Source organism: Solea senegalensis, linkage group LG8, assembly GCF_019176455.1.
Source record: "Solea senegalensis isolate Sse05_10M linkage group LG8, IFAPA_SoseM_1, whole genome shotgun sequence".
Taxonomy (NCBI): domain Eukaryota; kingdom Metazoa; phylum Chordata; class Actinopteri; order Pleuronectiformes; family Soleidae; genus Solea; species Solea senegalensis.
In genome coordinates, this window is record NC_058028.1 from 282,124 (window position 1) to 354,212 (window position 72,089).

Below are 72,089 nucleotides of genomic sequence, written 5' to 3' on the forward strand. Positions count from 1 at the left end.
AATCTGCCGCTGACTTTGCTCGACCTGTTCACACTGCTGTGTTTTAACGTTGGCATTGATGGTGTTCGAGAGCTCAGTGTTTTCTCCAGCACTTTTGTCGCTTTGTCAGTAGTTTCAGGACTTGCTTCATTCTGTACTTACTTTTCTTCAAAGATGGTTTGAAAATGAACATCCAAGCAGTTAAGTCTTTAACAGCTAGTTTTTGAACACCATGATAATGCAAACTGGGGCGTTGTTCCTGGTTCCAGGTTATTTCTTCAGCCCCTCTTTCATATTTGAATACTTCACAGTTAGTGACTGCTAATGATATGAGTTAAATAATCTTTGCTTAAAGGAGACATATTATACCCTATTTCCCCAAGTTAAAATAGTTCCCTGGTGTCCTAATGAACATGTCAGTGACATGCTTTGGTCAAAATACCATAAGGATGAAGAATCATAGCAGTTCAATAACCCTGTTAAACACGCCCCTTTCAGAACACTCAGTTTTGTGCATGGTCCCTTTATATGCAAATGAGACACAGGCAAACACACGCCCACTTCTTCCAGGGTGTTTCTGATTTGTCCTCTTTACAGCGCTCACTCGCTCAGCTCCTGTTCCCTCAGCTCCATTCCTCTCCCACCCTCCACTAGTTCTCTGACAATATCAACATGGCAGCGTGCGTCACAGGAAGAGACGTCCCACATAAGGATGGAGCCGAACACTGTCCAACTGTAAATCAGTTAAAAACACTTAGGGACAGCACCACTGATCCACCGCTGACCTTTGTATGTGACTGTATCAGACTGAGTGTGTGCTCCGGTCATGGAGGACGTACTGAACAAATATGTTTAATTAGGACGTGTCAGAATGGTCAGTTATGAGCTCTGTGTGACCTTTTCTTAACAATGTGTGTGATTGTACGTCGCTGACTAAATACTGATGTGAAGTGGTGCGAATACACGTTTGCTGACTTTATCCGGCACATTAGCTTCATATATAAAATCCTCTGTAAAACACTGTGCTCCACTGTGCAGCCACCAACAGCACACTTGTCCCTCTGCGTTGACATAATACCGCTCTTCCTCCCTCGCCTGCACTCTCGCAGGGACAAGGTGGAGCTAAGGTGGAGCTAATGTAAGTTTACTTACTGGTGGGGCGGTAACATTCGCTGCCGTCATAAGCTCAGGGAATTCAACATTGCGTGTTTTATGGCCTATACTTACACTAAGGGGGACCACGAAAACATGACTGAGTATTCTTTTTCCACACTTTGGTGACTGGTAGGGCCTCCAGAGTCCCAAATATAAGTATTGAAATGGTTAAAAAGTTGATTTTGCATAATATGTCCTCTTTAAATCTACAGTAGTTGAGTAAGCAGCTGCTGCCTGGGCAGATTTAGGCACCGTCGTCCAATTTATTTATTTGTTTGTTTATTTGTTTATTTGTTAGTTTGTTTCGGTCATGTCAGTTAGATCAATCATCATCACACATCATCTTAGTGTAGTTCACATGATACACGTGCAATCACGTGTAAGTCACGTGTAAGGTGACGATATTCTCTGCTGCGCCTGTGCTCCAGTTTCCTTCTTACTCATTCATCATTGATCTCATTCTGTCCTGGGATACATTCATCTTCACACGTCCGCGCGGTGCGTCCACACCTCGGCTGTGTATGTGGACACGTCCACGCGGTGCGTCCACACCTCGGCTGTGTATGTGGACACGTCCGCGCGGTGCGTCCACACCTCGGCTGTATATGTGGACACGTCCACACCTCGGCCGTATATGTGGACACGTCCACACCTCGGCTGTGTATGTGGACACGTCCACTCTTCATCTTCAAACTAGGTCAGACAGCCCGCCACGTTTATGCTAATCTATGAGAAATGCCCGGTTAGGAACCTGCAGCCTCGAGCTGTTACCATGTGGCATGTAATTATGGGATGGAGTTTAATGAAGGGTTAATTGGAATGTCTTACATGTCTGACTACTTAAAGAATTGGACCAAAGTGGGTGGGGATATCCTTCATGTGGAGACGGTTAGGTTGACTATAAGCCGTCTCACCTCAGTGAGGACAGGCATCATTCCACAACTGCCCCCTCCTCCCTGTCCCTCACGTTGCTCTCCATTAAATGTCAGGTAGGTGTGTGCAGCGGCTCAGACGCTCTCGCCCACACTGTCTTCACTTGTCTGTCAGAATCTTTTCTTTGGCCGCGAGCAAATAACAAGAGTTTAAATGGTTGAGAGCACATATTTAGAATATTAAAAAATGCTTCAAGCTTATGATTATTAATTATTAAACCTGTTTGTCGTTCAGCATTTTCATGTGTGAAAGGCAGGCTGGTTTCAGTCTTCATTGTTGATGAATGCAGCTGGAGTAGACTCACAACCAAGGTAACGTCCTCTGGGTGGCACCGTTCACCTCTATAGATGTGGACACGAGACAACACGTGTCCGACACTCTTTACTCGCTGTTTTCATCAGTGACAGCGGTGGATCGATGTCGTTAGTGTAGGTGAATCACTGCTGTGGAACAGAAGACAGTGATGAGAACCCACGGGTGATGTGCAGACACAGACCCGGCGACGGTTCCTGTCTGGCTGCAGACACAGGCCTAATGTGTCAATCAGGGATTGGCTGGTTTTATAGGAAGGTAGTGGAGTCCTGACGGTGTCGCCTCTCTCGGGAGACCACGGTCTTTCTGGTCGCTTCAGTCTTATTCCCGCCAGTCTTCACTCTTCACTCTTCAGTCTTCACTCTTCACTCTTCACTCTTCACTCTTCACTCTTCACTCTTCACTCTTCAGTCTTCACCCTTCACTCTTCACTCTTCAGTCTTCACTCTTCACTCTTCACTCTTCAGTCTTCAGCCTTCACTCTTCACTCTTCAGTCTTCAGTCTTCACTCTTCAGTCTTCACCCTTCACTCTTCACTCTTCAGTCTTCAGTCTTCACTCTTCACTCTTCTCTTCACTCTTCACTCTTCAGTCTTCACCCTTCTCTTCACTCTTCAGCCTTCAGTCTTCACTCTTCACTCTTCACTCTTCAGTCTTCAGCCTTCACTCTTCACTCTTCAGTCTTCACTCTTCACTCTTCAGTCTTCACTCTCTTCACTCTTCAGCCTTCACTCTTCACTTCAGTCTTCTCTTCAGTCTTCACTCTTCAGTCTTCACTCTTCAGTCTTCTCTTCTCTTCACTCTTCAGTCTTCACTCTTCAGTCTTCACTCTTCAGTCTTCACCCTTCACTCTTCACTCTTCAGCCTTCAGTCTTCACTCTTCACTCTTCACTCTTCAGTCTTCAGCCTTCACTCTTCACTCTTCAGTCTTCACTCTTCACTCTTCAGTCTTCACTCTTCACTCTTCAGTCTTCTCTTCCTTCACTCTTCACTCTTCACTCTTCACTCTTCACTTCTTCACTCTTCACTCTTCACTCTTCACTCTTCAGTCTTCACCCTTCACCCTTCACTCTTCAGTCTTCAGTCTTCACTCTTCAGCCTTCACTCTTCAGTCTTCACTCTTCAGTCTTCACTCTTCAGTCTTCACTCTTCAGTCTTCACTCTTCAGTCTTCAGTCTTCACTGTTCAGTCTTCACTGTTCAGTCTTCAGTCTTCACTGTTCAGTCTTCAGTCTTCACTCTTCACTCTTCAGTCTTCACTCTTCAGTCTTCACTTTCACTCTTCAGTCTTCACTCTTCACTCTTCAGTCTTCCTTCCTCACTCTTCACTCTTCACTCTTCTCTCTTCACCCTTCACTCTTCACTCTTCAGTCTTCACTCTTCACTCTTCACTCTTCAGTCTTCAGTCTTCACCCTTCACTCTTCAGTCTTCACTCTTCAGTCTTCACTCTTCAGTCTTCACTCTTCACTCTTCACTCTTCAGCCTTCACTCTTCAGTCTTCACTCTTCAGTCTTCAGCCTTCAGTCTTCACTCTTCACTGTTCAGCCTTCAGTCTTCAGTCTTCAGTCTTCACTCTTCACTGTTCAGTCTTCAGTCTTCACTTTCACTGTTCAGTCTTCACACTTCACTCTTCACTCTTCACTCTTCAGTCTTCAGTCTTCACTCTTCACTCTTCACTCTTCACTCTTCAGTCTTCTCTTCAGTCTTCAGTCTCAGTCTTCTCTTCACTTCAGTCTTCACTCTTCACTCTTCAGTCTTCAGTCTTCACTCTTCACTCTTCACTCTTCACTCTTCAGTCTTCAGTCTTCACTCTTCACTCTTCAGTGCTTCAGTCTTCACTCTTCAGTCTTCACACTTTGGTGTGACTTTCGGGGAGCATACCATTCCACGTGTGATGAAACCATGTGCAGATGTGACAATGTTGAGCGTGTGCTTTACTCTGTTTCAGTTGTCTTAACCCGGTCACTACTGTCAGCTGGTCTGTCAATATCTGTGCTACTTTGAATGAATGGATTTATTGAAGTTTGCACAAAAACATTTAGGATATTTATGTCCGTTAGTTGATGATGAAATGTTCACATGGAGATGTGACAACAATAGGACTGTGTGTATGTGACGTAAGAAAGCGTTAAACGTTGGTGATTCTTCTCTGAATCATCCAACAGCTCCCAGAGTGTCGTCGTTGTTTTCTTATTCACACTGACTTTCTTAAATCTGTCTCTGTTTCTGTGATCGTAAACATAGTAATCCACTGGTCCACGCCCTCTTCTCTGGTTTTGGACTAGTTGTGTTTGTGTGACAGCATGTCGAGTCATTTTGGAGGAAACTTTCTCAAAAGGAGAAAGAATAAGATGTTTTTGTTGTTAATGTCAGGACGACACTGCTGCCCACAGAGGATACATGTACACACTCCCAGTACAGAGAGAGAAGCTGGTTACTATGGAAACTGCATATATGCGGGGGCTGTGCTGATGAGCAAGTGATATGAGGGTAGACAGATTGATGGGTGCTGTCAGCGTCTTATAGGGGGTTCCTTCTCTGTGAGAGAGATCTCAGGAGTCTACAAGTGTAGATTAATGGAGACACCTGTTTGTGTTTTATCTTGTAATCTGATGTTCAAGAGAATGAAAGTGCCGAAATAAACTCTAATCCCACGTGACTGCACGCTGTCTGTATTTGGTCATTGAACGCGTCTTTTGCCTGTAAATGAATCCACATGTCACCTGCGTGTCCTCATGCTGCTGCTGCTGCTGCTGCTGCTGCTGCTGCTGCTGCTGCTGCTGTTGCTGCTGCTGCTGCTCCTGCTGTTGTTGCTGCTGCTGCTGCTGCTTATGGGATTCACCTGGACTTGTTGTTGTGTGGACAGTCCTCTATTAGCTGTTCTTTACTTCCTCTCACTGCTGTTTGAAAGGTCACACTCTAGAGGAGACAGGGTTACCTCTGATTGTAAATTACACCTTTTGAAGTAAAACATGGACTTCCTAAAGTGATGTGTCACAAGAAAAAAGGCAATCACTGATCTTAAAGGAGACATTTTGTTAAGATTTCTGTGGCGATCTGCTTTTAATTATGATGTCATCTGAAAAGATGTTTTTCTGAGTTCATGTGTCTCTTGTAGTCACGTTTACATGCTCACTCTGCAGTGGTCATGTTACTGCAGGGGCAACAGTAGATGCCCAGAGGTAATGCCTGTGGCTCGGCCTGCTCCGGCTCCATGAATCCACTCCAGACGAGATGGTGTTTGTAGACGGTCTCTGTTTATGGGGATGTGGTTCACTTAGAATCCTCGACTCGACGGGTCACAGATGAGCTCGTCTGTGTTTGACTTGTTGCTTTTCTTCTGGTAAAATTGAACACAAATACAATTACAAGCACTAAACACTTATGGTCTGATTCTATTAAATTTAAATAACATACAAACTAATCCAAAAATGGAACTTTGTCAATGAAACATTCAAATAAAAAGTTTTAGTGATCTAGAAGAATTTCTTATGTTTTTGAGAATCAAATTGTGTCATTTGTGATTAAGGAGAGACGGACACACAGAAAACAATTAAAATCCAATTATTAAATGATATCGGCTCAATATTGAAATCATCAAAATAAAAAAGACAATCGTTCCCGCAGTGACACACAGACTTATAAACATCACACTGTTGGTATCAGTACCATTTAAGCTCCATGCTCCCTGCACTGCTCCCTGCACTGCTCCCTGCACTGCTCCCCACTCTCCTCCTCCCTCGCTCAGCTCTCAGCCCACATCTTGGCGTTTGGTTTTAGCCTCCATGTTTATTCCCAGTTTCAGTTGAGTTATTTTCTACAATGTTTCATGTGATTAGTGAAATCTCTGAGTTTTCTTTGTAGGGACTACGACACGTTCCTGTTTCCCTGTCACACTAGTTTTAGTTATTTTTTTTAGCATCGTAAATGTTGAACTATATGTTGGTCCAATCGTTATTATCACAAATATCGTAATTGCGATATGAGTAAGTTGAGCTGTGGTTGTAGCTTGCAGCTAGTTAGCATGCTGTGCACCATTCCTGCCATCCATGAATTTTAAAATATTATTTTATTGAAGCCGACAGTTCATAAAATCAGCTTCTTCATCAGTCCACAAGAACTGTCCCGTCCTGAATGTTTGATTTGTAAAGAACTTTAAACCGCAGTGTTTTTATTTGTGCTGCACAGAAGAATAAACACCAGGCAAAGAAATACATGTCAAGTCAGACTTGTGTTAACGTGTATTTTAAAAGCCCGTCTTCAGCCGGACAAACACAATAATTAGTCTCTTCTAAAATCTTTGAACTGAACTTGTCTTGTCTCCTCACAGCGGAGCCGCTGCCTCTCATGGATCTGTGCAGGAGAGTCGCTCGACTGGCTCTGGGCAGAGAGCGCATCCATCACATCGACACACTCCCACTGCCTCAGACTCTAAAGAACTACCTCCAGTACCAGTGACCGCACACACACGCACGCACACACACACACACACACACACGTGTTTGATGATTGTTACCTTCAAACTGAAACATAAGCATCAGACATGTGCGAGGACGTGGACTCTGACACTGACTATGAACAGGTGATGGGGCGTGGTTCTGTTTACACTAGTGTTGGATTCTCCATTTGGTTTTTCAGTTCCTGATTTTCAGCTTTTACCATTTTTGAATACAAACATATCATATAATATCATATCATACAAACATATGTTCAGTCAACAACACGTCCTCAGCTGTGGGAGCTTCCTCTGAAACATGCAGCAGGCTCCCTTCACATCACAGGAGGGAGCGACCAGGGGAAGCATGAGTGGCACACAGGGTACTACACAACGCTGATATACATGATGTCACAGCTTTTTTGTTGTAAAAACAGCTCAGAAATGAGGCTAAAAGTCAATATTCAAAAGCATTTTCATCATTTAGAATTCCCCTCCCTCTCTCTCATCGCTCAGTGTCTCTCCACCTCTGGTTTAGTTTCCAATCCTCCATGTTTTCTGTTTGAGGGTGAAGGTTGACGCCTGTTCTCTCTCACTCCCTTAAACGCTGATAAGAGTTTGATCCAAAGCTGAAGCTTTGTCTTCGACTGCTAATGTGCCTGCGCTGAGAAAGCACACACACACACACACAGCACATGACCACACCTCCTCCCTGAAAAGTTTTAAATGCTGCTTTTTCCTTTTTCTGTTTTTTTAAACTTCTAGATTTACTTTTAAAAAATCATGGTCTTATAAGATTTTTTTTTAAATGATCTCTTGTTTTTGTTTTTCTGCGGGTCCAGACGTCGCCGCATGTACGGTGGAAGAATGTTGCTGCCATGAGACTTTTAAATGTGAATAAGAATAAATTCAGCTCAACTGACACTGATGCTTTTCCACGTGTGATCGTCTTTTCTCTCAAAGCTGTTGTCATTGTAAGGACGATTGTGGAGTCACCTTGATCATCATCATTCTCGGTGACGCAGGACTGTGTTCATCCCTCATTGTTTATGAGGATCAAAGTGGTTCCCTCAGCGCAGAAAACAGGAAACAAGTTTTTTTAGAAAATAGTTTTTTTTACAGAGAACAGGATTTTTACAGAGAACAAGTTTATTTTTACAGAAAACAAGTTTATTTTTTACAGAAAACAAGTTTATTTTTACAGAAAACAAATGTCTTTTTACAGCAAACAAGTTTATTTTTACAGAAAACAAGTTTTTTTAGAAAATAGTTTTTTTTTACAGAGAACAGGATTTTTACAGAGAACAGGATTTTTACAGAAAACAAGTTTCTTTTGACAGAAAACAAGTTTCTTTTGACAGAAAACAAGTTTCTTTTTACAGAGGTTTTTTACAGAAAAGTTTTTTACAGAAAAATATTTTTTACAGAAAAATATTTGTTTACAGAAAACAAGTTTCTTTTACAGAAAACAGATTTTTGACAGAAAATGTTTTTTTTACAGAAACAGATTTTTTTTAAAGAAAACGATTTTTTTTAAAGAAATTTACCACAAATGTCCACAATAAATAGTTGTAATATTTTGGAGCCCAGATATTGAGTTGTAAAATAGATGTTAAATTCAGGTTCATTGTTACAAAAACTAAGTTTACTGTCAAATCAAATTGTATTCATATGGAGTCATATGACAACATACACGAGCTCAATGCACCTGTTTTAGAGAAGTATAAATGTGTTGGGTCTACTTTATGTCTCGTCTCAGTTAGGGCCGGGTACTGAACTTCGCTTCTTTTATGGCACCGACCGAAATGCTTCGATATTTCCGGGTATCGAAACATGCCTTGTTTTTCGGTCCTACAGAGTTAATCACATGATCAAGATCTGATAATGCTGCCGGTGATTGGCTGTAACGTTACACGTGGTTACGGCGTGCGGGAAGAATACAATGCTGTTACGCCCACAGGCCGCGTTCACGTGTGTCTGTGTCGTTAACTACACGTTAGTGTGTTGTGACGAACGGGCTAAAAATACCACCGAGGTCAAACGTGTGGCTCCATTTCAACTAAAGTAAAACTCAAATAGTGCGCGACACAATGTGTTAAATGGATATCGCCACTAAGGTTCGGCGACGCGACAGATTTAACGGCATTAACCTCAGAGCAGGAAGTTGCTCAGTATTTGAAAGTAAGAAGAGTGACCTCTGACCCTGATGTGAGGACGAGCTCAGTCAGTGTGAATCTGGGTCACTGGTTTGAACCCTGGTTTGAACAGGTGAGTGATAGATCTGGCAGCTCATCAACGTTGAAGAATTACACACTTTCATTTATTTCAAACACATTTTTAAGATATATATTATTAAATGATCAAGGTAAATTATACTTCATTTAATTTATAAATACACTTTAGAGCACGCATGAAATAAACACTGTCAAAGTAAGCTAAGCTAACCCTAACCCTGAATAATAAAAAGCTGGGGCCTCAGGACAGAGCCCTGGGGCACACCACTGCTGACAGGGGAGGTGTTGGAATTAAACTTAAAACTTAAACTTTGAACACAACAAAGTGTGATTACAGTTCAGCGCAGCGTGGCAACACAGACGCCACTAATGTCACCATCGTCTCATCAGAGAGGGACGGAGGCACATGGATGTTTGATGGTTTAGATGTGATTAATAATAGATAATGATGATGGTCACATGCCACAGGACACTGGTCATTATCTACTGGGACATCAAATAAATAAAGTCAAATCAAGATACAGTGGATGAAGTCATCAGTCTGGCTTCCTTATAGCGAACAGTGCTGCTCAATAATGCATGGAACAGCCCTTTAAAGCAGGCTATTTTTTCAGGATCTCCTTAAGCATGGATAGTCACGCATCTTAAAATACTCACACAAAAAACTAGGACTGCAACTGTTGACTACACAATATTTGAGTCTTAGCCGATGGTCACCATGTCGGTCTCAGCCCCGACCAGTCCAGGGCATCTGCACTTTTCATCAAGTTGAGCTTGAGACCTTTTAAGACCTTTTAAGACCTTTTAAGATCGTCAGGACCTGTTTCATGACCTTACAGGCTTAAGGTTAGAAGTTATTGGTATACATTTATACACAAATGGAAACATTTCCCCCCAAATGAAATAACAGTAACCAAATTTTATAACTCAATAAAACATTTTAAGACCTAAAATTTGGACTTTTTCAGACCTCCTGCTGTCCTGCTGTCATTGTTCAGGACATCAGGGAGGCGGGGCAAGGACTTGTCAATCATAGCTCAGTGTTGTGGGTGATGCTCGCTGTCTTCTGCTCTGACACAAAGGAGAAAAGGATGAGGACAGTCTGTCTGTCTGTCTGTCTGTCAGGTCATTTTATGTGCACATTCAAAATCATTACATGTAGTTACAGGCTAACAGCTAGCTCCCAAACGTTAGCAGGATCCCTGTAAACAGGAGGTTTAGGGTTAGGGACGTTAAACATGATTGACACATCGTCACACCGCCCACGTCCCTTTTTATCTGCTCACCGTCCAGCAGCACGTCGTCGTTCTTACATTGACAGACGTTGTCGCTCACAACCAAATGAAAATCAGCGTGAATTCATTTTTGATTCACAATTCACTTCAGCGTCACTGTGTAAATCATTAGATTTATGATGATGCAAGATTGATGCGTCGTACTTATATCAGCATCATCATTCATTGTTCAAAAACATAGCATTGTCTACAACTATAATATTATATTATCATAATAATTCTAATATAATATAATTCAGCAGGATTGAATGTAAAGCTTCTGTCGGAACCTCTAAATGTAATCCTGCGGGATTGTGGGAATATCTGATTGGTTTGTGGATTGTTTCATTCTGTTTGTTTACTGTTGAACATGAATAAAGAATTTTTTTAATTTTTTTACAGACTGCAATTTCAATTTAGATTGCAGCATCATTTTTGAAGTCTAGATTCCCTTGGACTTGACTGTGTAATAGATTTGGACATTTGACCGTGATTTGTAGACTTTAAGAACCTCAATGATGGGCGGAGCAGCCATTTAAAGGACGATTGCATTTGTTAAAAGTGACTTTCCATATTTCCATACACATTTAGTTGTGTTGTCTTATCCCTGTATGTCACGCTTTGTTTTCCATCAGCTTTGACGCGAACGTTTGCCTCCCTCATCCTGCGATCTTCCTCCTTCTAGAACTCTCTATATTCTATGTGCTGTGGGTTCATATAGAAGAGATGGATGTTACAAATCTGAGCAGAACTCCATCATTTATGAAGGAAAGAAAAAGTCACACTTTATATCTCTGCTCTAGATCACAGAGACGAGGACATTTCTTTGACCTATTTTTCTTCTACAGTTACAAATCACAAATGTAAATACACCACATTTATGTCCAGTCTATATATAAACGACATTATAGAATCAAATGGAACAGAACAGAGTAGAACTTCATCGTCTAGTCAGAGCAGGAAAAATGTTCTCTCCCAGTTTTATAACATCACATTCCCTGCAATAGTTTCTAAAAGTACAAAAGGCAGGATTATTGTGATGCATTAATGAATTAAAGAACAGCCTCACATGATTACGACGCCTTGTAAGAAACCTGCAAAAACAGAGGCAACAAATGCTATAGAATGTGTCAGTAGCAGCAGAGAGTGTCAGAGATCAGTTCATCGGTCACGTATTATACTGTATTTTTATCATTTGTCTTTTCATCCAAACATGTGACAGACAGAAGGCTGTTTAATCTCCATGAACTGACAGTTGGTGTTTGTTAAAGTCACGGATCGTCCGTATGCTGCGTTCACACCAGACGCCATGACATGCTAATGTTGCCTTGGTGCGACCACAGAGAACTCTCGGGACTCACTCAGTGATGGAAGTGGATCAACAACTAACAACACAAATATCCCTCAGAACGTGTCCTTCTGTGATGCAGCAGAAACAGAGTGTGTGTGTGTGAGTGAGAATGAGGTCGTACATTTACATGTATTTACATAAATCTACATCCCGTTATTTTAGGATTTTATATTCAGAGTTCAGGGTCAGGAGTGACAGTCAGGATAAAAGACCGTTTTCTTTCATTTATTCACATTAATAACATTTTTCAAACCTATATTTAGACAACGCAGCTCTCACTTTCACAACAGCGATGTTGTGGTTCACGTCTTACCAATCTGAATGTGTGATGATGTGTAAACTTATTCAGATGAACATAAACAAACACGACCTTCTTCTAATATTCAAACTTTCTAGATAAAGACAGTAAACTACCGTGACCCATATCCACGTATGGACAAAAATGTCTAACGTAATACTAAACCAGATTTACTATATATCCAGTCTATATATATATAAACTGCATGATAGTATATGTCATTGTCCAGTCAGAGCAGTCCTCTCCCAGCTTTAATAATTAAAAGCATTTATAATGATATATATGTATATATACAGTATATATATATATATATATATATATATATATATATATATATATATATATATATATATATATACATGAGCTCGCTTATTACTGGCTGTGACTTCAAACACTCGGGCTATATCCACTGACTCGACATGTTCCCTGTTTTAAAGCTGTAGTGTGTAACTTCAAACACATTCGTCAGATGAGTTCACATGATGCTGAATAAGCCTTGAGTGAGGTGACATTCAGAAGAACAACAACAACAACAACAACAACAACAACAAGGTCGAAGTCAAGTGAGACAGTAGAGCCGTGACTGACTGAAAACACCCAGGAAACGTTTCAGAAGAGGATTCTACAGACACATCATGTGATCTTTGAAAATCACAAAGATCTCAACAGCTACCTGACAGTACACACCTGAATGTGCCAGTCATGGTACATGTGCTGCTGTTTCCTTCAACATGCAGCTCCAATTAGGTTTTCTGGATGCAGTCTGAACAAATATGCTGTTTAAAGACTGACATACAACTTTACTCTCTCCTTCTCTCTCACTCGCTCCTCTCTCACTCGCTCTTCCTCTCTCTCTCCCTCTCTGTGTGAAAGTGGGGAAGGGTGAGGGAGAGAAAATAGGTCATAGAGACCACACTGTTTTGGTAATTAGTAGTTCATTTGGTAGAAGACCACAGAGGACAGGTTCCACAGTGAATCTTTAAATAAAAGATTATGATGATGATAATAATTCAACCCTCCCGCCACACACACACACACACACACACACACACACACACACACACACACACACACACACACTCACCTTGATTCCACGTTTCACTGTTTCAGGGTTTTGATTTCCACACCAGAGAAATGTCTTGTGTCTGGATTACGTTTCCTCATGTCCTAAAATCCAGAGCTGACGATTGTTTTCAGCTGCGACTGTGTGTGTGTGTGTGTGTGTCAGTGTGTGTGTGTGTGTGTGTGTGTCAGTGTGTGAGTCAGTGTGAGTGTGTGTGCGTGTGTCAGTGTGTGAGTGAATGCACTCTCCTCTATATTGATTCTGAACGGTCTGTTCTCAAAGACTGGAACACAGTGCTGATATAAAAAACCCAGGAAATGAAGAAAAGATGCCAGAACATGTATAAATGCAGGAGTGAGGATGAATGAATGAGAGGAGAGTGAAGAGAGATGTGACAGGGTGAAAATGAAGCGAGCTGTGCCGTGTTCATTGTGTCACTCTTTTCTTCCCGTGTCACGTCAACAGAGGGAAAGTTCAGAGGAATCAAACATAAAATAGTTGTTTTGTAAACAGCTGTGGTTTGTGTGAGTCATGTTCTGATCTCAGTCACGCTCACAGCAGGAGGGACTCTCTCTCTCTCTGCTTCTCCATCACATCAATTGAGTTTTTTATTTCGGAGTTTTTCCTGTTGATCAAAGATGTAGAATTACCAGGAGGAATTCTGTTGTTATTTTTTTAAATTTCAAAGATCACATGTGTAAAACAAGTCTCTTAAAAACAAGCTCTTACTTACTTCTAGCTCTTATATGTACCCAAATGTTTAAATGCACTTTTGTAAGTCGCTTTGGATAAAAGCGTCTGCTAAATGACATGTAATGTAATGTAATGTAAGTCATGAATGCATGAAGTTTGCATCGTGTGTGCTTGTTATTATTTTCCATGGGAACCAGACAGACCTCCTGCCTGTTACCTCAACCTTTGAAAATGTCACCACCCTCTGCCCATTAGGCAAAAAAGAAACTGCTAATATTAGTGACACACACACACACACACACACACACACACACACACACACACACAGCCTACAGGAAGCTCACCTGTGCCTCAGATCGGATTATTTTAATGTGTTACCTCTTATAGAACATTGTCTGGCATGAACCAGTTTGTTCTGTTGATCCAAACAGTTCCTCAGAAATGAGGTTCTGTGTCATTACAGGAAAACACACACGTTTAATTCTTCTCTTCTCCAAATGAGGCGTGTATGTCTGAAAATATTCAGTAAATAAAAGATACAATAAGATATTAGTGGTGTTCACAAGAACTATTCATTTCAATATTTAATTTATATCAAAATAAGTAAAAACTGGACTTATGTTCCACCGTTTGCTAACTTGTATATTTAGATTATCTTGATTTAAACATCAAACACGCAGTTCATTTTATTTCTGTTCCTCCAGACACAAACGTGGCAGGAAGTCGATATAGTAATACTTATATAGTAATACTTATATATTAATACTTCTTTAGTTCCCACAGTGGATCACCTGCCTGATGGATGTTGTTCTTGATTCTCATGAGAACAGGTGGACGTCACATGATGCACCCTGAGAAACGAATATTCTGGACCAAAGCAATGAACTGCACAGAAAAACCTAAAGTACAGATTACAGATACTCTTTAAGATGTCAGTGTTTATAATAGACCTGCTTTTAACGTTGTTGCAGTGTGAATTGACTTGCTTTATTTTAGTGCTACTCACTTACTGTGTGTGTGTAACTGTGTGTGTGTGTAACTGTGTGTGTGTGTGTAACTGTGTGTGTGTAACTGTGTGTGTGTGTGTGTGTGTAACTGTGTGTGTGTGTAACTGTGTGTGTGTAACGTGTAACTGTGTGTGTGTAACTGTGTGTGTGTAACTGTGTGTGTGTAACTGTGTGTGTGTAACTGTGTAACTGTGTGTGTGTAACTGTGTGTGTGTGTAACTGTGTGTGTGTGTAACTGTGTGTGTGTGTAACTGTGTGTGTGTAACTGTGTGTGTGTAACTGTGTGTGTGTGTGTGTGTGTGTGTGTGTAACTGTGTGTGTGTAACTGTGTGTGTGTGTAACTGTGTGTGTGTGTAACTGTGTGTGTGTGTGACTGTGTGTGTGTGTTGTGCTGCTGCCTGTTAAAAAAGAGATTTTTAATGTCAATGAGTTTCTGCTGGTGAAACAAAAATAAAAAGTAGCAGTACTTCAAATAGTACAATTAAGTACAATTATAAAGTGCTAGTACTGTGTAGCAGACAGTACTGTACGTGGTCATGTTGATTTTGGTTTCTATAAAGAACGAGAGCCTGTGGACATTGAGCATGCTAAGCTAATGTCTCCTTCTGTAAACAGTTCAAAAATGTTGTTTCCCATAAAACACAAACGAAACAGATCAGAAACATCCTGTCACTATACACAGCTCATCCTGATCAATGCTGCCATCTATTGGTCACTCGCATTTACTGCAACAATGGAGCGCGGACAGAAAGCAAAGTGTTTCCATGGAAGGGAATTTTTTAAAGGTGCATTTCAGTCATTTAGATCCGATGTTGTCAGAATCACAGCAGACAGTTCATGTTTTGTTGAAGCAAATAATCTGACAATAATCTGAGAATGGACAATCTAAGAAGACACCTGTGTTTAAACAGAATAAGAAGCTCTGCGTCTCCTTAAGTCTTTGATGTCGTATGTCTGCTGCTTTATCTCGCTCACTCCTCACACCAAAGCCCAAAGATTTTACATCACAACACTCAGGAGTTGTTGACTTGCTGATGTTCAGTGTGTCATTTTGTGACACTATGTTAGGATTGACCTCAGAGACTGAGGCTGCAGCAGGTCACACCTTCCACTGAGGGTTTGTCTTCTCATACATGATGAACCACTGAACTGCACTTTCACACCTTTCACTGTCATAAACCTTGAGAAGTGACGCAGCTGCTCACACACACACGCACACACGCACACACACATACACGCATAATACACGCATTGACAGACACGCATCTAAACGCACGCACACACACACACGCATACACACGCCACACACACACACACACACACGCACACACACACATACACACACGCACGCACACATACGCACACACATACAGAATAGAATAGAATGCCTTTATTGTCATTATACAAGTTGTACAACGAGATTTACTTGATTCTCTCACCTTGAAAGTGCAAACATACACGCATACCGCACTCAAACGACGCACACACACACACACACACACACACGCACACACACACACATACACGCACACGCATTAACGCACACACACACACGCATCGCATACGCGACATTACCACACACGCATTAAATGACATTGTCGCGACGCACACGCCATTACAATAACACACGCATACGAATTACGCACGAATTACCAGCCACGCCACACCACACACACACACACACACACACGCGCACAGAGAGAGTTTGTTTATGAGGTGATTATGAAAATGACTGAATGTCCTTGAATACACTTCAACATACTGTGGTTAAAATAACAACGTCAGTGTGTGTGTGTGTGTGTCAGTGTGCGGTGTGTGTGTGTGTGTGTCAGTGTGTGTGTGTGTGTGCCTGGGTGTGTGTGTGTGCTGTGTGTGTCAGTGCAGTGTGTGTGTGTGTGTGTGTGTGTGTGTGTCAGTGTGTGTGTGTGTGTGTGTCAGTGTGTCAGTGTGTGTGTCAGTGTGTGTCAGTGTGTGTGTGTGTGTGTGTGTGTGTGTGTGTGTGTGTGTGTTTTCTGTCAGTTTTAGATTATGGAGACATGTTCCACACCCACTTGACACCATATACCTTTCAGCCCTGGGATTTATTACAGGCGACAGCTACAACACTCATCATTGTGCCCTGGATTCAAACGTTGAATGGTCCTCACTGTGTAATAGGCGTATTTTTACCATCCTATAATAAGTCTTTAGTATCTTTTAATGCAAGTCTCCATAATCAAACCCGTTCAAAGGACTGGCTCACACTGCAGCTTCCCTCTGTTAACACTGAATTTGGAAAATCCTGTTTCTTACTGTGCTTCTGCAAAACCATCTGAAACTGACCACACTTTTATCACTAGGACAATTTAAATCCATAATTGCGTCTTATTTTACTTAGCTAGACCTCTCTGCTTTCATTATTTTTGTCACTTTACATTTTTGATATTTCGGATTTATGCTTATGTATTTGTCAAATGTTTTGTGTTTTGTCTCGGCGATATTGTAAATGAGGTTGCTCCTCAATATATTTCTGAATTTAAATAAAGGTTGTAAATAAATAAAAGTAGATAAGAAATTCTGCTGTAACAAATAATTTTTTAATATCATTGATTTGATATACTCAGCGGATTAGAAAAACCATGTTCTGCTTTAATCTAACAGTAATCTGCGTGTCTCTGCGATACTTTGAATCAGGCAGATACTCTGAGAGAAGTTTTCATTGATTAAAAAAGTCAGTCTTTTCCAAACTTCCTCTGTGTCCTTGAATCACAGAAGCTTCAACACTATTGATCTGTGTCCGTCCTGTGGGATCGTATTTTTCTATGTCCCCCCGTCCTCTCTCTCGCAATGCTGATGAGGTCAATTTTGAGATGGTCATTAGTAGATTTTTTTTCTTGTCTTGATCTTGAGGGCAGACCCTGAATCACTTTTAGCAGCAGGTGTTCCATCAGTAATGACTTGGGTTCTCCTGGACTAGTTATCCAGCAAGAAAACAAGAGTAAACAAGACTTCCCAGCCAGCATGTCAATGAGTTGGATTTGTGCAGATAATATGGGTTTGTCTGTGGTTTCCATGGTGGTCCCACCCATGGGCATGGGCTTGAAGTGGACAAACCAACTTGACCCATATTGTCAATACAACCCTTATGGGGCCCACGTGGATGTGCTGGCTGGGTTTGCTTTTCCATATGAATTTGATTTCGTCTCTCACGTTCAATGTTCGGAAAAAAACAAGACTCATTTTTAGACTTGTTAAGGTTCTTAACCATGTTTGCAAAATCCTGAGCAGGGTTCTCCATTACATTACATGTCATTTACATCAGAGCAACAGCAAACAGACATGACTGAAAGCTCCTTATGCCGCGGTAGATAGTAGATACTGTAGTAGGTGCATCATGGTACAGTTCAGTTTGGTTTGGACTGAGAACAGTACCTTTATTTGGTAGGTGGGGTGTTGGCTTTGCCTGATGATATCTAGTGTGAAGTCAGACCTCAATAAACCAGTATTTTTCTGTTGCCCAATCAGCTGAATGTGGTGGGTGGAGCTGATCTAGCGTCACCTGGGCCGGACCATTTTACTCTGGTACCCCAAGGGAAGACAGCCAAAGAATGAAAATGTTATCCTTATTAACTGGATATGTGCCTCAAACGTTTAAAGTAGCAGTTATTCAATTACTGACTTCTATCAAATATTCCCTTCATTTCTGAAATCTTAGAAAAGGCAGTTGCTAATGAATTATATGAATATTTGCGGCAGTTTGTTCATGTTAATGATAAAGCTCATTAAAAACAAAAGTCAATTCAGGTTGTTCAACTCCAGGAATGTCTCAGAGACATTAAGTCCTGGATGACCTGTAACTTTCTACTTTTAAACTTTTATACTCGGCCCTAAACACCTCAGAGAAAAACTTTCTGATCACATTGTCACTTTAGATGACATCACCCTGGCTTCCAGTTCCACTGTGAGGAACCTTGGAGTTACTTTTGACCAGGAAATGTCATTTGATTCACACATGAAAGTCATTTCCAGAACAGCCTTCTTCCACCTGCGGAACATTATGAAAATTAGAAACATTCTGTCTTTACAGGACGCTGAAAAACTAGTTCATGCTTTTGTTACATCTAAATCTTGCCTCATGTAACACCACTTTAAAAAACCCTGAACAAATCTTTTAAGGTAATCAGAATATGCAGTTTTCATGGCAGTGTCTTATCCAGTCTCATGTGGGTTAACACTGGAACATTTATGTCTGTGCAAATATATCAAATTGAGTGAAAAACTGTATATTTTTGTGCAGATTATATGAAAACATACAAACTTTTTTATTATTTATTAATATTTATTTCCAGTCAATAAGCATAAATATATAAAGCTGTTGTCTGTGTCTGTGTCAGTGTCAGGCTCTGCTCACTGTAAATTCTCACACACCAGAAAAGCCATGTTGCATTGGACAGTAGTGCAGTGGACTCAAATTCCATGCTCACCGGTGCACCACCGTGTGACAATCTTCTATTACTTTGAAATATGTTTTGTTGTGGAGAAGCAGCTCTGGTTCACTGCTTTAGTTTTCATTTCCCCGCTCACATTTCATGCTCGGACTATTCCAAAAGTGAAATTACAGTGAGGTTTGCCCTTATCACAGCTGAACTGCCCCTCTGTGTGTGTGTGTGTGTGTACTTGTATTTCTTACTTCTTTCTGGAATGAAACACTAACCTTTTCATACCAAGTTTGTATCGTGTCGCGCCGCGTCATGTGCTCAAGGACAAAGGTGATGTGTGTTTCTTTCATCGTGGTGTAGTTTTATTGACGTACATGTTAGTGTGAGTTAGCGAAGATAACAGTGGTGTCCTGATGAGCAAGTAGCTGCTAACAGGATCATGCTAATCCCAAAGTGGTTCAAGGTTAAAGGCTAAGATTTTAGATGGGATGATTAGCACCTCATCAGGTTGTGAAAGAATGTTCAGAGAAACTCAATCACAGCTTCAATGTGGTGCTGTTGTCTTCCACTAGATGGAGACATTTTATTACACAAAGAATATTCCCTGTTATGACAGGGACAGTTGGTAATGAGCAGGGTGGTGGAACATTTGACTTCATTGTTTACTATTATACTAAATGAACTGTAAAGTATTTTATTGAAAGATATTATGTCCATTAAAATATTGACATTTGCTGTTTTAGCAGTATAATAAACTATAACGTATATGATGCTTTAATGACCATGTAATTATTTCACAATCTCTTTATTAGAGTTTAACCAGAAATGACAGGAAATATGTTAACAGGATTAAAAGAACGACAATCAGAGCTCTTACACGCTAAAATCTCGTGTATTTAGTGTGAACTCTGTCTTACACTTGAACAAAAGCAGGATATTGTCTCTTTTAATCCTAATCATAAATACCTAATATATACATTATGTTTTGAAATGCAATGGTACTGAAGGTTATATAGGTTATATATGTATATATAAATATATATATGTATGTGGTGGTTCAGTTTGGAAATGTTAATATTTAGTGAGTGAGTGGTCTCGTACTGACAAAACCCTGCCTAATGTTTCAAATCATTTATCTTTAATTGCTGTAATAGCAGCCGTCCTGCTAACACACAGCTGGATCAAAAGCTTCCTCTCGGTCTTTGATCCACTCATTCATTACAAAGAAAACCAGTGCAGCGATTTTGAGCAAAGAAAAATCGCAGTTAATATTTCACAACTGTGCTCCAGCCTTCGCAGCGAGACGCTCCAGATCTGCTGCTTTTCATCCAGCTTTACATTTTCATCATGCATGTGTCCCAAAATCCACACCACACTAGAATGGAATCCCATTCAACCCACTCTCTGGGATTACAGTATGTGCTACCATTGTTCTGCAAACCACAGAGCTCATGTTTCTGAACCAAAAATAATTTGATTCGATTAGATTGGACTTTACTGATCCCACACTGTGGACATTCACATTGTTATAGCGGCAAAAGAGTTCAGAGATAGACAAGTGACATTTACAAGAAGAATGTAGAATAAGCAATTAAAATAAAGAAATAGTGGTGGAAAATCTAAAGTAAAGTTGGAGTCAGCTACAACCTCATTTTCATCTAAACGATCTGTTATGTCTCGTCAAATATGTTAATCATGTTTAGTGTTTGACGTTTTGTCACGTCTTGATTAGTTCATGTTGGTCTTTTGTGTCTCTTTATGTTTAAAGACACTCATGTCCAGTCATGCCATGCACTTCCTGTTTTATTTTGTACTCATCTTTTCCCTCTGTTTTCAGATCCTGACTTCCTCCCTTTGTGTGATTTTCCCTCCGCTAAGATTGCCAACCCTACCCCTCATTGGTTTCACCTGTGTTCCCCTACCTCATGTATAAAAAGTCCTTGTCTCCCTTGTCTTGTGTCAGCTTGTTTTTGTTTGTCTTCTTCCTCAGTCCTGTCGTCCAAGAACCACGTCTCTCCTTGAGAGCGTCTTTTGTTTGTGGCATTAATTCTTTTTGTTTTACCCTACTTTACCCTACCATTTGTTTAAGCGGAGGGTGTATTCACGTGCACATTGAGTTAAACGGAAGTAAGAAACGTGTTATATAAATCCCGTTCGACGTTCATTCATCCTCTGCAGTGTCATTGTGACATTGAGCTCAACTGCTCTGGAGTGCACATGCGTGCGTGTACACACACACACACACACACACACGCGCGCGCGCGCGCGCTACGTTAGCTGACAGCTGACACGGCGATGCTAACACACGGACGCTCGGGTCCACACATTATGTCAAACCGGGTCCCAGCACCACACTAAACCCACTAGCATGTGTAGTAGCTTCGCTGGGTCCATGACGACAGTTAGCAGGGAGCTAGCTAGCTCGTATCCTGTATACTCACCCTCCAGCAAACAGATGAACCAAAGTTTCTCTTTGACTCATTGTATATCATATTCAGGGACCGTCCACGGGACACGCCACGCTGAGACAACGGGAGCACACCTGGGGGACAATGACGTCCCAACCTAGCAAGTGTCCAACACCGAGAATGTTCCTTCGATGTGTTTGAGGTCAGTGGCTTTTATGTTAACAGCTAACGTTGCTAGCTTGCGTAAGGAGCTATCGGAGCTAGTGGGCTTCCGTCGGTAACTGTCGGTGCCAGAGCGACAGCTCCGCGGCGTCTCCTTGTGAAGCAGGATGATAATGATCCACCATAGCGTGGGTCCCCGGTGTGCGTGAGCTCAGTCCAGCCTCGTCGGGAGCAAATATCCGCGACTGCGTGGACACAACAACGACGCATCCAGTCTCAGTGGACTCCTGTGGGTCGGGTCGTCGAATGGGAACACGCCAAACAGAGGCGCTGATTGGCTGAGGACCCAATGAACACGCCCCTTCACTAATGTATAGTGTGGCGATTCCTCTGCATTTGAGCCATCCCAGAATTAGGAGCAGTGGGCTTCCACACTGAGTGGCGCCCGGGGTTGGGTACCTTGCTCAGGGGTACCGCAGCCCTTTTGGCCGGGTGGGGAAATGAACCGGCCACCCTCCGGTTACAAGCCAAGTTCCCTTTCCACTTGGCCAAGGGCTGCCCCGAAAAGAAAAAATTACAAGGTTAAACAAAATCAGCCAGTTTATTTTAGAATTTAACTGAAACGCTCACAACATTGTTTGTGCAGGTGTGGTCACCCAGAGACAATAACACACTCTTTATTTTCATGTGGTCAGTTCAAAAAAGAGAAGTGGCTGGCCTGACATTAGGGATCTTCTTTTCAAAATAAAACAACCAAATTCAATTCAAAACAAACAAACAGCAACCATAAAGGTTCTGGGAAAGTCTATTGGTGCTTCCCAAATTTTAGTTAAAGTAGCACAACACTGTAATGAACACATGACTTTGACACTAAATTATTTTGTAACATAATAAACAATTCTGGTCTTCATGTTGATGAGAATATTAATTATGACATTTAATTGTCTTCCAAATAATTGCAATAAAACCTTGCCTTATTTACTCTAAGCTTCATATAGTAAAAATATAGTGATACTACACGATGGGAATATGCAAAGGCATATAATTAATAAATTATATAAAAAACAGCGACGACAATTATGACAATTGTTCAAAATAAATGAGATAAGCAGAAACTATCGCAATCAGACAATTCTGTAATAATTGTGATACACTGTTCTGTTTGTATTGTTCTGGTCGGGGATTCAATGAAGAAGCGACAGACTGACTTTCACTTCACCACTGTGCTGCTTTCACACATACACTGATGTCCAGACATTCTCCTGAAATTGTCCACAGGTGTTGTATGAGAGAAATGCCTATCTGGTCATTTTCCAAAGCTTTTCCTGTCAGTGCTCAAAAATGTCTCCTGTCTCCTGACCCATTCAGGCACCATACTGCATGCTGTTCAACAATACGACAGCCAGAAGAACAACAGAATATTTATTCATTTCAGGTCAAATTCGATGTTTTTAAAAATGTAAATTTTTTGCTGAACTCTTTTTTTTTTATTAAAATTGAAAATACCTCATCCTTCTACAAGAATATCTGTCAATACGAGATGGAACAAATGCAACTCTTTTCCACATGGATGTCAGCAGAACACACACACACACACACATCACATCCTCCCTGTCACTCCTGTCCCATGACTGGTGTTGGTGGTGAGAAGAACAGGAATGTAAAATAGAGTTAAGTGGTTGGTCGTTCAGCAGCTGAGCTCATAAGACCGACATACCTTCATTACATTACTGCAGCAGAGAGAGCAGAGAGAGAGAGAGAGAGAGAAATGTCAGGACGAATCACTGATGAAGCAGAATTACAAAATCCATCATAATGGTGGCTCACACTTGGTGATGTCCATCAAGATTCACACTTGTCTCTTTGTTTGTTTGTTTGAGATGGAGTTAATTTATTTCTTTACATGTATTATTATTATTTTTGGGGAATACAGACACTGTACAACATTGCATTGTTGTAATGTGATGTTTTTGACAGTAAAGCTGTGTAACAGTGTTAAAGTAACTCAAAAGAGTTCATTTAACTCTATTTAAATGTTTTAATTTAGGTTTTACGTTAAGGTTAGAGTAAGTCAAGTCATGTATGTCGAATGTAAATAATCTTATACTGTCTGATTTGCTCCTGTCCTGGTCCCATTTTTGTTCTCTTTGTTTTTTTTCTTTGCTCTCTGCTTTTCTGTTTTATTTCCCTCTTGAAACGGCCTTTGTTAAACACATTAAACACACATTTACCTGCACTCACCCCTAAATTGTCTTGGACTTGGGTCGTACATCACAACTGTGACAAATGTAGATTATTGCATTTTTAAATGTAATACATTCAAACTTAAATTTATTGTGTAGTATATCATCTTCATTGACATTCAGAGTAGGTGTTCATGTAATAAAGCGACATCTCTAGTTCTGAAAGGAGGCCTTTTATATGCAGTGATGCCAACTGACCAGTAGATGGGGCACTAGGTTAGGAATATGACAGGACTGCGTCAAACACGCCAGCAAGGCCTGCCTTTCTACTGTCTGTCGAGGTACGAACAAGAGGGGGTACAAAAATATGCCGGAAAACAATTTTGCTTTTCAAAATAAAAGTGTATGGCTGCTGACAGTATGTCCTCCGAGAGTTTGCGTTTTAAAGGGCTGGTTCAGGTGTTCTTGTCTCGTATGTCAAGGTCAAACGCTTTCTGTGACTGCACTGAATTTGCAGAAGCTTTAAACAGAAGCCAGAGGACGTGTAGAAGTCTTGTCGTGACTCCTGTCAGTCAGTGCAGTGCAATCTGACACAAGCAAAAACATGATTTTAAGTTCCTGTCAAAAGCCACGACTACCTGTGTATACAGGGCCGGCTCTACCTAATTTTGTGCCCTAGGCGAGATTGCTCTCCGGTGTCCCCCCCCCCACACACACACGAATTACACCAGCCAAATGAACAATCACACATGTTTAATTTGAACAACAACAGCAAACAGCAAAAAATCACAACTTTCAAGTATTGAATTACAGCAACCAACAACAACAAACTTTCAGGTAACTCTTTCCAGCGTGTCTTTCACTTCAACTAAAATTGTACACGTCTGGACTTCCTTGCAGGAAAAGCATCTATCATCAAATGACACCTGCCTAGACACTTCACCGTTGATGCTCTTTTCAAGAGAGAACACACAAATGAGGGCGACTGGGAATAGAAAATCATTTTTATTTTCATTGTTTTAAAATTTTTTTTTTTTTTTTTTTGTTGGAGGGGCGCCCCTCCAGCAGATGGCGCTCTAGGCGACCGCCTATATCGCCTATGCCAAGAGCCGGCCCTGTGTGTATATGATACACCACTTAAGAATTGAATTTTATTAATCCCCTTAGGGAAAGTATTCCTCTGCGTTTGACCCACCCTAGAATTAGGAGCACTGGGCTGCCACACTGAGTAGCGCCCGGGGAGCATTGGGGGTTGGGGACCTCAAGTTCCCTTTTCACTTGGCCACGGGCTGTACACTGCCTATTGATTGAAGTTGGTGTCACTATGTAAACCGCTCATTTCCCACAATGTAAATAAAAACCCTTAACTGCATTACCGATGTATTTAAAAAGCATTTATTATTTTTTATAAAAGTACATTCAGCATTGTCACGGGGGTTCTGCTTCAACTCCTTAAGAGACCAAAGATGATGGCGTAGTCGACTGATATTGTTTTCTCTCCGTTTATTTGCCCAAAACAAGATGCATAGTGAAAAATATTTACAGGTGAAAATCGCAGAAAAACATGAAATGTCCCAAAGTGCTATTTCCAAAAGTAATTCAAAATAGTAGTGAGCAAAAATAGGTGTTACCTCCTTCGTAACACAATATTCTCTGATCTGAGTGGGAGGTAGACCACTCTTTATACATGTCTTCTGCCCCTCCCATCCAAACATCAATTATCCCAAAAACACAATAAATTAACACAAGCATGATTATTATAATAAACAACCCAGATAAAAATAAAGCCAAAATATTTCCCCAAATTAACCGTGCCACAATAAACATTTCCCCCACCTTTAATAAACAAAATTAATAGATAATTAATAGAACTACAAACAATAGTGACGTCACTCTAAGCGTCCCGCCATCGTCATCATTTAAGTGCGCCACTGATGTGAACAATGTTTGGAATGCTGCAGACGCAAACTGAGGATGAGGGGTAAGTAAGTTTGAACCAAGTTAATTGTTAATAGAATGATGATGTAGGAGCGGCAAGTGTGCACCCTTGACGGTCTACAAATATGTATGTGTATGCGTCTGCCTGTGCGCTCTATCAGTGAGTGTGTGGCGGCGTGTGTGTGTGTGTGTGTGTGTGTGTGTAGCCGCTCTCTCAGCGGGTGGTGTTGGAGTGTGTGCGTCTTTGCGCTCTACCAGCGAGTGTGTGTGGCTTTGCGCTCTACCAGCGAGTGTGTGTGTGTGCCATTAGTTACGATGTCACTCCGTCACATCATCCCCCTCCTCTGGGAGGTTGTCAGTGTACGGCAACCTGGAAAGGCAGTCTGCTACCACATTGATTTTCCCAGAGCGGTGACGGATGCTGAATCTGAAAGGTTGGAGGGAGAGGTACCATCGAGTCAGGCGACTGTTGTGGTCTTTCATGGTGTTGATCCAGGTCAGTGCTCGGTGGTCCGTTTCTAAGTCAAACTCCCGTCCTAATAAGTAATATCTGAGGCTCTCCAGTGTCCATTTAATGGCAAGGCCCTCTTTTTCCACCGTGGAGTACCTTGTTTCCCGTGGCTGGAGCTTGCGGCTCAGGTACAAGATTGGAAACTCCTCTCCCGGAATTCCTTGGGCTAGCACTGCTCCTAGACCAATGGCAGATGCATCCACTTGCACCAGGAACCTCTGTTTGAAGTCTGGACTCCGGAGAACTGGGGAAGAGCACAGGTGAGCTTTCAAGGTGCTGAAAGCGGCCTCACAGTCATCTGACCAATTCACCAGGTTCTTCTGATCCTTACGGGTCAACTCAGTGAGTGGGGCGGCAATGGTTGCGAATTGGGGCACAAATCTTCGGTACCATCCGGCCAATCCTAGAAAGGACCGTACCTCTTTCTTTGTTCGAGGACGAGGGCATTTCTGGATAGCTTCAACCTTATCCACTTGTGGGCGCACCTCTCCTCGGCCCAGTTGATATCCTAGGTAACTTGTTTCCCGTTTCGCCCATTCACACTTGGAGAGGTTGAGTGTCAGTCCAGCTTTCTGAATCTTCCCCAGGACCAGTGCTAGATCACACACATGCTCCTCCCAGTTGTCGCTGAAGATAACCACATCATCCAGGTAGGCAGCACTGCAGTGGTCACAACCTTCCAGTACCTTGTCCATCAATCGCTGGAATGTAGCAGGTGCCCCATGTAGTCCAAAAGGCATCACGGTAAACTGGTAAAGTCCTGCTGGAGTTCGGAAGGCAGTATATGGTCGACATGACCTCACCAATGGTACTTGCCAGTATCCCTTGCACAAGTCCAAGGTAGTGATGTACTTGGCTGCTCCGATCTTCTCCAGTAAATCGTCAATCCTTGGCATAGGGTAGGCATCAAACTCAGAAATGGAATTGAGCTTCCTAAAGTCAATGCATATCCGCAGCGATCCATCCTTTTTGAAAACGATGACCACTGGACTACACCACTCTGAGTTGGATGGCTCAATCACTTGAAGTCTAAGCATCTCCTCCACCTCCTGCTGTAATTTTCCCACCAGATGCTGTGGAATCCGGTAGGGACGCTGGCGTATGGGTTGTCCATCCTTTAAACGGATGGCATGCTCAACATATGACGTCTTTCCGGGGTTGGCAGTGAACAAGGTAGGGGTCTCCTTGAAAACCTGGAGGAGTTGGGTTGCTTGTTGCTGTTCGAGATGAGTTAGCACCGGAGAAGCAGATGTTGCCAGGGTTTCCAATCCTGTGTCCGGCTCTTCTTCTGTCTCCACCTTCCTTACCATCAGGACCTGGCTGGAAATGGGGGCTGGACGCTCCTTCCACTCCTTCAGAAGGTTGACATGGTACTTTTGCCTTGGCTTCTTCTTCTCAGGATGATGTACCTCATACGTGACTGGGCCCATCTTCCGTGTAATGACATATGGGCCCTGCCATTTGGCCAAAAGTTTGTTATTCGATGATGGCAGAAGCAGCAAGACTTTCTGGCCTGGCTGGAACTCCCGGTGTCGAGCCTGTTGGTCATACCAGGTCTTCTGATGTTTCTGAGCTTCAGACAGGTTGACCTCTGCCTCCTCCTGGTATCTGGCCAACCGCTCCCTTATTTCCAGCACGTACTGCACTACCCCTCTGTCATGTAAGTTGGAAGATGGGGCCTCCCAGTGCTTTCGAAGCAGATCCAATGGCCCCTGGACGTCCCAACCGTACAGCAGTTCAAACGGGGAGAAACCAGTTGATGCCTGGGGAACTTCACGGTAGGCGAAGAGAAGGAAAGGCAACCAGCGGTCCCAATCCTTGCCTGTGTCATCAACAAACTTTTGTAGCATTCTCTTCAACGTCTGGTTAAAACGTTCCACCAGACCATCAGTTTGTGGGTGGTATGGCGTGGTTTTAATGGGTGATATGCCCAGCTGTTTGTAAAATAGCTGTGACAACTTGGAGGTGAAATTAGTCCCTTGATCGGTCAGAATTTCATCTGGGATCCCCACTCTTGAGAAGAGCTGCACTAGTGCTCGCAGTACAGCAGGTGCAGTGATTGTGCGTAGGGGAAAAGCTTCAGGGAACCGGGTAGCATAGTCACACACGACCAAAATGTATTGGTGACCCCCACTGCTTTTCAGCAAAGGGCCCACAATGTCCATGGCGATTCTACGGAATGGAATTGAAATGACAGGAAGTGGCCGCAGAAATGCTCTGTCAGATTTACGGGTAGTGCATGATTTCTGACAGGTGGGGCATGTAGCGCAGTATTTCTGAATATCAGTGTACATGGAGGGCCAGTAAAAACGTGAACTGACGCGCAGATATGTTTTGTGGCGACCAAGATGTCCAGCCCATGGTAGTGAATGTGCAAGGTGCATAATGATGTCTCTACATTGGACAGGCACTACTAGACGCTTGTGATCATTGTCAATTGTGTACAACACCCCCTCATCAACCATAAATTTTTCCCCCACACTGTTTCCATTTGTTACCTTAGCAAAAAGATTTTTTAGAGTGTCATCTCCACTTTGCAACATAGAAATATTGTCAGGTACATCCCACATTGTGCTAGACAACAGGTTTTTGCTATCAGGCACTGCTGACCTTAGCTGTTTTTCGAAGCGTCGTTGACGTCTGGATTTTCTTAGGCCCTTTGTACCACCCTCGAACAAACTATTGTCAAAGTCTGAGAGAGGTTGGGCTTCAGCGGCCTCAGCTTTTGGCTCTGGAGTGCCACCCTCACACAGACTATTGTCAGAGTCGGTGAGCAGTGGGACACCAGTCTTTGCCTGGGCTCGGGTAATTACTGGGCAAGTAACATTCCCCTCAACAACACCACCACCACCATTTTCCCCAGAGTCTGTTTCTACTGGTGTTTCTGTTTCCAGCAGTAAATCCAAAAGAACTGGTAGGTCCCAACCTAGCAGGGCATCCACTGGTAATTTCTCCACCACACCGGCATTTAACATGTAAGGCTGTTCATTAATACTAACAGTCAAATCTGCTGTGGGGTATTTATGTTCATCCCCATGTACACACATAATGTCCACAGTTCTGGTGTAATCACAGCTTGCTAATGGCACAAGATGTTGCCTTATACATGAGGTGAAGCTACCACTGTCCAACAGGGCTGTTACTTGTTGACCATTGATGACAACAGTTTTATACCGTTGGAGTCTTCCTTCCCCAGAAGTCTCCAGTGGAGCCTCCAACCGTGGTGCATAGCAAGCACCGGTGACCTTAGCTTTGCGTATGGGGCACACAGAAGCTTTGTGGCCTGGCTGCTGGCAGTAATAACAAACAAAGCTCTTACCAGCTGCCAGATGTGCTGTGAATTGATTGGTGTTACCCAGTCCAGAAGGACTCTCCCTCCTGGCGTGTCTGGGTGGTAGTGGCAGGAGTGCTGGTCTGGTCGCTGCACTCTGTCGTGTAGGTGGTCCTCCTCTGCGGGCGTTGAGGTATTGTAGACCCAGCTTGGCCGCTGTGAGACCGTCTGCTGGCTCATGCTCCTTCACCCAGGTCCTCACCTCCGATGGTAGCACGCAGAGTAGCTGCTCCAGGATGATAGCCTCGCCAACCTCCTCCTTGGTGCGCTGCTCCGGCCTCTCCTCATCCATGGCTGTGTAGGCCTCCAATGCCTTCCCTGAGAGCAGTGGAACGAGTCTACAGGCCCACTCAGTCTCTGGCCATTGCCACGTTTTGGCTATGCGTTCAAAGCGTAACAAGTAATTTTCAATGTCTTCACCTCTCTGATATGGTGGTATCTTGGGTTCCCCATACAGTCTCCACTCTGGCCTTTGCAGCTCACCTCTGTCGTGTGCATCAGAGAACCGAAGGGAAGGTACCTCTGACGGTGTCTCCAGGTGGCCACGCCGGGGAGCTGGTGTTGGCAGTTGAAGCCTGGGGCTGCTTGCTGTGACTGTACTTGGTGTTGCTGGGACCGGTAGGGATGGAGCAGGTGGTGGTCGCGGTGGAAGAGACATTCTCAGGCCTCGGATCTCTGCCAATAGATCCTCCTCTCTTCTGTCCTGTGCTGCCAGGAAGTGTCTCATCATGGTCAGTAACTCTGGCTCTAGTCCACCTGTTGCTGTTGCTTCGGCTGCAGATGCCGCCCATGCTCCCGCCATTCCCTCATCATCCTCAACGGTATCCCAGGCCGGGTCAGCCTCATCTGCCGCTACGTCCTCCTGCTGCTGTCGCCTCTGAGAACGCAGCCCTGTGCGCTGTTTTGGGAGATTACCAAATCTTTTTCGACTAGCCATCCCACTTCTGACACCAAATGTCACGGGGGTTCTGCTTCAACTCCTTAAGAGACCAAAGATGATGGCGTAGTCGACTGATATTGTTTTCTCTCCGTTTATTTGCCCAAAACAAGATGCATAGTGAAAAATATTTACAGGTGAAAATCGCAGAAAAACATGAAATGTCCCAAAGTGCTATTTCCAAAAGTAATTCAAAATAGTAGTGAGCAAAAATAGGTGTTACCTCCTTCGTAACACAATATTCTCTGATCTGAGTGGGAGGTAGACCACTCTTTATACATGTCTTCTGCCCCTCCCATCCAAACATCAATTATCCCAAAAACACAATAAATTAACACAAGCATGATTATTATAATAAACAACCCAGATAAAAATAAAGCCAAAATATTTCCCCAAATTAACCGTGCCACAATAAACATTTCCCCCACCTTTAATAAACAAAATTAATAGATAATTAATAGAACTACAAACAATAGTGACGTCACTCTAAGCGTCCCGCCATCGTCATCATTTAAGTGCGCCACTGATGTGAACAATGTTTGGAATGCTGCAGACGCAAACTGAGGATGAGGGGTAAGTAAGTTTGAACCAAGTTAATTGTTAATAGAATGATGATGTAGGAGCGGCAAGTGTGCACCCTTGACGGTCTACAAATATGTATGTGTATGCGTCTGCCTGTGCGCTCTAACAGTGAGTGTGTGGCGGCGTGTGTGTGTGTGTGTGTGTGTGTGTGTAGCCGCTCTCTCAGCGGGTGGTGTTGGAGTGTGTGCGTCTTTGCGCTCTACCAGCGAGTGTGTGTGGCTTTGCGCTCTACCAGCGAGTGTGTGTGTGTGCCATTAGTTACGATGTCACTCCGTCACAAGCATCCCAAAACAAAACGAACGTCATCGTGGAGGAATTGTGTATGAACTTTACTTTGAAGGTTTCAACAGGAAGTCACGGCTAGTGTCATGTGTCACTTGACAGCGGTCTCCGCCGCTCCTGCCTGTGCTGCTCCCGGTGAAACCGGAGCGCTGGATTCAAGTGTTTAACCGGGCTCTGCGGCTCTGCGGCTCTGCCACTCTCCGCTCCTGTGGGTAAGAACAGAGTGTTTTACTAACTAACACTGACACACGCTTGACTCACACGCTCACATTTTAAACTCTTGCATTGTTGATGTGGCATTTAAATGCTGTGGCTCCGGGAGAAAGAAGCGACCGTGGATGGAGTGGTAGCAACAAGCAGCTGCACGTGAACACGGTAACCTGTGCTCAGTCGTGCACATGACGTCAACAAAAAGCAAACAAACAAATAAAGTCAGGTAAAAATGATGGTTTCATTCCACCTCCGTGTCTGAGTGGACTCGACCAACAGACACCAAAGCGTAGTGGACGTAAGTAGCTAGCTAACGGTTCGATAACTAGTTAACCGGGGCGTGCTAATAAGGAGCTAATAACTGCTACTTAAACAAACTGTCAAAACTCCTTAGTCTCTTACAAGTGAAAGCCTTCAGTTTGTTTGAGAGTCGTACACTTTACGAGCCCGCGGAGGTCCGTTGTTAACTGACGTGACGTAAATGTCGTCATCATCAGCTCATGCACGCGCTTAACTTAAGTTGTGGTACTCACAACTATGTGTTATATTATAATAAACAGCGACAGCAGTCAAATGTGTGCGTAATGTAACATTAGTGCTCTGTTATGTAGTTCCGAGTCCACGCTTTATGTCGTAAACATACATTTGATTAAAAAAAACAACAACTTCCTACTGAAATATTTAAAGCTGCAGTACGTAACTTTTGGCGATTTCTTTTTCTGCCTCTGTTTGGTCTTGGTGAACCAGAACTATGTCACATTATTGACATGCTGTAGAGAATGGTAAACAAAACACATGGTTCCATTCATATCACGGTTTTTGCTTATGACATAAAACAAATCATTTCCTGTGTGCAGTGCAGGAATATAGCTGGGCAATATTGTGAGGGGCAATTAATGATTCTTTCCATAATTGATTAGTCTGTCTACAAACTCTTCACTAATCCAATACTTGTTTGGTCTATGAAATGTTGACAAGTGGCTATCGTTGTTTCCGAAACCTTGAAATTGTGATGCTCTCAAATGTCTTGGTTTGTCCACCAACCTGAAAGTAATCGGTTTTAATGATTTATTGGTGATATGGAGCAGAGAATCAGAAAATATTCACATTTAAGAAGCTGAAAAATCAGAAATTGTGTTTTAATTATTTTAAACCCCTCAAACTGATTAATTAATGATCAAAATAGTTGAAAATAGTAGTGCGGTCATCTGCCTCGACCGGTTGGGGTGAAAGGAAAAATGGGGGACAGTGGAGAGGTGGGGGACAGAAAATGGGGGGAGAGAAAGGACAAGAGGGAGATGAGGTAGAGACAGAAGAGAGAGAGGGAGACCAGCAGCAGATACACAACAACTGTATCAGGTTACAAGTTTATACAGTTACTGATATCGACTTTTTAATTATAAAATAATAATAATGGTGACGATGAGCGTAGCCTCGGAAACTGGATCTTGATCCTGCAACCTGCATGATGAGAATACAGAGAGAGAGAGAGAGGGAAGGAAGGAAAGACACAAACTAGGGAGAGAAAGAGACAAGGTTAATGACATATAAAAAGTCATAATCATATCCTGAGTGTGAGAGAGTGAATGTGTGTGTACCACAGGAAAATCCCCCAGCAGTTTAGTACTATAGCAGCATAACTAAGAGATGGTCCAGGTTTCCCTGAACCAGCTCTAACTATAAGCTTTATCAAAAAGAAAAGTTTTAAGTCTAACTTTAAATACAGAGAGAGGCTCCGCCTCCCGAACTATCATTTGACAGTGCACAGAGTTTGACAACGTAGCATAGCGATCTGTAACGATACATTTGGACTCAAAATTAGCAGCAGTTAGCTTCTTTACCAGGATAGAGCCGCTCATTTGACATTTTTTCCAGGGAGTTGGAGCATTCATCTCCAGTTCTCTCTCTTTCGTGAGTGAAAAAGTGTGTTTATTAAGATTTGTGTTAAATAAGGAAACCAAACTTTATAACATGCTCATATGCTCATAGACAAACACAGGTATAAACCTGACTTTTCTTGGTGAGAAGAGCTTGCAGATGTTTTCAAACATTTTAATTACTAACATCATATCTTAAATTTAGAGCCACACGGTGGTGTAGTGGTTAGCACTCTCGCCTTGCAGCGTGGGTTCTCTCCGGGTACTCCAGCTTCCTCCCACAGTCCAAAAACATGCAATGTGGGGATTAGGTAAATTGGACACTCTAAAATTGACCATAGGAGTGAGTGTGAGAGTGAATGGTTGTTTGTCACTAGCTGTGTGTGGCCCTGCGATGGACTGGCGAACTGTCCAGGGTGTACCCCGCCTATCGCCCGATGAAGCTGAGATTGGCACAGCACCCCCCGCGACCCTCTGGTGGAGGATAAAGCGGTTAGATGATGACTGACTGACTGATATCTTAAATTTACCATCCACTCACAAAAATGATGTTGTGGCCTTGAGCTTTCTAAATTTAAAGTTGTCAGCACATTCGGTTCTTGTATTTGAGGAAATTGGTCCTGGAAAGTCCTTGAATTTGATGTCAACCAAGGTATGGGTACCCCGTAAAACAGTATTATGTGTGGACACTATGTAGATGTGTGCGAGCAGCCCAGATCTTTGTCACTGCTTGGACCATATGAGCAGATATTGCACATTCCATGTACGATGTTTAATTCTGCTTCATTTGGTGGTGTGTGCCTGTTGTTTATTCTTGGTTTGTATGGCAGTTGGCATTAGTTGTGTTGCGTTGCTGCCCTATTCATCCCATTTTTAACTTTCTGTTCTCCTATCTTCTCTTATTAATTATTCTATAGTATTGGTTTATTTTAGGTGGAGCCAAACGGCTCATCATCATCATCTATATCATCATATCAATAGGCTCCGTACTAGTGTATTTAGTGTTCCAAGTAATCAAATGTAATCCCTTCCATTATCCTTTGAGTCATACAGGAAACCAGGGAAAGAAACATCCACGAGCATGGATGCTTGCTGTACTGTACTGTATATATATGTATACCCATCTCTGGTCCTACTCTCACTACAAACTACAAACTTTATTATCTACCAACCAACCAACCAACCAATCAATCAATCAATCAATCCTCCATCTTAAAAGATAACTAAATAATGACTCCTAGTATTTTGACTGCAGTTTGGTGTGGGTCATATTGAGGTTGGCCTCAGGTTAACATGCACAGACAGTAAATTAGATCAGGAGCAGCACGTTTTATGTTGGTCCAGTTAAAAAAGAAAACTTTGGTTGTTAGGTTGTTAGGCCTGGGCGGGGCGTGTTTTTAGACCATGTAATGGTAGGGTTGCTTGTGTGTAAGGCTACACTTACTGCAGTCCATCTCCAGGTTTCTTTTAGTTTCCAACCCTTTGACCTTGCATGTAGTATTCATGGACATGACGTGTTTATGGTGGGAAACGGTTGATGAGTACATGTCTGAATTAACTCTTTCAATGAGGAGGATTGGGGGCTAATTAGTTCACTGGAGTGATTGTTGTAATATTTTCTCACATTTTCTGATTTCTTTGTTATATGTATAAGTACATATATATATGTATGTATAAGTATATATATATATATATATATATATATATAAAAAACCATCATTAGCTTCCAGCTTGAAGTGTTTAAGGTATGTTCTAACTAACAATAAAGACAGTCAGTCAGTCATCATCTAACCGCTTTATCCTCCACCAGAGGGTCGCGGGGGGTGCTGTGCCAATCTCAGCTACATCGGGCGATAGGCGGGGTACACCCTGGACAGTTCGCCAGTCCATCGCAGGGCCACACACAACTAGTGACAAACAACCATTCACGCTCACAATTCACCTAAACCCCACATTGCATGTTTTTGGACTGTGGGAGGAAGCCGGAGAACCCGGAGAGAACCCACGCACACACGGGGAGAACATGCAAACTCCATGCAGAAAGGCCCTTGTTCCAACCGGGGCTCGAACCCGGGTCTTCTCGCTGCAAGGCGAGAGTGCTAACCACTACACCACCGTGTAGCCCGTTTTTTAATGTGATAAATAAAATAAAATGAAGGCACAACTCTGGCCTTTAACATTTTATAGCTGTAAATGTTTAGTGCATTGTAAAGTGGAACCAAAAACTTACACTATGAATTAGCATTATCACATTTCCTATTCAAACATGACATTGGTGTTATAACGTTACAGCAAACTTAGCAGACATATATGTGCTAAGGCTAATGAAATCGCCATCGTTAATATCAACATTTACAGCTATAAGTAAGTAGCTCACTGTTGACGTTCATTTTACCAGCTAACTAGCCAATTAGCTTACCGAGACAACAGTCCCTCTTCATCAGCACAGCGTGCTTTCAGACGCTCGTGCATCATCGTCGTGCTGCCATGGAAGGCAAGTTCTTCCATTGCAGATTTTGCATTGCACATTCTTCTCTCTTATTTTGGTAAAACACTCCCAAACTTTCACGCGCCGTTGCCGGCTAGCCATGATACTGTTTGGGCATAACTTTTCCGGTGACATCACAGCTGACCCCAGCTGATTATTATATTTGATAGTCGACTTATCTTGGCAGCCCTAATACATAACAAAGAAATCATTCAAAGTGAATCATTTTGGTTTGTGGAGAAAACAAGACATATTTTACATTTTTAATAAATTTAAATCATCATTTCCAGGTTGGGGAAACACTGGTGAGCATTTTTCTGGAAATAAGCAGATGACATGAAATGTGTTAGTTGTTGTATTAGGTGTAGGATTGGGAATTTCTATGTACCTCATGGTTTGAGTTAAATACTAATAAATAATAGTTTTTAATGTCAGTTGGCATCTGTTGCCTTATTCATCTCTCTTTTTATTCCCCTATCCATTATTTTGTTTTATTGGTTTACTTGAGAGGAAGACTTTTCTTTAAATATGCCAGGCGTCAACGTTTTTCTCGATGTTTCATTAACATCATTCATCTGTGGAAGGCCAAAGTAAGAATAAAATCCAGTTGCTACCGTGACGTTGCTAGTAACAGACGAGTAACAGAGATAAAACGGTAACCGTTCATACAATTTGCCCTGCTATTAGACATTTTATTTGAAAATGCAGTACTCCAAATAATCAAATGTATTTACTTGCATTATCTTTGAGTAATACAAATGGAACAATACAGGAAACCAGGGAAATAAACATTATAGCAGTGTTTACAGGCTTAATTCAGTCAACACAACCACAAAAAGTTGAGTTTGTCAGACAAAAGACAGCAGTTAATGACACGCTGTGAGGTGGTATTGTGTTCAATAAAGCAACTAAGATTGTAACTGAATCTCATGAGTTCACTCACTGTCTGTTTCCAGGTCGCTGGCATGAGCTGTGGTCTGGATGGCTGACGGTGAGGGACGCGGCCCAATCACGTGACAAGATGCTGGCTCGCAACCGCTTCCTCCTCCTGGTGGTGGTGGGTGGGGCATTGCTGGCCATCATCAGTTTGAGCCTTCAGTTCTGTAAGTTTTATTTTGACTGTTTATGTTTAAATGTGTCACATGTCAGTGTGAGAAACAATCATGTTCTTTTTTTCTGCGTTTGTGTACATACGTGCACTTCCTGTCATTTTTTTCCCATTCATACCAACAACAAAGAAGAGTCCCCTGTAGACTTCCTGTAAATGTCCACCACCAAGAGTGTGACCCTACAAGCTACAACATCTGCTGGTTTATGTCGCGGTCTATGGAATTGTCTCTTTTCCACTATTAAGTCATTGTTTGGCACCTCCTGTATTGTTTTTGTCTAGACACGAGCACAGTGAATGTAAGGAAACCATGGAGAACCATGGTTCAGTAAGAGGAGACACTCACAAAGCACAGGCTGATGCTCCTGGTTCAGTTCAGAAAGTCAGTCCAGAACTTTCTGCCTGAGATTATGACGACAGCTTGTAGGGATGGTCATTTCTAGCAAAAATAAAGGTAGTGAAAGGGATGCACCGATCCAATATTTGTATCAGTATCGGTCTCGTATCGGTGACAATGGGCCGATCCAGAACAGCCGATCTATTCAGTCTAATTCTATGCTGCTCGCTGTGGGTGACGTCGTACGCAGCAACACGCCGTGCGTAAGTTTTAAGTTTAACAGCTAGAGCTGCAACTATTATTTTCATAATCGATTAATGCATTGGTCCATAAAATATCATAAAACCGTTTGTCAAATCTGGAAATGATGATGTTCTCAAATGTCTTGTTTTCACGACAAACCAAAATGATTCACTTTTAATGATTTCTTTGTTCTCCAGAGCAAAGAAATGAAGAAAATACTCACATTTAAGAAGCTGAAACAATCGGAAATCCTCTTTTGATCATGAAAAAAGCTTCAAATGATGAATCGATTATCAAAATAGTTTTTGATTAATTTAGTAATCGATTAAAAATAAATTCATCGATTCATCGTTTCAGCTCTAATACATTGTTGCACATGGTGGTTGTGTGACACTAAACTAAACTAAACTTTTTGGTTTGGTGTCACACCGCTCACTTCTTGGACTTTTACACTTGAGTGATGGCTCTTGTTCATTACATTACATGTCATTTAGCAGACGCTTTTATCCAAAGCGACTTACAAAAGTGCATTTAAACATTTGGGTACAAATAAGAGCTAGAAGTAAGTAAGAGCTTCAAGTCGAACAAACTATGAAGTGCTAGTCATAAGTGCGAAGTTTTTTTTTTGTTTTGTTTTGTTTTTTTTGTTGTCTTAGTCGAGGTAGAGTCGGAAGAGATGTGTTTTTAGTCGGCGTCGGAAGATGTGGAGGCTTTCAGCTGTCCGGATGTCGATGGGGAGATCGTTCCACCATTTGGGAGCGAGGACAGTGAACAGTCTGGAGTTCTGCGAGTGCCTCTGCGATCCTCTCAGTGAGGGGGCAGCGAGCCGGTTTGTCGATGCAGAGCGGAGTGGGCGGGCTGGGCTGTAGGTTTTGATCATGTCCTGGATGTAGACTGGACCGGATCCGTTTGTAGCATGGAAGTTCAGGCATCTTTGCTAATGCTAGATGATACTAGATGAGGCAGACATTCTGTGATGGTTAACCAGTTTATTGGTTAAGTTGTACTAAATGTAATGACGCAGTAATGCATACGTACAACCCAGCACAGTGTTGAAACACTACTATTTTTCATAATCTATTGCATTAGACACTTAGCTGACTATGTGTCAGTACCTTATGTTTGACCTCCAGTTGTTTCCATCAGAAATGTACATGAGTAGATGAATTCTTAATCAGAGCTAAATGTCCCTCAGAAGTGGCGACTGGAGTAAAGCTGCTGTCATGTCATCATTTATTCAATACACAGAGAAGGTTTTGAGCTATTGTCTTGGAGAAGCATGAAATCCTGTGGGACTTCTCCTCATGTTTAATAAATGGTCAGCTTCAGTTTTTGTTCCTATTTTTCTGATATTGCTGACTTTCATTTATGATGTTGTCTGCTCTGGTTTGTGCTCCCCCAGCTTTTGAGAAAAGCCCGTCCATGTGTTTGTTGTTGGAATCTTGAGTGTTGGAGGATGATTGGTGGCAGAGTTAATGCTTCTCTCTGGCTCCAGGCAGCCTGAAATTAGAAATGTGCACAGTGTGTGACACAGCTCACAGGGCTCCACTGAGAGGGCGACTGCTGAGTGTGAGTCAACTGGAGAAGACACTGGAGGCATGTGTAGTTGTGTAGTTGAACTTAAAGTTGTGGTGATTTTTCTTCTCCAAAACAAGTCTATCAGCAGCTGTTGAGTTAGCAGAGCTGCGGGCACTAAGCACATTCCTCCCATTCCTACACTCACTCTTCATTGACAGTTGAAGCATGGACTAAAACATCCGTGACCTTTTTGAGTCGTACAGTTACCGACAGTTACCGACCGTTACCGACAAGAGACAAAACTAAACCCTGGGACACTGAACTGGGATACTTCTGTTAAAACGACCAAACCTTTAATTGTTGGTCCTGAAATATAGGCAGAATTTATTGCAGGGTGTGTTAAATTTATTGTATTAAATGTATTAAAGCAGTATTTTTTAACATTTAACTGGCTGACACACAACAAACCCGACTCACACAGTGTGAATGTGTACGTCGGAGAACTATATGGTGCTTGTGCACTTTTATATTCACCTGTACAAAATGAGATAGACCGTATTAGTCGCATCTGTCCAAAATAACGTCATGAAGAGGAAAAAACAGATTTATTTTTGTGCTGTCAAACGTGAGGGAGAATTCACGGAAACTGACGACCTTGGCTCGGAAGTCCGGTGGCAGTTTGTGACACATCGCGGTCCGTGCTCTGATTGACAGGTGGTTGCGTTGCATGAAGCGATAGCACCAAGAAGGCCCGCCAGCAAAATCATAGATTTTCATTAGCAACTACATGCACATGGAGACGTAACTGCAGCGTTGATAAACGGCGCGCTGTTTCAGAACCCGTTTGTGGACTCGTTCCTCAGCTCTGGCCATCTTCTGTGATTTTTCATAGAAGTAAGAGTTACCTCTGCAGTTTCTTTCTGCTGCTCGATCAGTGCTTTCGGCTGCATACTTTATAATTTGCAGTATAGTTTTTTCTTTTTTGGTGGCATTTTATCTGCGTTCTCTGTCTTCATGGTTTAGTCGTGTCATTTTTTTAGGTGGCGCAGCAGCGGCGCTCAGTTGTCACAAGTGTGGACGGTGCCCTCGTGTGGTCATAGATTACATAGCATATATTTTTCATATCTAAGTCGCTTCTATAGGTCGTATGACCAAACTAATAAAGAAGCGCGACTCACACTCGGGAAAATACGGTAAATTGTTAGCTGAGCACTGGCTGTTCTCTGCCAAGCAGAAGCAGTCGAATTGAGGCCATAGCCACACAGAAATGACGCTTTGCCGTTGTAGTACATATGCCAGGCCTGTAAGTGGTGCTGTAAGCTACACCGAAAATGGTGTGAGACAATGTGAGACACATGCCATGTTGTGAGATATTAGTAGATATAGTAGAGATGCCTCATTGTGCATGGTATGTATTACTGTAGCAGTCGTCAGTGAGGCTTTTATACCTGATGTGGTGTAAAATACAGGAAAAATGAACAATGACTTTTCATGAAGATTAACTTGAAAGTACTTTGATATTGAGATCATATGACTGTGATTACTGCAATAAATCATTCTTTTAAGCATGTTATTGACATAGGACGATAGGCGGGGTCACATCCTGGACAGTCTGTCGCAGGGACACACACACACACATACATAGACAAACGACCATTCACTCTCACACCTACAGTCAATTTAGAGTGTCAAGTTTACAGAATCCTCTATATTGCATGTTTTTGGACTATGGGAAGAAGCCGGAGAACCTGGAGAACCCCCACACACACACACACACACGCAGGAAGAATAGGGAGAAAGGGTCTTTTTGCTGCAAAGGCAAGAGTGCTAACCACTGCACCAACCGCGTGGCCCGCAAAGGGAAATAAAAAATGAAAATTGAAGTTATCATAAAGCAAACGTTGACAACTTTGTGACTTTGTCGTTGTGTTTATTTAGCGACTTCACAAACTCCTGACAACAAATCTACTGACTGTCTGGTATAAAAAAAATAAAAATTAATTAATTAATTAAATTAAAAAAACTTTGACTTATGACTAGCACTTCATAGTTTGGTTTACTTGAAGCTCTAACTTACTTCTAGCTCTTATTTGTACCCAAATGTTTAAATGCACTTATTGTAAGTCACTTTGGATAAAAGCGTCTGCTAAATGACATGTAATGTAGTAATGGTATAATGGTATAATCCTAAATACTTTTTCTGCCACACAAAACATCTAACTGTATTTACTACAGGCAGAGTCGGACACGGTCTGTGTGTGTGTGTGTGTGTGTGTGTGTGTGTGTGTGTGTGGTGCAGTCACTAATCTGTTTTGTTTCTTTGATTCTACACTTTTTTCACCCCGTGTGTGAAATCTCTAAAGACAGAACATCTAGTTCTAGTGATATCTGGAGTCTTTTTAGACTGACTTTAGTTAATGATTCATTCAAGAAAAGCGGCACTGCTGCTGTTGCTTTTGTGAAAAGTCTTCGTGAAACTTATGGTCCTCCATCAACCTGAGAATCCGTGTGTCGGCAGACACACTGGACACAGGAATTATGGTGGTCATCTCGCCCAGCTTTGCACAGTCAGGGGAGATTTTTTTTCCAACTTTATTGATCATTTTTCCATATTTCCCAAAATATTTACATAAGCATTTATTACACAAGTTGTGAACCCTGCCCCCCACCCCCCATCCAGGGGGCATCTCCACAAATACATCCATGCTGGTAAAGAAATAGACAAAGACAAAAATAGACACCGACAAAAGTGACTCAAACCGATCTATGATGACGATTATGGTCGTAACAGCAACAATCTGGGCTTCTGGCACAAGAATAAAAAAAAAAGAAAAAAAAGGAATATTCCAACATTAAAATCTGGTTATCAAGTGAACCAGGGCCAATAAAAGAAACATAAATGAATAAAAGCAAGGGGTCATAAAAGGCAGATTCCTGATATGGGTCATGAATTGTGACCAAGTTTTGTCATATTTACCCTTCAACCTCTTCACTCTATACCTCATTTTTTCTAGAGCTAATCCCAGCATTACATTACATTACATTACATGTCATTTAGCAGACGCTTTTATCCAAAGGGAATTGAGTACAATCAGCCAGGGGTTGAGTTGAACTTGCGACCATGAAGACCAAGTTCGACTCCACCCCTGGCTGATGTAATGTAATGTAATGTAATGTAAGTCTTTTGCACACAGGGTACTGGTCTTAACCACTGCGCTACCCCCACCCCTCTCATCACCTCTCTGACCCAGTGAACATAGGAAGGGGGATTCTTTCCCTTCCTATTCAGCAGTATCAGACATCAGGCCATTGGGACATTAGCTCATCACTGACTACCCTGAAGACCACTAACAGAGGCTCAGGTGCAGTATTTTCCAGGTATCACTGAGAGTGACTAAAAAATTGACGACCAAAACACGTACAAAGATGGACCAAAACATGTGTCTCAAACAAACAGTACCAGACCCTAAACCCTAACCTCAATACTGACATCTGGGACAGTTTGATGCAACATACAGTCTGTCATTAGAATAATGCAACCTGTGTATTTTAACAAAAAACTGGCCCAGACACGTGTGTTCAGTTCATCATCAAGCTGATACCACAGGGTGACACGGGAAACTTTGGACAAGATAAAATAAAAAATACATTTCAAAGCAATTATTAGATACAGTACATAGGTATCTGAATATTTAATGCTTAATCATTGACTTAATTATTTGGCTCTTTTAAAAATTCATTTAGCCAAATTCTGGCAGATACCGGCCATGTAAACCCTGGTGAGGATAGCTGAGATATTTGCCAGCGTGTCGCTCTGATGTTTAACTCCCAGCAGAGATGAGTAGAAGTGTTGTTGAAAATAATGACATAAACTTTAATTTAAAGAGAGTGTGGTGTCAGCACTGGCACAGCGCCTCCTGCTGTGTTGTCCTGTCCTACGTAGGAAACACATAATAAAGTCTTATGGCTTCATCCATGTGTGGTGTGAATGTGGATGAATGTGTTATACTCTGGGTGCCAGTGCTGTGTATGCACTCAGTATGCAGCCAGTTTACAAAAGCCTCATTGTGAGGGTGACTGTGACTAAACTGACCGCTGAAGGTTTGGCTCGCTCAGGCAGACGTGTGTGTGTGTGTGTGTGTGTGTGTGTGTGTGTGTTTGGCAGTGTATTGGGACAGGTTGTGGTAATGAATGAGCTCCACTGTGTGTGCGACTAGACCTCAAGCTACCAAGCCATCGTCAACATGGTCTCTGCTGCTGCCGCACGTCTTTTTCTCCTCCTCATCAGTGGTGAGTTTTTAACTCCATTTACATAGAAGAAAAAGCACAATTCTTCTTAACAAAGACCTTATTGTCAGAGATAGAGAGGATGTTCATATTGAAAATGACATTATCTTTCTGTGATCTTCTCTGTAAAGTTTTCTTTAGGCCTGTTTTCTGTTAGCTGTTGCTTTATGGCCAGTCTTGATTGAGATCACGTTCTCCATTATTGAGATTTTGCTCTTTCAAGATAATGAACATCAAGAGCACTTTGACTGCTGTAGCAGACGGTCCTCAGCTGCCTCCACTGCTTGTGCTTCAAGTGCCATCAGCTGTAGAGAAGTGATGTCCCTCTGCTGAAGTGAGAAATAAAAGCAGAAGTGTCGATGTCGGCGTCCTGGCTCTTTGAAAACAGCTGCTTTACAGTTTACTTCAAAGGTGTTTGTATCAGTTGTTAATGGAAACTTTGTCAAACTCCCTTTAAATGTTTTTACTCCTGAAAATCATGGTCATCTCTGAGTAGGATCAATTATCCATGCAAGCACCAGGATTTGTAGTTGTGTGTGTTTGATGATCCATAATAATAATCATTTTTAAATTATCCGTGGTATTGTAGGTTTAACCTGCTTTTGCATGCTTTTCAAGTCCCAAGCTTTAACTTCTCTATTCATTTATTCTTAAGATAAAGAATGTGTAGAATTTATCGGGTCCATCTAATGTTAAGTGGCTAAAGTCTTCAGTGGCTGGTTATTAAACCGGGCTGTACCAGTACCTCATACATCTGGTCTTTAAAAACCTGTCCTTTACAATCACACCACACGTCATGTGTCCCAGTATATTAATAAGATCTTATCCACACAGAAACAAAACTTTCCCTTCAACAATCTTTTCCTTTTAAGCTTTCTGTAAACATGGCATTGTTTACAGAAATGTCTTCATCCACACTCTGGGACCATTTTCATAAAATAGTGTCTCAGTTGTCCCTGTGTGGGTGAAACGCCTGAACAGCACAAGCCTGTGGAACACACTGCAGATGCTGCTGTGTACGGACTCTGAGTGGAACACACTGCAGATGCTGCTGTGTACGGACTCTGAGTGGAACACACTGCAGATGCTGCTGTGTACGGACTCTGAGTGGAACACACTGCAGATGCTGCTGTTTACGGACTCTGAGTGGAACACACTGCAGATGCTGCTGTGTACGGACTCTGAGTGGAACACACTGCAGATGCTGCTGTGTACGGACTCTGAGTGGAACACACTGCAGATGCTGCTGTGTACGGACTCTGAGTGGAACACACTGCGGCTGCCTGTTGCTTGAACTCACTAACTGTGTGACAGTGTGTGGTGGGAAGCTGATCCCGCTGTAATGTGTGTGTCTTTCTTATGGTGTCAGTCATCACAGTGTTCTCCCCTCATTGTTCCACACAGCACTGATGATTCAGTTTGGCAGTGATGAGTCAATATGAGCAAGAAGAAATACAATTATACTCTAAATATAAGACCAGCAGTGAGGGTAAATAAGAGGCTTATCAGTACATCCCTCACCTCTGCTGTGTTACTGAGCGTTAGTGCTTAATTAATTGTTCTGAGGAGGATCTTAATCTTGGCTCAAATCAGATTTGTGCATCGTAAAGTCACTATCCTTGGTGAATAAGACACTGTAGAGCTTTGGATGTCATGTCATGGTTTCTGTGAACCGTCATGTTCACAGAACGGTGCTGGATTCACAGTCACAGTTCACTGCGCACTTTAAATCCACGGAGATCGACTGTTATATCACAAAACTGCACAGACTGAACATATTGGATCCTTATAATTCCCCCAGTGTGCTTTTTATAAATCTGGAGTCAGCCAGAGAGGACGTTATTCCAAACCTGCAATATACTGACATCTTAACTTTACAAGATCCTCAAGAGCCTCTGACTCTGATTAACATTCAACTCAGGAACCAACGGCTAAACATCGTGTTGTTGTCAATGGAAGCACAAGTGCTGCATTAGCAATTGATAACATTAGTATTAGCTACAGGCAGTTCATAGAAATGTTTCTATTTCCATGAATCTGAGTTACAAACTTGTCACATTTGGTTATGTCTGGGATTAGCTGGGATTAGCACAGCGCCCCCCGGAGGATAACGCGGTAGAAGACGAGTGATGGATGGTTTACATAATGAATCTTGATCATTGCTGTGGTACCTTTGCAGACAAGCTCTTGATTTGTCTCCACTGTCTCTCTGTCTCCACTGTCTCTGTGGATCTGTGATCTCTGGATCTGTGATCTGTGGGTATCTGGATCTCTAGATCTGTGATCTGTGATCTCTGGATCTGTGATCTGTGATCTGTGATCTGGATCTCTGGATCTTTGAATCTCTGGATATCTGTGATCTGTGGGTCTCTGGATCTCTGGATCTGTGGATCTGTGGATCTGTTGATCTGTGGATCTGTGATCTGTGATCTCTGGATCTCTGGATCTCTGGATATCTGTGATCTCTGGATCTCTGGATCTGTTGATCTGTGGATCTGTGGATCTGTGGATCTGTGGATCTGTGATCTCTGGATCTTTGAATCTCTGGATATCTGTGATCTGTGGGTCTCTGGATCTCTGGATCTGTGGATCTGTTGATCTGTGGATCTGTGGATCTGTGGATCTGTGGATCTGTGATCTGTGATCTGTGATCTCTGGATCTCTGGATATCCATGATCTGTGGGTCTCTGGATCTCTGGATCTGTGGGGATCCAGTGAAATGTTCTCCCGTTAGCTTCCCCTGTTTTGTGTCATCTGTCCATCATCGTCACATTGTCTGCTTCACGGTTTTTCTAGTAAATATGTTTATAGGTGAACAATGTTGTTTCCTCTCAGAGGGCATTAGTTTATGTGCTAACACATGTGTACACAAACAACAACAATACACGCACAAACCACCACCACTACTCTGTACAACTGTGCCACCTCTGTGTTCTTCTGTTAACACTGTTCCAACAGCAGAGCAGAGGCAAATGTCTTATACTTTAACTAGCATTTTATTTTGATCCCATCAGTTAAACACAGAACATATGCAAAAGGACGCGTCATTCTCTTTAAATCTGTGCAATAATGATATGTCTCACCTGCAGGTGCACAGATGATTTTAGTCAGAGTTTTAACACATTTTTGAACCAAATTTGAGAAAAAAATATGTTTATTTGTAGACATTAAATTCCAAATGTTTCACTTTATGTGAAAATGGGAGCAAAGACAAAAGTGTTTGTATTTTCTATACCAGTCATCTGCATGTAAACATTGTCAGTGGGTTGTTTAGTCGTCCTCGTATACAAAGGTCTGTTCTAATGAGGCAGAACCTCATTTCTAAGGCCCTGGCTGATTATGTTCCGCACTAAACACAGACATGGACATTTGTGAATGGACCCTGGTTGGATGTCTGTCTCTCAGGAGTCACAGGTCACTGGCATCCAGGCAGTACAATGGTCACTCTGAGGAGTTTGTGGATCGAGAGCTGTTGACATGGAGATGAACTCAGGCACCCTGTCATTGCCTGCTCAGTTGACTCGTTCATGTAGTATTGCCTCTAAATGTTGGATTTGTACATTTAAATACATTTAGATTTTTAGATAATGTGATAATAAAAATCTGGGGGTTTTTTTAACGTCACTGTATAGACCTCCTGACGTCACATGACCTGGTTTGACCGCAGTGAACTCAGGTTGAATCTTTGGTGAACCAGGACTGGTCCCCTGACATGTCATGAAATCTCAAACTTTACTAGTCTGACTTGTTAAAGATCCTGTGATTTTCATTGATTTTCTTGATTGATTTGTGACCCATCAGCATCAGCTGTGCTTTAAACTACTGCTGTTGTGAACATCATCAAACATGAGTTTGTTATCTTTGCCATTGTGAGCATTATGGTTTGGCACGAGCATAGATTTCTATGATCGTTACCTTGATGGATTCTTCAGATCACACACACACACACACAGACTGTGTCTTTTCTCAGTTTTCATATTTTCTAATATTGTCCTAAACAATGTTTTTGCAAATGTCAGTGAATTAAGTCAAGGTTAAGTTACTCACTGCTACCACAGTTTACAAGCCAATCATCCTCCATGATTGCAGAGAACTGTGGGTCGACATGCAGGAGGTCCGAGTGCTGTTCTCCTCCATTCTCTTGATTTTGTCTTGTACTTGGCTCTCTGTTCTCGCTGGTTTTCTTTAAAACCCTCTCTTCTTTTCTTTCTTTTTTTGCTTTTGCCACAGTGAACCTGATCCCGACCACTCCAATAGTGGAGGAGCAACCCTTCAAGGCTATAGATGGAGGCTTTGGGGTGGCTCTGGGAAAGAGCAGGAAGAGAGTGTTCCCGGTGCTGCACATCCAGGAACCCAACCCCATTTTGGAGGCTTATGGTTATTGCAATACCCCCAACCACACAGAACAGGCTTGGGAGGGTGAGAGCTACACTCAAAAACATTCTAATCCAAGTGCAGTGACTTTGTTGCATTCATGTATACAGTATATGATACGTTATGTGATATATTATATATTGTTTGCCTTATTTCTGAAAGACTTTAGACTCATTGAATCATTTATTTCCAAATTTGGTGCATCTCTCCCACTGATTTGACGGCTGATTTGATTGATATCGTATATAATTTAGCAATAATGTCAGATTTATTGTGTCAGTACTCGGGGGGGATGTGTTAAATCATTTCCTCCCGATTGCATCATCCATAAAGCTTGCAGTGAGCTCTCTACAGCGCGGCAGTGTGGAGCCTGGTGTTTTTCTTTCCTCTCACCACTGAAGACCAGCTGGAGAAGACTCTGCTCATACTGTAGACCTTTAATGAAAGCTCTTTGACCTGAAGCACTTTGTGTTTCTTTACCTCTCTCTTCTGTGTGTGTGTGTGTGTGTGTGTGTGTGTGTGTGTGTGTGTGTGTGTGTGTGTGTGTGTGTGTGTGTGTGTGGTGCCATGAAACAAGTCGTGGTTCCCGTGAGACCTCCTGATTCTGAGGACTCCGGGTCTGTAAGACTGGTTTTCCCCGTTTAACCCTCACATGAGTCTGAAGCTGTCTGCAGGTCTTTCTGCAGGAAGTGCTCACACACACTTTGTCATTTACACAAGCGTGTAAGCTACAGTATGTGATGTAAACTGATACTTTTCATTGGTAGTGAATTACATCATTAAAAGCCTCTTGTTACCATTCACTGTGCTCTTGATACTCTCTTACTGTCAAATGTGAACTTGCTGATGGAGGCAGAAGTTAAATAACTCAATTTCACACATTGCTTACATACATACTTCCCTTGGCTGTCTTCTAACGTGCTGTTTTATTTCATATACGTAATATAAGCTAAGCTTTTATGTGGCTCTCCTCTGACAGGTCACAGTCCTGCCGACTACAAGCTGCTCTCTGTCCACGTCATGATTCGTCATGGCGACCGTTACCCGCTCTACTTCATCCCCAAGACCAGACGACCCTCCATCGACTGCACCCTGTCCGGCAGCAGGTACACAGTCTAACTGTTTCATGCATCAGCAACAGAGAGTGCATCTGCTGTGCTCTGGTGCAGATGGATCAACACAAACACATCTACTGTCTCTCGAGGCAGATTCAACCACTTGAGCAACATCCTCATTTAGCAGCTCTGGCAGAGAAGGAATGAAGGTGGAAAACAGAAACACTTACACACTGAAATTAATATTTCTGTTTTGATTAATTATACTGTAATCTGTCATCTTTATCTTTTATTATGTAAGCAATCTCCTCTCACAGTGACTCTACCGTTCTGTCAGAGGGAGTTAAATATAAGTAGGCTTACTTCAGCACTGGAGCTTCAAGAGTCTGAAATCAGCACTTTTACGGTTTATGTGAACATGAACTGAGGTTTAGGTGAATTCTAAATATGGAAACACGCTTTCACAACTTTCAGATGCAGAAAAAGTCATCAATGCTGTGTTTCTGTCACAGTACGGTTCAGTTTGGTAAAGCCCTGGGTCAGGCTTGCCTTTTGGTTGAACAGTATCTTTACTTCAGCGAGATATGTAGCGCGACATCGTGCTGGTGTGATGACATTGAACACAACATAACAGACAACAATGGAGGACATTCAGCAGCTCTTTTCCTGCTTGTTTTTCCGCTTGTTGAAGAAATACCAGTCGCAAAGGATGTATGTTTTTCTGTCGCCCAATCAGCGCACTGGGGTGGGCGAAGACGGCCCAGCTCCACCCTAACTATACCATGCCATACCATACTGTACTGTACTGTACCGTACCGTACCGTACCATACCATACCATACCATACTGTACTGTACCATACTGTACCATACGATACTGTACTGTACCGTACCATACTGTACCATACGATACTGTACTGTACCGTACCATACTGTGCAGTACCATACCATACTGTACCATACCATACAGTACCATACCATACCATACCATGCCATGCCATACCGTACCATACTGTACCATACCATCCAGTACCATACCATACCATACCATTTCACCTCGAGCAGCAACCTCACCTTGCATCTTCCACATCAGCTTTGCACATCTGGATGTGAACAGGCCTGGTGTAATATTATGAGTCTGCACACAGTTGTGTTTCAGAATGATATGAATCAGTTGATGTGTCGTGCATATTTGATTATTAGATATTTTCAATATACTTGATCTGAAAGTAGGCCATCCTGCACAAAAGCCTCTTATGTTGGAGGTTGCAAAGCTTTCACAGTTGACTTTGAAATTTCCGTGTGTGTGTGTGTATAGTGAGAAAGTAGATTTTTTTTTTTTTTTTTACAGCTGATCCCTCTAGCAAGCTTTTCTTCCTCTTTACATCCTGACTGTGGTAGTCAGCTCATAGATGTCATTTAGAGTCACGCTCCACAAGCCTTTTCTCTGTCTCTTTGGTTACACTCTCAGTATACTTGACTGATTTTATAAAACCAGATGAAATGCACTAAGTCATATTGTACTGAGGTGTAGTGCTGTTGGTGTTGTCATTAGCTTGCAGTCCTTGAAGGTCCAGTGTGTAAAATGTAGGTGAAATTCTTTTGAAGACAAAATGATTGTACTTCATTTTTATAAGTGTATGGTGCCTGTTCTATTTCTATCTCTGGAAGAGCACCACGTTTAACAGCAGCCCACAGTGGGCAACAGTTTGGATGCTAACTGAAGGCTAACACACTTGGAGGAGAAGAGTGAGGTGTGGCATATTCGTCTGTAACCTGCCGCTTCATAAATAAATGTTGCTAAATTTTACACACTTTACCTTTAAAATAACATAATCAAACTACTGAGCGTCAGGGAGCGCAAACAACAAAATCAAAATCAAAACAAAAATATTTTGACCTGCCTCATACCTGTATCATTACATGATATTTTTTTTACGATATTTTATGTCGTGCCCCCCTCCCCCCCTAGAGGACAGACATGTTTCACGCCTTCTGAATTGAAATACTGTTGAGAACCTGATAATGTTTATTTATTTATCTGAATGAACCGCCCTGCCTCTCACGTTTTTATCTATGAATAAACACAGTAACAGTGTGTGCACATCAGTCTGTTGCATCTTTAGTGTGTTCTCTTCACCATGGTTTTGATGTTAACTTCAATTCCAAACATTTGCCTGATGAGCGTGACAATGCATGCACTGAACTAACCGACACGCACACCAGCCCTTCACCTGGAAAAGAGGAAGTGAGCAGCAGTAAAGTGATGCTGTGATCTGAGAGTGGATGGAAATGTCTACATGTTCATGTTTTATAGGGAATAAGGATTCCACATCTTTTATTCATCAGCCATCAGGATGTTCTTTATGTGGGAAAAAAACATCCACTGTGGACTCTCCCATAGACTTTAGTTTTGTATTTATTCTTTAGGTTAAGTTATTTTTTGGTTTTTGTGACTGTGCTGTGTGTCGCCCTTGCAAATATTTCCCACTCTAAAGTTGATGATAAAAATGTTTTTAGCTCACTGGTCAACTTCTGCATTGTGTGTGTGTGTGTGTCACTGACTGAAGTCACAGAATGACACTGTAAAACAACAACAACAACACAAAGTGTAGTTAAACATGATCACTTCTTCAGAAGCTTGTTCACTCTTCAGCCGTTCAAAGCTGTTAAACAAGAGTTTGAACGCTGACGTTGAGAATAAACTGTGTGGCTTCGATGGAACATTTGTTCTGTGTCCTGGTAATAATGTAGGTACTTCTCTGTGTGTGTGTGTGTGTGTGTGTGTGTGTGTGTGTGTGTGTGTGTGTGCGGCTGTGTGTGTTTGTGTGCGCCTGGCACCAGCTTACTGTCTCTGTCTGCGGTTAACTGAAACTCTCTCTTCAGTAGGACACATCACCCACTCTCTCTCTGTCTCTCTCTCTCTCTGTGTCTCTCTCTCTCTCTGTCTCTCTCTCTCTGTCTCTCTCTCGCCTGTCTCTCTCTCTCGCTCTGTCTCTCTCTCTGTCTCTCTCTCTCGCCTGTCTCTCTCTCTGTCTGTGTCTCTCTCTCTGTCTGTCTCTCTCTGTCTGTGTCTCTCTCTCTCTGTGTCTCTCTCTGTCTCTCTCGCCTGTCTCTCTCTCTGTCTCTCTCTTTGTCTCTCTGCCTGTCTCTCTCTCTCTGTCTCTCTGTCTCTCTCTCTCTGTGTCTCTCTCGCTCTGTCTCTCTCTCTCTCGCTCTGTCTCTCTCTCTGTCTCTCTCTCTCTCTCTCTCTTCTCTTCCTTTCATCCCGAGTTGAGAGCATGCCATCTCATTTCCTTTTCTGTTTATTAATTTCCCTAATTCATCCTACCTTTTTACCCCCCCCCCCACATCCATCTGTTCCTAATCTCTTTTACTGGCCTATCCAGTGATGATAATCCCTGCGTAATGTCATTGGGATCTGTAATCTTCATTTAGCAGCAATCAGCTGAATAGACAGTCTGGCTGTTTGTCCACACTCGTGTCCCTCCTCGCTGTCATCCCTGTCACTCCAGCATCAGTAGTTGTGTTCATGACTTAAGAAAATAACAGCCTTGAAAATATAAAGTACAGGGAAGTATTTACACCAGCAGCACTCGTGTATTTTTGTGTCTGTGACATCATGTTTCCAGTAAAGCTGTAATTACAGGTGAGATTGAAGGCTCGTGATTTTAATGCCATGTTCCTGAACCAGTCCACCATCACTATGGAAACTGTGTGTGTGTTAATCTGAGCACGCTGAGCTGCAGCTCTCACAGATATATATATTAAACTGTAATCCTCAATCATCTGTAATCTATGAGATCACTAACTGTTCATTTCACTGCTCTCCACAAGGTCAGTGTGTGTGTGTGTGTGTGTGTGTGTGTGTGTGTGTGTGTGTGTGTGTGTGTGTGTGTGTGTGTGTGTGTGTCCCAAAGCAACACATTCCTTGATCTTTTTATATCTCCATCTCCCAGATTCCCACCCACACACGTTAGAACATGAGTTGTAGCACAGCAGTGTTAGGGAGACACCTAGTGGTGGATGTTGGGACTGGATTTTACAATGGTTACATATTAACATACATAAGCAGTCATTTTTATGTATATTTACAAAATACAACCCTGACCCTGGACTGAATTTTACATTTATTTTGAAATGAGTTGAGGAAGGAAACTGTGACAGGGTTCATGAAGGCGAGGCAGTTGAGTTTGTGTTTACACTGTAGGGAAATCTAAATGATAAGAAGCCATCGCTATTATTGCAGTTTTAAAACCACTGCAATTCAGATTTCTGTTGGGAACAGTTTTAAAACGGTTTAAATACTGAAAATATGAAACGGTCAAAGAACTTTGCAAAATAAAAGAACATAAAAATCCCAGTTTGAGGATTTTGGATATTCATGTGTTGGGGCAGGAGGTGCCCCTCCCTCTCTTCTTTGTTTTTAGCCAAGAGTTTCTCATTCTTAAAAGACATATTTATACTTCAGTCTGTCCATTTTATAATATATAATAAGATGAAGCACAAGGCAAAACAGCTTTTTGCAATTTAACACAAGGTGCATGTACGACCGAAACTGCACTTCTTGCTGTCACTGAGCAACTCCACACTGCCAGGGCTGCCTCTCTCTCCTCTGTGCTCATCCTCTTGGACCTTTCTGCAGCGTTTGACACAGTTCACCACCAGATCCTGACTTCCTCCCTTCAAGAACTAGGTGTCTCAGGCTCTGCACTTACCCTACTCTCGTCCTATCTTCAAAACCGAACATACAGAGTAACCTGGAGAGGATCCGTGTCGGAACCCTGTCCTCTAGCTACTGGGGTCCCTCAGGGTTCTGTCTTGGGCCCTCTCCTCTTCTCTCTATACACCAACTCTCTTGGTTCGGTTATTCGCTCTCATGGTTTTTCCTATCACAGCTACGCCGATGACACCCAACTCATTCTCTCTTTTCCCAGCTCCGACACACAGGTAGCAGAACAGATCACCGCTTGTCTGACTGACATCTCTCAGTGGATGTCTGACCATCACCTGAAACTCAATCTCGACAAGACTGAATTTTTTTTTCTCCCAGGAAAGGGCTCTCCCACCACAGATCTAACCATCACCCTCAACAACTCTGTGGTAACTCCTTCTCACACCGCAAGGAACCTCGGTGTGACACTTGACGACCATCTCTCCCTCACTGCCAACATTGCTGCAACAGCTAGATCTTGCAGATACATGTTGCACAACATCCGAAGGATTCGGCCTCTTCTAACCCAGAAGGCGGCACAGGTTCTGGTCCAGGCTCTTGTCATCTCACGCTTGGATTACTGCAACTCCCTCCTGGCTGGTCTTCCTGCATGCGCCATACGACCTCTGCAACTCATCCAGAATGCAGCAGCTCGACTGGTCTTCAACTTACCAAAATTCTCCCACACTACACCCCTCCTCCGCTCCCTTCACTGGCTTCCGGTAGCTGCTCGCATCCGCTTCAAGACTCTAGTGCTTGCGTTCCATGCTACAAACGGATCCGGTCCAGCCTACATCCAGGACATGATCAAAACCTACACCCCAGCCCGCCCACTCCGCTCTGCATCGACAAACCGGCTCGCTGCCCCCTCACTGAGAGGATCGCAGAGGCACTCGCAGAACTCGAGACTGTTCACTGTCCTCGCTCCCAAATGGTGGAACGATCTCCCCATCGACATCCGGACAGCTGAAAGCCTCCACATCTTCCGACGCCGACTAAAAACACATTTCTTCCGACTCTACCTCGACTAAGACGACAAAAAAAAAACAAAAAAAAACTTGTACATCGCACTTATGACTAGCACTTAATTGTTTGTTCTACTTGAAGCTCTTACTTACTTCTAGCTCTTATTTGTACCCAAATGTTTAAATGCACTTTTGTAAGTCGCTTTGGATAAAAGTGTCTGCTAAATGACATGTAATGTAATAATTTAATACTTATATCTTCAGCACGGGGGGTCGAAATAGCGATTTGATGATATATCGTCGTCCTTCCTTCCAGTACGACAATCGATGCACCAAATATCGATATTTTAATGAACAGTTAAGGTTCAGTAATCAGTCCCTTCCTGTTTCACGACTTGATCTCTCCTCACTGCTGCGCTGCTCAATGACTGAGAGGAAACTTGGATGGAAGTTACCTGGATCTACCCAATCACGTCAATACTTAGACTTTATGCTCTTTGTTCTCTGTGCTGTGGAGAAATAGAGAAATCCTGTCTTCCAATATATTGATTATCATTGTGAGGCACCTGTGATTCCCCTGTCGTTCTGTTTGTAAAGCGCTCCCTGACGTCCATGGAGAAAATCAGTGATGTTGATGCAGCCGTGCATCAATGTCGGTGTTTGAAACCCTGTGTTCAGATTCAGTGACACAAACTGAACAAAGGTGCAGCAGTGGTTTTTCTCCTCGTGGTGAGATAAAGCCGTCACACAGACATCTAAGGCACAGTGACAGTAAAACAGTTGTGTTGTAGTAAAGTGTGCTCTTCCCTCACCTCTCTCTAGGAAGCCCACCCACCCTCTGCTGAAGTCCTTCATCAGCCACATGAGTCAGGGAGGACAAGGCCACTGGGAGGCTCCACTGAGCTCAGTTCCCCGCCTGCCCAACCACAGTGTCTGTGAGACAGGAGAACTCACACAGACAGGTGAGCATCAATGTTTCATTACAATGCATAACACATGACAGTGATGATATCTTTATATTATGATTCTCTAGTCCTGGTGATGATGGAGATGTTTCACACAGCCTCTCTGTGTGATTGTCTCACACACACACACTGAGCACCTCACACAGCTGTAACATGGTGTCAGAATTCACTACCAAACCAAGCCCCGCCCCATTCACTGACCCACACTCTCCCTCCCTCCCTCAGCTCTCAGCCTGTTTCTTGGCATTGGCAGTCGTTGGCTTCAGTTCCTGCTCTCCTTGAACTCCCTGGTGTGGACTCATTCTTTTGCTTTTATTGAATAGTCTCTGTCTTTTTCCAGGTGTGGTGCAGCACCTCCGCAATGGGCAGCTCCTCCAACAAGCCTACAAGCATCACAATCTCCTTTCCCCGGATTGGGCGCCCCGTCAGCTGTGGGTGGAGACCACAGGTAAGGGCCGGACTCTCCAGAGTGGACTGGCGTTCCTCTACGGCTTCCTGCCAAACTTTGACTGGTCGAAGCTGACGGTGCGTCACCAGTGGAGCACGTTGTACTGCGGCTCGGCCTGCGACTGCCCCGCCAGGAACAGATACCTGGATGAGGAGCAGAGGAGGCAGTATCGGCTCCGAGTGGCCGACACCGAGCTGGAGAGGAATTACGTAGACATGGCGCAGACTTTGGGAGTGCCCACTCGCCAGCTGCGAGCTGCCAACCCCGTAGACTCCCTGCTGTGCCACCTGTGCCACGACCTGTCATTCCCCTGCGTTCCAGCAGGTGGGTGTCTGACAATGGCACAGTTTGCTGTGATTCGCCGGCAGCAGCTTGATGATGAAGCGGATCGCAGAAGAGTCGGACTGTACCATAAATACGCCATCCTGGCTATGTACCCCTATCTCAACCGAACTGCTTCCAAGATGGAGCGCGTCGCCAAGAGCAGCGAGGCTGGCCGACGGCCTCGAGCAGCAGGCGAGGAGGTCTTCACCCTCTCCTCGGCTCACGATGTCACCGTGGCCCCACTGTTGAGCGCTCTGGGCCTGGAGGAGGCCAGGTTCCCACGGTTTGCCGCGAGGGTGGTGTTTGAACTGTGGAGGAGTCCCCCAACAACTCAGGGGCAGCCGAAGAAGAAAGCTGGCATAGCGAAACACGGGGAGGTGTTCATCAGGGTGCTGTACAACGGCGAAGACGTAACGTTTCATACCACGTTCTGCCGCTCACACGAGCGCCGTGCCGGCCAGCCTCTCTGCCCGCTGATGAACTTCCTGTCTTTTGTCAGGAGAGACATGTTCAGTATCGTCAATGCCACTTCTTACCAGGACGCCTGCTTCACACACTCTGGTTAACACGGCGAGATGAAGGTTCTGCTCACAGTGTCTTAAAAGCCCATTTATTTTAAATGTAGTCCTTTAACATTCTTGTGCACAAAGTGAGTGAAACACACAGACTCACTTCTGCACAATCTGGTCAGTGTCAGGTTTTCTCTGGGGATGTAGAACCAGTTTTAGGAGAGTTGTATGTGTGATCAGATAAAGATACTGTACATGTCAGTGTTTGTTTCATTGGTGACCAGGTCCGAACTGACCCTTTCCTTTGGGATACCAGAGTAAAAGGGTGTGGTACGGTACCTGACCGGCTCCACCCACGACACTCAGCTGACTGGGCAACAGAAAAATGTCCCTCCCTCGCGTCTTTTCTCGTACGACGACTTGTTGGGACAAACAGCCACAACCTGAGCGGGACAGACAAGCTGCTGGACGTCCTCCATTGTTGTCTGTTGTGTCGCGTTCGATGTCATCGTTAGTCGTACGACGTCACGCTACAAATTCTTTTTGTCTGTTAACTGTGTCCATAGTGTTGATGCCATTCCTGCATCAGTATTAAAACACTTCCATGGTGTTTAAGGGAATTGTGGAGACCGGAGAAATGTCCTGCCAGCATCGATGTCATATGAACTATGCAGCACAAAATGAAATGGATGCTTTTGTAGTGGTCTCATCACTTCACAAAGCTCTGTTTGTACAACACTTAGCCACTTTATTCCTACATTCCATGATACGGTGGAATTGTAAACATGTCTGTAAGAAATAAAGGGAACAAAAGCTGGAAGTTCTGCTGGATTCAACATTCCTGACAAATATTTTTGGAATAATTGTTCAATGAAAATCCTCTTTTTGGCTAATTGGACCACGTTACTCATTTGTTTTAAACATGTTTATTGCAGTCTTTGTAACGGCTTGTTTCTTATAATTGTTGTTGATCTTTTTTCTTTTTATTAAAATTGATTATGGTACTTTGATACTTTGTTTTGAATTCACTTTCAATTACAGGGCATTTGTGTCTACTTTTTATCTTTGATAGAACTGGTCACGTCCCATCCATTTTGTGTGAAGGATACAAAAAAAAGATTTACTTACTTACTACAAAACTTTATTTTTAATAATAATAATTTTCAATGCAGTTGTGATTGTTTTTGATGAGAAGTGTGTTGTGATATGAAGAATCCACTCATTGCAGCTTCTTCTTCTTCTTGTATGTATGTAATAAAAGAAGAAAAATATTAACAGACCCATAATGCAGTACTTTATAGAATCAGGTGTGATAACAGATACAGTTTACAATTTTCTCAGTGAGTCTCCACAAAGTGAATTTTGACATTTTATCCCATTGCTCGTGTTTGACGGACAGTCAGGCGTGTCACACAGAAGCCGCTCCGGGCCCATCGTTACATAGTAACTTCAGTCTTGGCACGTTCACTTTATCCATGAAGAAAAAAGAAATAAGTATCAGCGCGTTTATCATCCTTATCGTACATGTCACACGGTTCTGCTGTAATGTAACCAAAAATATGAAAATTGTCCAAAAAAAAACTATACAAGTCCCAATCAAAACAATTCAATTCAGTTGTGAGCAAAGTAGGTGTTACCTCCTCTTTAACCCAATATATACTGCTGGAGTGGGAGGTCCTCTGCCCCTCCCATCCAAAAATCACAATAACACAAGCATGATTACTATAACAAACAACACAGATAATAACCCACAATAATTATTGTTCCCACCTTTAATAAACAATATTAATAGATCATTAATGTAACTACAAAAAGTGACGTCATGTAACCCACCCTTGGTGAGGATTACTGTATTTTTTTGAAGAAGTAATTAAATGAATTCTAATAATATATTTGAAGTGTTTATTGTAGTTAACAGGCTGGAGTACTAAACACGTACTTAACATTAAAACATTAGCAATGATTTGATTCTATTTAAATTGCTATCAGACACCATTATATTATTTTTCACTGTTTTGTTATGATTTCCCACAGTTGCGTCAGTTTCGGGCGGTTTACGGTCAAGTCCACCAGGTGCCTTCTGGGATACACTTTCCCGAAGCTCGTCGTGTCCGTTAGCTCCTGATATGAGAGTGGAAATATTACAGTGGACTCGCTGACTGTCATTTTATTCCACATTAGGTAAGCCTCTATACCTTATGTCTGTTAATCTATCACCAGTTTAATGTTTGTATTTTTTAAGCACTTTTTTAAGTGATGTGTTTGTGCGGGCTCGTCACTAGCTAGTTAGCAGCTAGTTAGCTTGTCACGGAGAAGTGCGGATGTCGTTAAAACAAATATACTATACACTGCTTTATTGTTCAAATGTTACAGTGAGTGAGTGAGTGAGTGAGTGAGTGTTAACATCATTTCTGTGAAGTGTTGAATGTCACTGATGCACTGTTTTCTAATGTGTTGAGTGAACAAGCTGAACAAGGTCTAGTGTGAGCTGCTGACTGCTGAAGGACAAGCACCGCGTCTACGTTAGCTCCGGACATGTTAACAGTGGACTCTCCATGCTGGTGTCTGACAGTGTGACGAGAGAGAGAGCGCGAGCGAGGAGCGACGGAGTCACCCTGCGAGGAGGGACGGAGTCACCCTGCGAGGAGGGACGGAGTCACCCTGCGAGGAGGGACGGAGTCACCCAGCGAGGAGGCGAGGAGCGACGGAGTCACCCTGCGAGGAGGGACGGAGTCACCCTGCGAGGAGGGACGGAGTCACCCTGCGAGGAGGCGAGGAGCGACGGAGTCACCCTGCGAGGAGACGAGGAGCGACGGAGTCACCCAGCGAGGAGGCGAGGAGGGACGGAGTCATCCAGCGAGGAGGGACGGAGTCACCCAGCGAGGAGGCGAGGAGCGACGGAGTCACACAGCGAGAAGGGGAACTTCAGGCCTGGGTTCAGGAGTAACGTCGGTTGCTCAGCCAGTAAGATTGTTGAGTCCAACTTGTTTTGGTTGTTGTTGTTTTTTAAGGTAAGTACTAACTGTGCACAAATAAATGAGTGGGCCCACAGCTGCAACAAATTATAAATCAAATTTCTGACCAGAATATTTTATTTTATTTTATTATTTTGGTTGGGGAAATTTTGAACAAATTGTCAAGGTTTTTTTTTCTTTTGTTTGTTTTTAGTTTTGTCAAATAATAATTTAGCTATCGAAAGACGATTCAACTGTGTGAGTTTCTGTGTGTGAAGTCATTCATTTTCCATAGCTAAAGAGATATGAGTTATGTAGTTCACTCAATTCATGACGGTTTGGAACCAGGACACTGCATATTTTCATTTTATTTAAAGTGGTGATCCGAGACCCTTTTGAGTTTATATGAACATATTTACATGTAACTTTAAGGGTTAAACTATAACCTGGTTACAGTCTCACTAAGCGTCGCGCCATCGTCGTCATTTAAGTGTGCGCTGACGTAAACAATGACAATGAACAAAAACTGAGGATGAGGGTGAAGTAACTTAGAACCAAGTCAAGTGTTAACAGGATGATTATGTAGGCGTGGCAAGTGTGTGCAAGTGACACTCTACAAATGTTGCTGAGCATCATCCCCTGAAGTAGTGACCATGTCAGCATGAATGTGTTTGATAACATCACAGTGACAGATTCTGTCCATGTTCACAAGATCTCTCTCTCTCCTCCAATAGCTATCAAATGTGGCTTTAAATTAAAGTTAGTATCACAAAAGGTTGAATTCAGTGCATGACAAGTTTGGTTGCTCTGGCGTAAGGCTGTTACATAATATCTGGATGTGTTTAGGTTATGTGGATATAAAGTTTCCTTTTGGAGATGTTTGTGCGACGACACACTGTGAATACACTCTAAAATAAAACATCTATACTGTTTATGATCTGTATTTTAAAATACACACATACTTAGGCTTAATGAAATGAAAGAAGTGTTAAGTGACTTCAGGGTGGATTCTGCCTTTCATCCTGACCCTCGTGTGGAGGATAAAGTGGCATAAGATGGATGGATAATTATCAATGCAGCATCGTTTAAAAATAAGACTATATTCTGTCTCATTTCACGATGTAACTGTTGATATTATGTCCATATATTGGCCCAGTCAGCCAACCCTCGTACTGTCTTTTAATTTTCCACCTGTGTAGAGCTGCAACTAACGATTATTTTCATAATCGATCAATCTGTCCATTATCTCAAATGTCTTGTTTTGTCCACAAACCAAAATGATTGACGTTTAATGATTTCTTTGTTATTTAGAGCAAAGAAATGAAGCAAATATTCACAATCTGAAATCTTGTTTTAATCACGAACAAAGCTTCAAACCGATGAATCCATTATCAAAATAGTTGTCGACTGATTTAGTAATCGATTAATAGTCGTTTCAGCTCTACGCCTGTGTGCCTCGATTTGATTTAACTGTGCTCAAAAAAGAACTTCCCTCCATATGCAGTTCTCAATACTACCACTAGATGGTGTATTAGCACCACAGAACTGTCACATCTGCGACCATCACTTATCCATTTTGAGTCAGTACATTTCTCTAAATGTAAAAGACCTTGAGTGAAGTCATGTGTCATCATCATTAGCTGCGTAATACAGCGCTGACAACATATCAATTGTACGACTCATTTCTTTTCCCTCTCAGAATCAGGAGACGATCGAGTGGAAAAATGCAATAACGAGAGTGAGTCGGCTAAATTACATTTGCAGTATATGGATGTTATATTTGTCGTGGCTGCAAAGAGACATTTGAGTATGAAACGCTTCAGAATTGATGCTGTAGACAGATTAGAGATGTCATCTGCTAGAGCAGGAGTTTAGCTGCGCTGTAAATCAGCACCAAAGGCAAAAAGTATCCTATAATGAGTCCTATATGTGTTTTCATGCAGTCTCTCAATCTTGTACATGGTAATGCTATCAATTCTAAAAAGATTTGAACTCCAGGACCAGTGGATTATAGCAGTGGTGCTCAAACACTGGGTTGGGACCCACAGATGAGTCACAGGAGATTTTCAGTGTATTAGGGGGCGATGGTCGTTCTGCGGTAGAGCGAGTTGTCTTTCAACTGGAAGATTGTGGACACAGTGTACTTCTGCTGGTCCCAAGCCCGGCAGAAATGGAACGTTTGTGTTTGGAAGGCATAAAAAAATCATCTGCTGTGAGCGGCAGACGCTGAGAAACATTAGGTGTTACAAATCTGGCTGTAAATCTAAAAGCATTTTGAAAAGTTTGGGAAACACTGGATTAGAGATTGAGTTCTCTCACTGTAAACTCCAGTTTACGTCTCTGTGAACTCCAGTTTACGTCTCTGTGAACTCCAGTTTACGTCTCCGTAAACTCCAGTTCACGTCTCCGTAAACTCCAGTTCACGTCTCAATAAACTCCAGTTCACGTCTCCGTAAACTCCAGTTTGAGTCTCCGTAAACTCCAGTTTGAGTCTCTGTAAACTCCAGTTTGAGTCTCCGTAAACTCCAGTTTACGTCTCTGTGAACTCCAGTTTACGTCTCCGTAAACTCCAGTTCACGTCTCCGTAAACTCCAGTTCACGTCTCCGTAAACTCCAGTTCACGTCTCTGTAAACTCCAGTTCACGTCTCTGTAAGCTCCAGTTCTCGTCTCTGTAAGCTCCAGTTCTCGTCCCTGTAAACTCCAGTTCACGTCTCTGTAAACTCCAGTTTACATTTCAGTCCTAAATTTGGGGTAAAATGCACAAATGTATGCAAATATATTCGAAACTTTCCCTGGTCACACACACAAACCTTCTCCCAGGCCATTTTCCAATCTTGTGCTCTGACGTCAGGGTCGTTAATGATAGGCGCTAACCTTTACCAGGCCTGGCCCTGCTCTCTGTCTGTCTCTCTCTCTGTATGTGTCTCTCTCTCTCTCTCTCTCTCAGACCTGACATCCCTGTGCCACCCACGCCTCTGATGTCATCCCACCAGACGGAGGTGGAGCAGTCATTTCCTCCTGCTGCGACGCTGTTCAGTGTTTGCTGCTGCTGCTGCTGCTGCGCTGCCTCCGTCCTGGGTTCCTACGCTGGTGTCCCTCAGTGCGTCTGTGAGGACACGGGTAATGACGGATCAAGGTGAACTGGCTGTTTGTTGATGCAGCTCCTGCTCGTGTTGAACAGTGTGAGTTTGTCTTGCTATGGAACGATGACCGCTTGACAGTCTGACCACACTGTAGACAACCAAACACAGTCACCGGCAGCTCAGGAAGACAGAGGACTGTCTGCTCACAAAGTAGTTTAGCACCATTGGCGCCGAGGAGAGGCAAAGATGGAGGAGGAGGGGGTAGAAGCTGATGTTGTGGTTCAATGTTAACCTTGTGGAACCAGCACCAGACTCCTCATTGTCCTAAACCACAGCTGTAGCCACAGGTCACAGGGAGATTAGATTTCACTCTGTGAGCAGGTTGTGGATGACGGAGCAGAGGCAGAAATCAGAGGTCTCAAACTCGCAGCCTGTGGGCCGTACACAGTCGTTCACTTGGTTTCATGTCACTTAATATGAAGTTATAATGAGTTCATTCTCTTTATTCAACTCTTTGACACATGACAGACCATAATACAAACACTGAGCTACCGAGTCCTCTTTCAACTCGAGGGTTGTGGGTTTGATCCCCAGGTCCGCTAGTCTACATGTCGATGTGTCCTTGGGCAAGAGTGAGAGAAAATAAATAAATACGTAATTGTTTCCTTGTATTAAAATACAAATACATTCATTGGTCTGTGAAAAAATCTATTTTATTTATGGATTCATTTTTCAATTTTATATCATTCTTCAAAACACTTTTATTTTCAAAGTCTGAAATATTGTGACTCACTCATCTTTTACATTATCACCACATTATCCTCCACATGAGCGTTGCAGGGGGTGCTGGTGCCAATCCCAGCTGATGTAGGGTGAAAGGCGGGGCTCACCCCAATCAATCATATTTTCATATTTTCTGGCCTTTGTTTTGGTAGTTGTCATGTTTGGTTTGTCTTCTGCTGAAAAACCTGTCCATGCTTTGCTAGCAGCGTGAGCAGCATTACTCATGTTACCCCCCCAGCTCCACCCCTTACCCTTTCATTTACCCTTTCATTTACCCAGATATTTGAAATATTTACCATTATGAAATGAAATGTGGATCTTTTACATACTTTCTTCTAAAGTGTGATCTTAAAACTCTTAAAGGGAATAATAATGAAAACATGGCCCGTTTTTTGTGGCTGAGGCCCAGCTGCCACTATAGTATTTATATATATATATATATGTGTGTGTATATACACATGTATATACATATACATGTGTATATACATATATATGTATATATATATAGATATGTTTTATATATATGTATAGGTATATGTATATATGTGTATGTATATATATACATGTATATGTATGTATATACATATACATGTATATATATTAAAAAAGAAAAAAGCTTTATAACAGAAAATAAACTGTGAGTGTAGCTGTAATTAGTGTGTGAGCAGCAAGGCTATATCTCTCTCACTGTGTCAAGTCTTAATGCTTGCTAGGCTAACTAGCTGTTAGCAGCAGCTTCATTTTTAGCACACTTACAGTTTCAGTGCTTTTGAAGAATCTATTCCATTTAATTAAAAGTAAAGAAGAAGAAAATGACAGCAGATCAAGACCTGCCAAGCAGGGAAAGTGATATTAGCACATGGGGAGACATTTTTCAGAGATGAGGAGACAGAGGAGACGAGAGAGAGGGGGAGAGAGGGGGAGACCAGAGGAGTTTGTATGTTAGGTTTAAGGTCAGCTAATTGGGGTCCTTGTGTGTGTGTGTGTGTGTGTGTGTACTTGACTTTTTGTGATTTATCGTTAGCTGAAATAATCAGGATTTATGAGTGTGTGTGTGCTGTAAGTGACTTTGCCCCACACAGTCGAGCTAATTGAGTTTGGTCATTACTGTCTTTTTCCTCTATCAAGTGCTGTTCAGCCCGTCGTCCATCACAACACAACACGCACACACACACACACACACACACACGCACACACTGCATTCTAACTTTACTTTCTGCATCTCTGTCTGCTGCTGTTTTTGAAAAGTCACTGCTGTTAGAGACATCTCGGGTTTATGAAGTGTGGATGTCCTGCACTGCTGTGTGCGCCCCCTACTGCACGACAGCTCTTACTGAAAACATGGCTGGCAGCTCAAACACAAGGAAAAGCAGATTTATAACAATGAACACCAGTGGCCTTTACACTTTGATGCTGTTGTTGTGAGCTTCTTCTTCTTCTTCTTCTTCTTCTTCTTCTTCTTCCTCTGGTTTGTCCTTTCACGCTGCTGCTGTACAAATATGGAGGCCACTGTAAAGCAAGACTTATTTAATGAATTCATTTGACAGTGGTTTTAGTTCTATACAAAGATATTTATGGGTACTATAGTTGATGTTACACACCAGATGATGACTGACTGACTGACTGTATCTTAGTCATCGTTGTCGTCTTCTTCTTGTGTTTGGAGATTGTTTGGTCTGTTTTATTTACGCTAACTTTTCTTTCCTTTCTTCATTCTGTCTCTGTTTCTGTGATGGTATACATTATAACGTATATTATTTAATAAATAAAGCTTTATTTCCAGCTGTAACACTGGGTCGCAGCATACGTAGCGTCATATCTCATTTGTTTTGGGGTTTGCATAAATGACAAGATTTCCTGAAACACTTTTTTCAAAATGACAAAGAAGAAGGTGAGTTTCCATGTGAGTCAGTTTCCTTCGTCTAAAGTCTGCACTGTGTTTGTAATGACATCACACACACGGATGTCTTTGCCTTTATTTTATTATCCACATTTATCGATGTCTGTCTTTGTGTGTCTCACACTGTAGGAGCCAAAGTCAAGTTAGTTTAGTTCAGGGTTGGACCGTGTGACTGATGCAAGATTTGATACTTGTTACATTGTCATTTATTCACAGTTTGTTCGTTAGATAAAAGTTACCATGGACACTTGGATATCTTTGACGCCTATGATAGATATGTACTGAAAATGATCCAGCAGTTGGACTGATGTGTCCATTTAGAAGCTGTACTTTTTTAAAGCTTATTTTCATAATCGATTCATCTGTCGATTATTTTCTCGATGAATCGTTTTCTCGATGAATCGTTTGGTCCATAAAATCTCAGAAAACCTGTTGATCGGTGTTCGTCAAACCTGGAAATGATGATGTTCTCAAATGTCTTGTTTTGTCCACAAACCAAAAGGATTGACTTCTCCAGAGCAAAGAAATGAAGAAAATGTTCATATCTAAGAAGTTTAAACAATTGAAAATCTTGTTTTAATCGTGAAAAAAGCTTCAAACGGATTCATCGATTATCAAAATAGTTGTCGATTAATTCATTTAGTAATCGATCAATAATGGATTCATCGTTTCAGCTCTACTGTACTTTAAGTTTTGGTGTAACAAGGTTTTTTGCATGACGTTAGGTTACGTTGTCTTACTATGACAAACTGAACATCAAGGGAATATTTCTATGTGACGCTGGTCCTCGAGTAGCGTGGATACATATAGATGGAAATGTAACTTGAATGTACGGCGTGGTGGAGATAAATGTGCAAACCCTTCACACAACTGAGTGTGTGTGTGTGTGTGAGAGCCTCATAAGATAAGATAGTCCTTTATTTGTCCTGCAGTGGGGACATTTGCACTGTTACAGCAGCAAGACAGTAAATATAAAGATAATAAACATGAAAATTACAATATACTAAGATATTAACACTTCGACTATAAAAAATAAACAGAATATACACTGTATGATATTTACAGTATAAATGTGTATCGGTGTATATAAGAGTCTGGTTATGTGTTTGATGAACACCTGTGATAACACTCCTGTTTCAGTCTGTTACTGAAGGAGCTGCCCAGTGCTGTGATGGTGTCCTGCAGGGGGTGGGAGAGATTGTCCATCAGAGATGATGAAGAGCTTGGTCGCCATCCTCCACTGGGTCACGGGGTCATCCAAGGACAGAACTGGCTTTTTCAATCAGTCTAGTTTTAATTAAACGCTCAAATGCAAATGGAAAGGGAGACCACCTCATTATTGACGGGGGAAAAATAACATGCCAGGAAAAATGAGATGGACAGATAAACAACAACAGAGAGAGAGAGAGAGAGATGCATATAAAGCAAGGCAGGTTACTAAGAGATGGAGGAGGGGAGGAGAAGAAGTTTGGTAAATGGGTCAGGCCTGTCTGCCATCAGAGAGAGAGAGAGACATGCTGCTGAGAGTGGAGACGACAGGAGGAGAGATGAGAGGAAGATGTGATCAAGTAGAAGGTTGCGTATAGATTGCAGGAAAGAGGACGGAAACCACTGGGACATGTTGTCACTTTCCTCTAGTGTTGATCATGTCGAGCTCGTGTGTCGTAGTTTGTGAGATATCAGCTGCTTCGTTTGGGGCCTCACCAAAAAAAGCATTTGTTTCCACTTGTTAACTAGTATTAGAAAACACTAAACAGTTCATGCATCAGATCACATACCATAATAAGCACGTAACAATGAGAACTGTCTCTGTGATAAACCATTCGATTCACAGGTTACAATACAATTCAAAAACAATATACTTTGATTCCAGACCGATTTGATTTGATTCTATACGCTTAATATTTGTTGTCGATATTTTATAAAATAAAGAAGCCAATTCTATAAAAGTGACTGTCTTACAGTACAGTACAATATTTTCTTTGTAATATCAAATATGTAAAAGACCACATGTCCAAGCGTTGTTGCTTTATGGCACTGGCAAAATAAAACCACGTGGACCAAAGAAAAGAAAGTCTGAATCAACATCATTTGTTGCTGGTGGAGGTTTGTAGTCACACATGCTTCTGTCCAGCTTCTCTTACGTCTTAGAAAACCCAAGAATGCTCCACACTTTTTCTTTCCCTGATGCGTTGAAACTCTTTCCCGGTGCATCATCACCTCCCTCGTTAAGGCTGACGGTGACGTTGTTAATCTCCTTCATTTCCCTTGTTGTCACTCGTCAATCATGAGTTTGCGTGAGACTCGTTTCAACAGCTTCAGCTCTCGCGTTGTTTGTGTGTAACTGTGTGGAGCCGATTCCAAGTCTTGCGATACGCGCTCCATGACTCTACAACCGATCCATCGATCCATCATTGAGGAGGCTGCTAACGACGCACTTGTTAAACCCAATATCCGGTCGCATCGGTTTATTGTTCACAAGCCTATAACATAATTATGTGCACAACTGTTATACTGTGTATTGTCTTGGAACGGTTTGGCTTGGTCCATTAGGGACCAGGTGTAGCAGGTGCTTTGTTTGGTGCCCTCTCTGGCGAGGTTCCCGTGCACGGTGAGCCGGTACGAAAATGTGATGTCAGCAGACTGCCGGCCACTGATTGGTCAGAGTGTCGTCACGAGCACGACGTCCAACACAAGAATCATACCGAACGATGGCGAACCCTAGATCCATTAAAAAGCCTTCAAACCCCAGAAAACTCGCGTTCATCTCCAACATTTACCAAGAAAATGTCTAAAATGTCCATGTTTGACTGAGGAGTCTGGTGTATGTGACGACAGCACTGCCGTAACACGGCCATTGTGAGCTGAATCACAACCTGTTCAGTGACTGTGTGAGACGGAGACGGAGCTCCGGTCACGCACCAATGATTGAACGATTTCAGTCAACAAACCTTTTTAATGATTCAGTCACTGAAAACAAATGCCCTTTACGGAGCCCCTAAAGGGACATGCTCACAAGATACTTTCTGGTGCGCACCAGTATTCAAAAATGTGGCTTGTGTATTAAGATATGACGTATTTATAGTTTAAGAAGCATGCTACTATTTGCTAAGAGGCTATCTGCAAGACGCTAAGAATCTTGCCAAAAAGATATCTAAAAGTTATAAAGTTTATTAGCGGTCCTGTTGTTAGCGGCCGTGTAGCTGCACAGCCGCTGTGATTGACAGACGGTGACAGGCGGAGACAGAAGCCACGTTCTTATTCACAGACTGACCTCACATAAATGAGAAATGGAATCAAAATATTATTAAAAACTGATTCTTTTTCTAGTTTAAAGAGATAGTTCAGCTTTTTGAAGTGAGCAAAGTCAGTGCTAAATACACCCTTTATTCTCAAGTTACATGGCAACCAATGGGGTCACATGATAAAAACAGATTTTGGCCCCTCGACAGTTAAGGCCCACTGAATTAAATCTAAACCTAAACTATAATGTTGTTGCTTTATCTTGACACGAGCCTTATCAGCTGTAAAATTAACTTTTCCACGACTCACACCAAAGTCTACAGAGAAAATCGCGGCTCGCAGGAGTTGTTGATCCACTGCTGCCTCCAATACTAAGTGAAAATATGTGATGTTGTGACGTTGGTGTTTGAACCCCTTCATTTACAGTCTGATGCAGTAGAGTAAACACTTTACAAACTTCAGTGACCGAACAGTGACCATGTTCTTCAGATACTGTAGACCTTAACAGATACTGTCCAGGACTGATAATGTTGTTGCCCTCTGACTCTGACACATGACGCTCTTGGCATTTCACACCAACGTGGGCCCAGAGAACACATCAGAAGAACTCCCACCTCAGTGAGAATCTGCCGCAGATGGCTCTCTCAACAACCGCACACTGAGACTAAAACTTCACTTCACTTGTGGGTGGAGTGAGGAGGATGAATACATCAGCATCACAACAAAGGTCCACAAGGCGGGATTACTGCATGCCTCGTTCCTGTCCTGTCGTCAGGAACAAACTGGAAGGAGGAGGAGGGAGAGAGGAAGACCACAGAGGAGGTTCATGGGTGTTGTGAAGGAGGACATGAGGACAGTTGGTGTCACAGAAGAGGACAAGATGGAGGCAGATGATGTCCTGAAGGGAGAAGACATCAGATGGACCGAGGAGCTGGAACCATGAAGTTTAAGAGTGTGAGATGTATAGGATATAGGGTATACAGTATATACAGGACGTTACACAGTATTGTGACAGGAGCACGAGGCATGCTAAAGTTCACCATCAGTCGCTAATGTTTTGATCATTTTAAGGTCATGTATTCACTCTTGTACATGAATCCTTGCAGGGTTAGGATCATTCAGACTGTCATGAGTCATACGTCAAGTACATGTTCAGTCTATTGTAAAGATAGAAATATGTTTGAGTTATTTGTCATTCGTCAGGGAATAAATAGAAGTTCTAATCTTCAGCAGGTAAATGAGACGACATGTTAATGATGTCACTCATCATGTGACAGCAGCTCCTCCCCAACTGTGTGTTGTGTTCACACTTTAGTGACTTCAGCCCCCAGACTCCCTGCATCAAGACATTTAACCGTCAATGACTCCAGAGCTGTTGCATCAGAGGATAAATCCTGCATTGATCTGCTTTTAAATCTTGGCTTTTAAAATTGGTTGAAACGTTCAGTTTCAAATAGTATTATTGTTCATTTATTTTTATTTGTACACAAACAAGAACTCCCTACATACAAGTGTGGCTCAGTGAAGGGTCAAACAAACAAACAAACAAACGGAGGAAAAGTGACTGAATAAATTCTGATGAAACGCAGGTATATATATTAAGATCAATACGTCTCTATTTTGTTGTAAAAACAAAAATCTATGACACTGTTGTGAATAAAAATGACAAATCAATTGCTCCCGTTTCTCCTGCCGACGCTGAAAGAGGCTGCGAAACACTGACAAAAAGAAATCGATGGTGAACACAGCGGTGTCCTGTAGACCCCCCCAGTATCGGTCAAAGCATAAAACATAAACAGTATTATGATTTAAATGATTCAGTCGTCTGTTTGCTCCTTCAACAGTTTGACGCTTTCACAGAGAAGACGTTTGCAATTTAGCGAGCCTTAGCAAAGAGAACTTTATCTGGACCTGATGTTTTATTTTATTTGTGTTCTCTAATGATTTGGAGTTTGACAAAAGAACACAGTGGAATTTAAAAGTTTGTTAAGACACTAAATGACTTTATTGTTATTTATCAATCTTTTGAGCTGCCACAATAATGTAATAATGAATTTAAATGAAAATACCTCAAGTTGAGGGCTTTTCTCAGTAATTCTTGGGTGAGATTAAAAAATAGGTTAATTAGATCAATTAATTACAGATCATAATAAAGCTTATAGTTAGAGCTGGTTCAGGGAAACCTGGACCATCTCTTAGTTATGCTGCTATAGAACTAGACTTCTGGGGGATTTTCCTGTGGTGCACACACATTCACTCTCTCACACACACTCAGGATATGATTATGACTTTTTATATGTCATTAACCTTGTCTCTTTCTCTCCCTAGTTTGTGTCTTTCCTTCCTTCCCTCTCTCTCTCTCTCTGTATTCTCATCATGCAGGTTGCAGGATCCAGATCCAGATATCAATAACTGTATAAACTTGTAACCTGATACAGTTGTTGTGTATCTGCTGCTGGTCTCTCTCTCTCTCTTCTGTCTCTACCTCATCTCCCTCTTGTCCTTTCTCTCCCCCCTTTCTGTCCCCCACCTCTCCACTGTCCCCCATTTTTCCTTTCACCCCAACCGGTCGAGGCAGATGACCGCACATCTCTGAGCCTGGTTCTGTTCAGAGGGAGTTTTTTCTCTCCACTGATGCCTAGTGTTTGCTCATTGTGTGAACTGTTGTGTGTCTGCTCTCTTTGATGTTGTCTATGTACAGACCTGAGATCATGTATGTTATGATTTGGCGCTTTACAAATGACATTGAATTGAATCTCTTGACAGAATAGTTTGGACATCATTAAAATCCTAAAACACGCACTGACGAGGTCTGACGAAGACCAAGAGATTCTATATCAAATTCTCAAAATCATTGAGGAGCAGTTTTTTACGTGATTGGTGGTTCCAGTGTGAGTGTGACTCCTGGGCATATTTCACACAGAGCGCTCCCTTCACTGATTTGTTAACCTTCCACAGGTCTCTGTGCAGCACTGATAGAAAAGTTGGAGGCAGTAATTATAAGTTTGTTCTCTTCTCCATGAGAGCGTGGCAGGTCTAGTTGGTCCAGTCATCTCTGATGGAGAGATAAGGGAGGAGGAGGAGGAGGAGGAGGAGAAAGACTTGATCTCAGCATAGAGGAGAAATAGATGACTAACCAAACAGAGGGGCTCAGCCAGCCATGACCACAATCAATGGACTTTCTCTAAGTGTCTTCGATTGGGACTCACACTCCTCTTCC

At 42.4% G+C, this 72,089-nt stretch overlaps 2 protein-coding genes across 4 annotated transcripts in view; both read left to right on the forward strand.

Annotated features, from left to right (window-relative positions):
- LOC122773821 (SPRY domain-containing SOCS box protein 4-like) overlaps positions 1-7,737 on the forward strand; it is a 34,564-nt gene extending 26,827 nt beyond the window's left edge. For both annotated transcript variants that reach the window (XM_044032766.1, XM_044032767.1), the window contains one exon: positions 6,709-7,737. In XM_044032766.1, coding sequence (XP_043888701.1) covers positions 6,709-6,836 — 128 coding nt within the window. In that variant the 3' untranslated portion in view covers positions 6,837-7,737. The remainder of the gene's footprint in view (positions 1-6,708) is intronic.
- Positions 7,738-31,625: 23,888 nt separating this feature from the next.
- On the forward strand, positions 31,626-57,915 carry pxylp1 (2-phosphoxylose phosphatase 1). 2 transcript variants are annotated; one of them, XM_044032813.1, is made up of 6 exons: positions 31,626-31,697; positions 37,017-37,163; positions 47,784-47,972; positions 48,907-49,033; positions 55,482-55,621; positions 55,965-57,915. In XM_044032813.1, exons 2-6 carry the CDS (start codon positions 37,082-37,084, stop codon positions 56,960-56,962), a joined length of 1,536 nt encoding a protein of 511 aa, XP_043888748.1. In that variant the 5' UTR covers positions 31,626-31,697; positions 37,017-37,081; the 3' UTR covers positions 56,963-57,915. The 2 variants fall into 2 exon arrangements, with proteins under 2 accessions (XP_043888748.1, XP_043888747.1); XM_044032812.1 differs by lacking the exons at positions 31,626-31,697; positions 37,017-37,163 and adding an exon at positions 43,486-43,556.
- The last annotated feature ends 14,174 nt before the right edge of the window (positions 57,916-72,089 follow it).

Excerpts from the sequence above, each read along its gene's own strand:
- pxylp1 (XM_044032813.1), top strand. The coding sequence starts at position 37,082 with ATGCTGGCTCGCAACCGCTTCCTCCTCCTGGTGGTGGTGGGTGGGGCA. Across the intron at positions 47,973-48,906 it reads CACAGAACAGGCTTGGGAGG|GTCACAGTCCTGCCGACTAC; the intron begins GTGAGAGCTACA and ends CTCCTCTGACAG. Across the intron at positions 55,622-55,964 it reads AGGAGAACTCACACAGACAG|GTGTGGTGCAGCACCTCCGC; the intron begins GTGAGCATCAAT and ends GTCTTTTTCCAG.